We start from the raw sequence: 72,089 nt of genomic DNA on the forward strand, positions 1-72,089 counted from the left end.
CACATTGGGATGGGCAATAAACAAAGAAATAACTATTGCCTGTAAAAATGGTGCGGTTATTACCATGGGTGATTTTAATCTACATGTAGATTGGTCAAACCAGCTCAGTCAGGGTAGCCTTGAGTTTATTAAGTGTATCCATGATAGTTTTCTTGAACAGTACGACATGGAACTGACAAGGGAGCAATCTATCCAAGATCTGGCCCCTGTGCAATGAGACAGAAATAATTAGTGACTTCAGGGTTAGGGATCCTCTTGGAAGAAGTGATCACTGTACGGTTAAATTTAGAATACATATGGAGAGTGTGAAAATAAAATCTAATATATGGGTCCTTTGCTTCAACACAGGGAACTACAATAGAATGAGGGAGAACCTGGATAAAGTAGACCGGAAACAAAGATTTTATGGAACAGTTGATGAGCAGTGGAAGATTTTCAAAGACACTTTACAAAGTGCTCAGCAAAGGTATATTTCAGTGAAATGGAAGGACTGTCAGAAGAGGCATATTCTGCGATGGGTATCTAAGGAAAACGATCAAATTGAAAGAGAAGGCATGCAAAGTGGCCAAAAACAGTATGAAACAAGAACTGGGAAAACTTTAAAGGTCAACAGAAAGCAACAGAAGAGCTATAAAGAAAGGTAAGATAGAACATGAGAAAAATAAATGAGCACAGAGTATAAAGACAGAGAGCAAAATTTTATATTGAACAAGAAAAGAGTGGCTAAAGTAAGTGTTGGTCCTTTGGAAAATGAGAAGGAGCATTAAGTTATGAGATATCACAGTGGAGAATACTAATATCTTGCCAATAGTTAGCAAAGAGACAAAGGTAGATGAGGATTTGGAAACAATCGTTATTACGGAACAGCTAGTGTTGGACTGTTGGAGGTAATTGAGCTTATGACAGAAAAGTTTTCTGACCCTGATGGAATGCATCCCAGGGTACGAAAACAGATGCCAGGAGAAATAGCAAATTCACTGGCAGTAATTTTCCAAAATTCACTGGACACTGTGACAGTCCCAGCAGATTGTAAAGCAGCAAAAGTGATGCCACTGTTTTAAAAAGTAGGTGGAAAAAAGATGGGGAATTACCCAACAGTTACCTTATTCTCTGTCGTGGGAAAGATGCTTGGGTCTATTATCAAGGAAGAAATAGCAGGGAATCTTGATAGAAATTGTCCCATTGTACAGACACAGCATGGGTTAATGAAGGGCAGGTCATGCTTCACAAATCGTTTGGAATTCTATGAAGACATTTCGAGCAAGGTGGACAACGGGGACCCAGTGGATGCAGTGTACCCGGATTTCCAAGGTCCTTCAACAAGGTGCTGTGCAAGAGGCTGTTACATAATATAAGGGTGCATGGCATTAGAGGTAGGGTATTAGCATGGATAGAAAATTGGTTGACTAACAGGAAGCAAACTGTGGGGATAAATGAGTACTATTCTGGCTGGTAATCAGTGACTAGTAGTGTGTCTCAGGGATCAGTGTTGGGACTGCAATTATTTACAATTGATACAGATGATTTGGAGTTGGGGACCACATGTCGGGTGTCAAAGTTTGCAAATGAGACGAAGATGAGTAGCAGAACAAAGTGTGTGGAGGACTGTGAAACTTTGCAGAGGAACAGAGATACAGAGAGTGAGTGGGCAATGGTTTGGCATTTGGAATAGAATGTTCATAAATGTAAAGTCCTACTGTTTGGTTGGAGTAACATTTAAAAAAGAGATTATGAATTGAATTTTTAAAAGTTGCATCATTTGCTATGCAGAGGCACCTGAGGAGCTTTCTGCATGAGGGTTGGTCACCAGGTACAACAATCAATTCAGAAAGCAAATGTAATTTTGTCCTTCGTTGCTGACGGGATTGTGTTTAAAAGCAGAGGTTATGTTCGAGCAGTATTGGGTGCTGGTGAGGCCACACCTGGAGTACTACATGCAGATTCTGCTGTCTTACTTGAGAAAGGATGTACAGGCACTAGAGGGGGTGCAGAGGAGGTGAACTAGGTTGATTCTGGAGTTGAGGGGGTTGGCTTAACAGAGACTGAGTAGATTGGGATTATATCCATTGGAATTCAGAAGAATGGAAACCTATAAAATAATGAGTGGAATGGATAAAATAGAAGTAAAGAGGATGTTTCCACTAGGGAAAAACAATGACTGCAGATGCTGGAAACCAGACTCTGGATTAGTGGTGCTGGAAGAGCACAGCAGTTCAGGCAGCATCTGAGGAGCAGTAAAATCGACATTTCGGGCAAAAGCCCTTCATCAGGAATACAGGCAGAGAGCCTGAAGCATGGATAGCTAAGTGAGAGGAGGATGGGGGTGGGGAGAAAGTAGCATAGAGTACAATAGGTGTGTGGGGAGGGGATGACGGTGATAGGTCGGGGGGAAGGGTGGAGTGGATAGGTGGAAAAGAAGATAGGCAGGTAGGACAGGTCATGGGGACAGTGCTGAGCTGGAAGATTGGAACTGGGGTGAGGTGGAGGAAGGGGAAATGAGGAAACTGTTGAAGTCCACATTGATGCCCTGGGGTTGAGGTGTTCTGAGGCAGAAGATGAAGTATTCTTCCTCCAGGCTTCAGGTGGTGAGGGGGCGGCGGTGAAGGAGACCCAGGACCTCCATGTCCTTGGCAGAGTGGGAGAAATAGTTGAAATGTTGGGCCACAGGGCGGTGTGATTGATTGGTGCGGGTGTCTAGACTAGATCGAGACTAGACTAGACTAGACTAGATTTACAGTGTGGAAACAGGCCTTTCGGCCCAACAAGTCCACACCGACCCACCGAAGCGCATCCCACCCATTCCCCTACATTTACCCCTTACCTAACACTACGGGCAATTTAGCATGGCCAATTCACCTGACCTGCACATCTTTGCATTGTGGGAGGAAACCGGAGCACCCGGAGGAAACCCACACAGACACGGGGAGAACATGCAAACTCCACACAGTCAGTCGCCTGAGGTGGGAACCTCAGATGTTCCCTAAAGCGCTCTGCTAGGAGACGTCCAGTCTCCTCCCCAATGTAGAGGAGACATCATCCACTGGCAGGTGAAGCCAGGACAAGAGGGCATCACCTCAAGATTAGAGGCAGCAAATTTAGGACTGAATTGAGAAGGAACGTCTTGACCTCGATGGAATTCATTGCCCAGGGAAGTAGTTGATGCTAGTTCAGGAAACGTATTTAAAGCTGAGGTAGATTTTATTTAAAATAAATAATTAATTAAGGGATACGGTGAGAACATTGGTAAATGGTTCTGTGTCCACGAAATGATCAGCCATGATCATATTGAATGGAAGAGCAAGCTCAAAGAGCAGGACGGCCTTCTCCTGTTCCTAGTTCTTTGGTTCTTATATTTCGCATTCCCCCCTCACTCTTGACTTGCAGGTGCTGGTGTTGGATTAGGATGAGGGCTGAAAAACGTGTTGTTGGAGAAGCGCAGCAGGTCAGGCAGCATCCAAGGAGCAGGAGAATCGATGTTTCCTGAAGAAGGGCTTATGCCCAAAACATCGATTCTCCTGCTCCTTGGATGCTGCCTGACCTGCTGCGCTTTTCCAGCAACACATTTTTCAGCTCTGATCTCCAGCATCTGCAGTCCGCACTTTCTCCTAAATAGACTAGGTGTTTACCCTGGGGTGGTGGAGCCCAGAACTAGAGGATATCGGTTTAGGGTGAGAGGGGAAAATTCAAAAGGAGCCTAAAGGGTAACTAAAATTGTAACACTTAAAAAGCATTTGAATAGGAAGGGTTCAGAGGGACGTTGGCCATCTGCTGGCAAATGGGAATAGATTAGATTAGAATATCTGGTTGGCATAGATGGGTTGGACTGAAGAGTCTGTTTCTGTGTTAGACATCTCTGACTGTGGGATCATAAAAGTGAACACTACTCTGATTCACCTCTGGGCTCCTTGACATCCACTTGTTCATTATCTAGCTTCTTCAGTCTCACATGAGTGTATTTTTGCCATGTTTAGTATTTTACTATTACGTTCACAGACCTTTTCATAAATGGATTGTCCACTGCTGCCCAACTCCTGACCATATGCTGCTCCATTATCAGGTTATTTTTTTCCACAATATTGTTGACAATCAAGAATTCTTTTTTGCAGTAACTGAGTGGATTTTCCTTCCATTTCTGACAGTCAAATTCTGCACCATTTTCAATCCCTATAATTCATATTGCACTTCCTGAAACATCATGTGTATTCCACAGATACCAGTGATCGAGGCCAAAGCCCTGTTGCCTGTGGAGAGGGTGGTGTTTGACTTCCTTGTATTGCTGCAGTTTGTATGGTGAAGGCGCTCCCACAATGTGGTTGGGTAAGAGACATTACAGATTATTCACTCAGAGATAGTGAAGAGTAGAAGATATCTGTACAAATCAACATGTTTTTAATTTCACAAAAATATTGAGAACTTTTGACATAAGGCCACAGATGGAGAATATTATGTCTGGTGACCAAAACCATTGCCAAATAAGCAATTTGTCAGGAACGCCTTAAAGGAAGCAAGCAGATCTTAGAGGGTGGGAATTCCAGACCTGTTGCCTTGGAATCTATAGAAACAGTCACACAGCTGAACTCAAAAATAAACACATCATTGGGAGTCTAAACTAAAATGAGTAATTGAGATGTGAAAGGGTGTCTGGTGCATGGAGTTAGGAATGATAACAGCCAGGAATTAAACCAAGAGTGTGAAAGTAAATTGCTGTTGCTTATAAATGGGAACCTTTTGATGGATCAGCATGTTCTGGTACAAGTGAGCACTTGGGCGGTAGAGTTCTCAATATTCTGGAGATTATAGGGAGGGTGTTTGTGGGATACTGGCCAGGGGTGGGTTTAGATAATGAAATCTAGAGTTAACTAAAGGAATGAATGAGAGTTTCAAAAAATGAGCTGAGACTGTGGTGAGGTCCGATGATATCACTGAAGTCGAAATAGTGGTCTTGGAGTGGGACTGGGCTGTCACCCTCACCTCCAGGATTCAGCTGTTTGTCAGTTTGTGAATCAAGTCTGTAACAAGCTCAGGAACTGAGTGGCCCTGGCAGAACCCAAACTGGGCATCGCTGAGCAGGTTATAGCTGAGCAAGTGCTTGACGGCACTGTTGATGACACCTTCCAACACTTCACTGCGGAGCAAGTGTGGACTGATGGAGGGAAATAGGCTGGGTTGGATGTGTCCTGTGTTTTTGTGTTGAACAACACTGGGAAATGTTCCACAACGTCAGTAGGTGCCAGTGCTGGAGCAGTAATTATCTTGGTGTGTAGCAAGTTCTGGAGCACAGCCATCAGTCTTATTGCCACAATGTTGGCAGGGCCCATAGCCTTTACACTACTTGTCCATTTCTTGATCTGATTTGAAATGAGTTTTCAACCAATTCGATTCACATTTGTGATGTCAGGGACCAATGGAGAAGGCTCATCCACTTGGTACTGCTGGCTGAAGATTGCTGTAAATGCTGTTGTTTTGTCTGTTGCATGAATGTGTGAGGCCCCTCCATCAGTAAGGGTGGGGATATCTGTGATGCTGCCTCCAGTGAGTTGTTTAATTGTCCATCAATATTCATGACGAGGTGTGGCAGAGCTCAGATCTGATCTATTGATTGTTGGATCACGTAGTTCTATTTGGTGTTGCTTGCGCTGTGTGGCATGCACATTGGTTAGCTTCACCAGGTTGGCACCTCATTTTTAGGTATGCCTGGTACTGCTCCTGGCATGCCCTCCTGTATTCTCCATTAAGCCAGGGTTGATCCCCAGCTTGATGTTAATGGTGGAGTGGGGGATATTCCAGGCTATGAGATTTCAGATTGGGCTGGAGTACAGTTCTGCTGCTGTTGTTGGCCCACAGTGAGGCGGAAGTTGCAGGGTCAAGAGGGCTGATTGTGTGGTTGTATTTTCCAGTGCATTGGTAGATGTAATGTGGTCCATCCAGTTTCATTCCTTTGTTGAGACTGTGCAGTGATTAATACAATGAGTGATTTGATGGGCCAGTGTCAGGAATGCAACTTTTAAAAACGGGTTGGTGATTGACACATGAAAGAAGTGAAACGATCATGGGATTCGAACAGATGAAAGACTCAACAGACAATCAAGGTATTTTTCAATGGATAACTTCAGCTACATCACACTGTAAATTTTTTGCTACAAATTCTGTGCCTTTGAATTGTGCACTGCACAATCACCTGATGAAGGAGCGGCCCTTGGAAAGCTAGTGTGCTTCCAATTAAACCTATTGGACTATAACCTAGTGTTGTGTGACTCTTAACTTAGAATATTACAGCACTACTAACAGGACTGCATGTAAACAAGCTCAGTACAGTTGATCAATACATTCGGAAGGATTTTCTCCAAGTTTGATGATACCATATTAGTCAAAATCGTCAACTTCAACCTGCAATGTTGCTCTTAACAAAAACTTCAGGCTGACACAAATCTCCCCACCCCACTGCAATGTGGTAACTGGGCCCGGCCCAGGAATTGGAACTGGGACATTTGTGGACTGTGATCTCAAAGGAAGGGAGCAAACACAATTCTGACAGATTCGTCCTCAAAGATGAGTAGCACGTTTGAGACACAGCAGGTGGTATTCCTTCTTGCATTTCACTTAATTGCATTTCTTAATTACAGTCATGTTTTGCAAAGTATAAAGAACTATGTGTTGTTTTTTCGTGGTTGGAGGTTTATCCTCGTTGATCACAGTTGCTGCCTCTCACTCCCCAAGTCAAATCATAGGATCAATAACAAAACAATAAACTGCAGGTGCTGGAGATCTGAACCCCAGACATAAAGTGCTGGAGAAACTCAGCAGTTCTGAGGGTATCTGTGAAGAGAAAAAAATGTTACATTTGAAGTTCACTGACTCTTTGTCTGAACGGAACTTACAAGGTTTTTCCCCTCAGAGATGCTGTTGGACCTGCAGTTCTCCAGCACTGTGCTTTCTATATTGAACTTTATTTACAAAACAGATCGGAAAATACTAATCTGCAAAAGTGAAAGGTTCATTGTAAACATGAGCGTAGTTTCCACACTTGCATTACACAAACACGCCTCAGTTTAAAAACAAGATTTAACTCAAAGGAACATTCCATCTCAGAATTAGCCAAGTTACACCAGTAATAAAGCACATCCACCCAATGAGGCACTTCAGTACAACATCCTGCAGTGTGACACACAGCCACCTTTACCAAAGTATGATCACATGTCACAAAATTGAAGGCCAAGAGCATGTCTCTTTAAAGGGGCTGAAATCAAACTCTCAATTTTTGGAAGGCTTTTTGATCAAACCTGATTGAACACTTAAATCTCAGAGCATAATCTTTGCTTTGTTAAACAAAGTGTGTGGGAAACATCCCACATCTTGCTAAAGGTTCTGTTCAGTCTGGGACATAGAGCCAAAGGTCAAACAAACATCACACTTTCCATTCACTTCTACAAAGGTCTGACATCACATTCCTTCAGGATTTAAAGTATTTTATAAATTGTTTGTAAAATCAATTGTCACATTATAGAACTGGACAATAAATACCATTGTATGCAATAAGAGTGAAGCCTGTGACAGCAGCTTTAGCCTTGGAGGGCAGTGTATTCACTTTCTAAGTTCTGGGAGCACTTTGGGAGACTGCTCCCAGATGGTGATAGTGAGCATATCTGGAATGCACTGTTTAGATTTGGGAATCCTTGGGAGACAATCTGTGGTTTAAATAATACTTGGCTTGCGTTGGTGTACAGTAAGCAATTCATAAAGTTATTTATGTATTATTTTTGACTACCTGAATGGTAATCAAATCTACCAGGTTGCCTTCAATAGTGAAAATGCATCTATTGTAAATATTTGGAACATTCCAGAACTGCCCAGTGCTTCGCAAATTCAGGGAGGACAAAAAAATCACGTTGAGTAATTTGAAATTAAGAATCCAAGAGGACGTGAATACTTCAGTGATTAATTCAAATAGTTAAATGGAGTGCTCACATTTAAAATACCTCTTATCCATTGGAATGGATGGACCGACAAAACTGGGACCAAATTTCTAGCTGGGGACTATGAAAGGTGCTTTGATAATGTCACCTACATTTACCAACAATAATTTGGCAAGCTCGGAAATTTAAAAAAAAAACAATACTAGCTTCATTGCTGCTCCGATCAGGTCCCAAGCTCTGTGAAAAAATAACAATGTTCAGGTTTATTGCATACGCTCAGAAACATATGTTTCTTCTACAGATCCTGCAAGTTTCCCCAACGAGTACAGTCCATCCAAATGATGTTGCTAACTTTGGCCAACTCATTAATTTCCTCGCCTCTAGAGCCTGAAGAGTGACCAGAAGCAATTACTCCACATATGTGGGAACATTACCGATGAGGATTTTTTCCTTCAGAATTGACTTTCATATATTCAGTGCCCAGAACAGATAAAAAGCTTGTTATCTTTTATAGATCAATGAATCAGTGGGAGTAAAATGCTAACCTTTTCTTGCTTAACAATCAAGCTGCCTAAATTTTAAAAATGAACACTTCTTAACAGTTCTCTAGATCCTAACGAAATATTTTGTGCAAAACAAATCACATGATACATAGTTATTCAGATAAAAAAACAAGTTTGTTCATTGCAGAACCCAGAGGAAAAGGTCATGAAACAATGTGAGTTTGATGTACCTCAATCATCATTTCACGCGCATTCTCTGCATGAATACTCCTTTTCCTCCTCGAAGTATTCAACTTCTTGAATAATTGAGAGAATGAAGTCACAGTTGTACAACGCTCAATCAAACCCTTCAGTCCAACTTGCCCATGCTGACCAGATATCCTAAATTAATCTAATCCCATTTTCCAGCATTTGTTCCATATCCTTCTAAACCCTTTCTACTAATTATCAGTTTATTTTACTTTATCAGTACTTGAAACACTGACATTTTTTCTCCCAACATTGGTAAAGGGAATCCTAAATTCATCCATCCAAGTTAATTTTGTGAACTTTCACAAAGAAACAAGTGAGAACAATAAATGGCTGAGTGCAAAACAAAATACTGCAGCTCCGCGATATCTGGAAACACTGTAAAGCTCAGGCAGTATTAATCTTTCTGGTCAATGACCTTGTTCTCTCTAAATATAACATACAGGCAAAGCAGAAGGAAAGTAGAATTTGGAATGATTTGGAGATGTCAGTGTTGGATTGGGGTGTACAAAGTTACAAATCTCACAACACCAGGTTATAGTCTAACAAGTTTAATTGGAAGCACACTAGCTATCAGAGCGTCACTCCTTCATCAGGTGGTAGTGGAGGGCTCAATCCTAACACACAGAATTTATAGTAAAAATTTACAGTGTGACGTAACTGAAATTATACATTGAAAAATTGATTGTCTGTTAAGCCTTTCATCTGTTAGAATATCACGATAGTTTCACTTCTTTCATGTGGAAATCACAAAACCATTTTTAAAAAAGTTGCATTCTCAGGTTAGCTGTTAACAATGGTGAGAGGTAGACAATATGTTGAAGGTGTTACACTCCTGTGTTCTCTGTCTATGCCATGATGTTTAGATTGATTCTAATCTAAAAAGTGAGATAACAGAGTGTTACATGAATTCTTGCAGTTTTTGAGTAAAGTACAATGTAACCCTGCAAGGACAAATACATCCCACAAAATATGTGTGCATGTGGGTCTATGTCTGTCTCTCTGTGTGTGTCTGTCTGGGTTGGGGGTTTTGTGTGTGTGTAGTGAGTGTAGAGTGTCTTAAGTCTGTGAGGGGGTGCATGTGTGAGTATGGGAGTGTGTGTGTGTGTCTGTGGATATGTGTGTCCGTATGCATGTGTCGATAGGAGTGCTGTGTGAGGGCGTGAGGGCGTGTAGGCGTATCTGTGTGTGTATAGTACAATGGTGATCACCTACAATGTGACATGAACCCAAGGTCCTGGTTGAGGCCCTCCCTACGGGTACCGAACTTAGCTTTCAGCCTCTGCTCGGCCATTTTTCCTCTGCTGACTGTCCTGAAGTCCGCCTTGGAGGATGGTCACCCGAAGGTCCGAGGTCGAATGTCCTGGACCACTGAAGTGTTCCCCAACTGGGAGGGAACACTCTTGTCTGTTGATTGTTGTGCGGTGCCCATTCATCCGTTGTCGTAGCCTTTGCTCAGTTTCCCCAATGTACCATGCCTCCGGGCATCCTTTCCTGCACCGTATCAGATAGACAACGTTGGCTGAGTCACATGAGTACCTGCCATGTAGAGCAAAACATCACCTGTTCACAACGCAATGCCATCCAGGCTCTCAAAACCAATCACAACATTGTCCATCAAACCAGCAGATAAAGGAGGAGCCATTGTCATTCAGAATAGAACAGATTACTGCAAAGAAGTGTACCGACAACTGCACAACCAGGAACACGACAGGCAACTACCAGGTGATCCGACCAAAGAACAGGTTTGAGATTGGGGTTAGTGTATTTCAATGGACAGGGAGCTAGTTGACAGACAGGAAACAAACGGGTAATTTTCTGAGTGGCAGCCAGTAATCAGTGAGGTACTACAGAGATCAATGGTTCAAACCCAGTTATTTACAATATATATCGATGATTTAGATGGGGGATCTATTACTATTTCTATTTGTGGATGACACAAAGCTGGGTGGAAGAGTGACCTGTGAGGAGGATGGACTGTGAGGACGATACAAAGATGCTTCATTGTGATTTGGATAAGTTGAGTGTTTTTTTTTTGTTGCATAAACAGAAAGGGAAATTAACTGAATATAATGGGAAAAGGGGAGGTGCAACTAAAGGTGTCTTTGTCCACCAGTCACTGAGAGTGAGCATGCAGGTGCAGCAGGCAGTGAAGGCAAATGGTATGTTGGCCTTCATGGTGGGGTAGGCCAGAACCAGTGGGCATGGTCTAAAGGATATAAGATTAGGCTATTCAGAAGGGAGAGAAGGAGACATTTCTTCATCCAGATAGTGGGGAACTCACAAAATAGTCTGCCACAGAATGTATTTCAGTACAAAACATTGAAGATTTTTAATGGTTAGATATAGTTCTTAGGGCTAAAGAGATCAAATGGTATGCGGTGAAAGTGGGAACAAGGTCTGCATTTGGATGATCAGCCATGATCATATTGAGTGACAGAGCAGGCTCAAGCGGCTTACTACAACACTTGTTTTTTATGTTTCAAACAGGAAAAAAGTCAAATATTTCTAAAACATGTCAATTTCTTATCTGGATCACAAAAGAAAATCTTCATTTTTTTTAACAGCCTCTTAAAAGATTTATATAAACACAATCATCACAAAGTTCCACTGGTATTTAATTCACCCTGGGAGAGGGTGCTAGTTTCTATTAGTTTTCCAATATTACAACATTCACACAACAAACATAATTCATACTTTAAATTCTGCATGATTTTTCAATACTTCCAGTAATTCTGGGTGAATTTTATTCAGAAATGTAGTACAGCCTACCATATAATCAAGGCTATTATATCGAAACTTTCACATCACACTGTATAAGACAAAGAGGTCTTCAATTCAACTGGATTATCATGAAATACCATGACATTGCTTCAAAATGACAAAGCTGTTTCCCCTCTCATGATTGATTAATGAGTAAATTTTCAGTTAAATGTAGCATTCTCGCAAGAATACTATTAAAACAGGTTAGGTTCATAGCACAGTGTCTGCGGATTGTAGACACAGTTGCACTGTAACCACAGGATATATTTACATTAATTGCTTTTATTGAAGATGGTTTCATGGAATAAGAGGGTTGCCAATGAAACCAGCATTTGTTGCTCATTCCCAATTGCCCTTAAATGGTGGTATGCTGCCCTCTTGAAGGTACACCCACAGTGTAGTCAGGATGTGGTACAGGTTTGATGATATGATTCCAATTCAAAACATTAAACAGCTTGCAGGGAAACTGGGTGGTGGTAGTATTAGTAAGGGAGCAGTAGCTACCATTGTCTTAAGATGGCACAGATCATGGGTTTAAAAGGTGCTGTCAAAACAGCCTTGGTTAGTTGCTGTAGTGCATCTTATGTATTGTACACACTGCTGCAAATGTGTGCCATTGAGAAAGAAGTCAATGGGTGGGGTGTCAACCAAGTGGGCTGCTTTGCTCAGGACAATGTCAAGCTTTTTCCTTGCTGTTGGAGCAGTATTCATCCAAGCACATAGAGACTGTTCCATCACACTCCCAAAAAGTGCCTCTCAGGCTTTGGACAGTTATTCATTGCAGAATGTCCAGCCGCTGAGCTGCTCATACAGGCAGAGTATTTGTGTCGCTCATCCAGTTGCAATCCCAGTTAAGTTATCCTTCCATCAATGCCATGTCTTTTTCTCTGCACAGGAAGAAAATGGTAGATTAACAACCCAGTTACAGATAGAAATACCAACATTCAACTTGCAAAAATACTACTCCCAAAGCAAAAAAGAGGGAGATGGAATTGTCTTTTCTGTGGGAATCTACGAAGGAGCTGCAGAAAAGCATTAAAGGAAAAAACCTCATTTTGAATGCAGTTTAAAAGAAAAGATAAAAATGGGGAAATTAAATAGCTCTGAAGCAAGATGAAATTCAAATTAGAAATCAACACAGATTTCCTGCCATTGCTAAAATCATCCAAAATGCTTGTGAACTTGTACAGTATGCCACTAAATGCAGCACTAAGCCCTGAATTATATTTGATATCGGTAATTTCAATTCTAAATAAAAATCTAAAATCTGAAAGGACTATTAAACTGACACATTTTAAACAAAAATTCCAAGTATTCCATACAACAATTTATATCCAACCTCCCGACACCTTCTGGCTCAACACAACTCCTTCTGCTAAGATTCGTTAACTTCAAATAGCAACAGAGCTCAGTAACGCCAACACCAGCTCCATTTCTCTTTCTGACTTGGATAGGAGGAGAATCTCAAGCACTACCTTCCGAATGGTCCAACCACATCTTACACATCCCTCTGAAACAGGGTGAGCATGTCAGCAGCATTGGGATACAGAATAAAGAAATATTCCTCGATGATACACTCACAAGCAAAGTTAAATTCTGTTTGTCTGTTGACAAATCTTTTGGAATGAGGCAAAGAAAATAAAAGAGGGTGAATTAAATCAATATTCCAAATTCACCCCACTGTGATTTACTATCCTACTTCACACCCAACCTCACAAACACACTAATCAGTCATGTGAATAAGGACAGAGTACTTCATCTCCAACCAGCATGTTTGGCAAAGAGGGAAACGTTTAGTCTTTCATCTGTATTACTGAACTTTCCTTAAATGCCCCAGGGATTCTGATCTTTGCTGATCTGACTGCAGAGACTTGACAAGGCAGATGGAAGACTGCAGCTCACTGAGCAACCAGAGAATTGCCATCTTTCACTCTTTCAATGTTGGAACTGTGACATTCAGTTCACATAGTAAGGTTTGCATAAACATGACTCTCATTTTACAAAACTAAAACAGGGCCTGAAACGAGTGGGAGGTCATGGAATTAAAGGATACCACAATACTTCCAAGTCTAAAAGGATTGAAAACAATGAAGAATTTGATATAAACTCCAACACAACTCAATGTCAATTATTTAAAAGATGTAGCAGGTCAGAGTTTTTCAAACCTGTTCCCACCGTGACACCATTTTATGGCTTGTAAATTGTTAAAACTCAGAGTGTCTGGGTGGTGAAGGGTTTGACCATTGCTACCTTGGAGCTCATGACACCAAAACTTCATGTTGTGACCTCAAGTAGGGACTCACCCCACATTTTGTAAAGACCTGTGGAAAATCATAACTGAAACCTTCTGATCCACTTGACACAATGTATTTCCCCACCCCTTCATGTCATAAATTAATCTCTAATTTAAGGGAAGGTTTTATAGCAATACACCTATTGTGTTTTCAGTTTATGTTAACCAATTTGATTTAGGGCTTCGGATTTTTATCTTTCCACGTTAAGTACAGATCTTCAAATATCACTTGACTATCATAAATTCCCAGTTATCAGGTGAGGAATTATAGGTCTGGTCTCAACCCTCCATTACACTCTTTCGCAGTGGGGTGTGAAACAATCAATTCAAAATCCATCACGGAATATTTTGGAAATTGATATTTAGGATTTCTAGTCTAGATTTTATAGTATCATCTGTTAACATTTATTGTGCCAGATACAAGTTGAAAACAGATGTTTTAGGGTTAAATAAGGCAGGTTCCAGACATATGCATGTTATTTCAGCAAGGGGGCAAGACTGCAGAAATATCACAATGGTCCACTCGTTATCTGAAGGTACTTTATTTGAATTAGTAACACTGAATTTTGCAAATTATTAGTTAATTATATACTGTCTTAAATGCAACTAATTCCAGTTATGGGATTACCAGATGAGAAAAACTGCTATGGATCTGCTGGCCTTGTCCTTTGAGATCTAAGTGGTTGTAGGTTTATAAGTTGCTGCCTCAGGATTTTTGGTGAATCTCTGCAATGCATCTTTAGATCGTACATACTGCTGTTACTGAGCATTAGCGGTGGAGGGAGTGAGTGCATGTGGATGTCGTGCCAATCAAACAGCTAGCATGCTCTGAATGGTGTCAAGCTTCTTGTGTTGTTGGAACCCCACCATTCCTGCCAAGCGGCGAGCATGCATTCGCCATTTTGGCGTGTGTCTTGGAGATGGTGAACAGACTTTGGAGGTGAGTTGCTCACCACAGTATTCCCAGTCTCTGACCTGCTCTTGTAGCCACTCTGTGTTGGTGTGGTATGTCCTGTTGAGTTTCTGGTCAATGGTAACCCTCAGGGTTTTAATAAAGGGAAATTCAGTGATGGAAATTTATGTCAAGGGATGGTTATTAGGTTGTCTCTTATCGCAGATGGTCTTTAACTGGGGTTATACAAATATTTCTTGCCACAACCCTGTATATTAATCAGCCCTTGCTGCATTTAAACATAGTTTGCTTCAGTATCTGAAGAGTTACAAACAGTGCTGAACATTGGGGATGTTCAGCAGTGAGTGCACATTCTGACTTTATAATGGAGGGAAGGTCATTGATGAAATGGCTGAAGATTAGTGGAACCAGGACAGTACCCTGAGGAACTCCTGCAGCTGAAATGACTGACCTACTACAACCCCACCCAGCTTCCTACTTCCCAGGTATGACACCAGAGGAGAATTTGCCCCCAATAACCAATGATTCCAATTTTGCTCAGCCTCCTTGGTGCCACAAATGCGGCTCTGAAGACAAGACCTGTCACCTCACCTCCCCTCTGGAATTCAGCTCTTTTGTCCACGTTTGAACCAAGGCTGTAATGAGCTCAAGAGCTGAGTGGCCCTGGCAGAGCCCAAACTCTGCATCACTGAGCAGGTTATTGCTGAGCAGATGCTGCTTGTTAGCATTGTTGATGACCCCCTTCCATCACTTTACTGGTGAGAGATGGTAATAGGGCAGGAAATAGCCAGGTTGGATTGGTTCTGCTTTGTGTACACGACATATCTGAGCAATTTTCTATATTGTCGGGTTGATGCAAGAATATTGTCAGGCCCATAATCTTTGCAGAATCCAGTGCTTCTAACCGTTCCTTGGTATTGTGTGGAATGAATCAAATTAATTAAAGACTGGTATTTACAATGTTGGGGACCACTGGAGAATGCCAAAATGGATCATCCACGCCTGACTGAAGATTTCTGCAATTGGTTCAGCCTGAATTGTTACACTAATGTGTTGGGCTCTTCCATTACTGATGATAGGGATACACGAGAGTGTTCTCCTGCAGCAAGCTTTTTTTAAAATAAAAGATTTTCCACTATCATTTACGACTGGATGTGACAGGACTACAGAATGTAGATCTAATTTACTGGTTGTGGGATCGCTTAGCTCTGCCTATCACTTGCTGTTTATGTTGTTTGGTCCGCAAGTAGTCCCGTTTGATAGCTTCACCAGGTTGGCACTTCACTTTTAGGTCCGCCTGATGCTGCTTCAGGGATGCCCTCCTGCACTCTCCATTGAACCCGGGCTGGTCTCCTGGTTTGATGCTAATGGTTGAGTGTGTGATATGACAAACCATGAGACTACAGATTGAGGAGTACAATTCTGCTGATGATGATGGCCCACAGTGCCTCATTGATGCCTGGTCTCAAGTTCTTAAATTGGCTCAAACATTTGTCCCATTTAGCACTGTGACCTTTAAGTGCTATTTTTCCTGTAAGAACTGTTCACCTTAAGGGCTGTTATCATTGGTGGAGTAGCCCAAATTTCTCAATTAACAAAATCAATTCCACAATTATTTTTGAAACTGACAGTTAACTCGTAGCATTTTGCTGTGAATGCAAGTGTCGAGAGTATAATGCTGGAGAAGCACAGTAGGTCAGGCAGCATCTGAGAAGCAGGAGAATTGATGTTTTGTGCCTAAGCCCTTCATCAGCAATGAGGCTTGCGGTTCGAGGGGCTGAGCGATAAATGGGAGGGGTTGAGGTTGGAGTACAGTAGCTGGGAAAGCGATAGGTGGAGGAAAGTTGGAGAGAAGGTGATAAGTCAGTGGGGGAGTTATGGACAGGTCTGGAGGGCAGTGCCAAGTTGGAGGCTTGGGACTGGGATAATGTGGGGTAAGGGGAAATGAGGAAGCTGTTGAAATCCACATTTATCCCGTGTGGTTTCAGGGTCCCAAGGCAGAATATGAGGCATTCCTCCTCCAGGCGTCGGTTGGCAATGGTTTGGAGGTGGATGAGGCGCAGGACCTGCATGTCTTTGATGAATTAGATGGGGGTGTTGAAGTGTTCAGTGGGGTTGGCTGCGGGTGTCCCAGAGACCTTCTCTGAAATGATTCGCAAGAAGGTGTCCCGTCTATCCGATGTTGAGGAGACCACACCGGATGCAAAGGATGCAATAGATGACATTGATAGAGGTGCAGGTAAATTTCTGATGGATGTGGAAGGATCCATTGGGGCCTTGGACGGAGGTGCGGGGAATGGTGTGGACACAAGTTTTGCACTTCCTGTTGTAGCAACTCGGCACCTCCCTCAGGACCCGTCCCTCACTCCCCCACTCTGACTGATCACCTTCTCCCTTACTTTCATAAACCTATTGCTTTCCCAGCTACCATTCCCCAAACTTCACCCCTTCCCATTTATCTCTCAGCCTCGACCCACAAACCTCATTCCTGATGAAGGGCTAATGCCCGAAACGTCAATTCTCCTGCTCTTCAGATGCTGCCTGAACTGTTGTGTTTTCCAGCACTACATTCTTGACTCTGATCTCCAGCATGTGCAGTCCTTATTTTCTCCTCCCTGCAAGCCTAATTTATCCACACTTTTCATGATCAGACATTTTCCTTCCCTGTCGCTGGGTTTCATAACAAAAGTCACCAAAAGGAAATACACCAAACAATAAAGAGTATAAAATTTCTAATCATTTGTAACTGAGTAAAAGTAAAGTCACCATAGCCCTAGAAGGCAGTAGGGCTGCTCTGTGATGACAGAAAAAGTGGTGGTTTAACCTGAGGGTCACCGCACCTCAGGTGAGGGACAAATTTGAAAAGTTGGAGCCTCAGCCGATGCAGGAATTGAGCCTGCGCTGTTGGCATCACAGGATTGCTAACCAGCAATCCAGCCAACTGAGCTAAACAACCTTTATTGCAGCATGTGCAACAACATGGGAGATTAAAAGGGTTTCACCAAGCAAGGGTATGGAGCATCAACCAACAATGAAAGAAAATGATGATTCTCAAAAAACAGATGGCCAGTTAGACTCAGATGTACAAATTGGAGACAGGCCCTTTGGTCCAATTTATCCATGCTGACCAGATATCCTAAATTAATCTAGTCTCATTTGCCAGCATTTGGCCCATATCCCTTTAAACCCTTCCTTGTTTTAGGCTGAGTAGCTCGTGGGTTAATTTGCCCAATTATCTTACTCATCCAGAAGATACTGCTACCATCCTAAAGATGGGAAATAAGCAAGGTATTAATGGGAGCAAAGATGTTATAACAGTCTCTCTGACAGGGACAAATTATCTTCCATCTTTTTTTGTTCATCCTTCGATAGTTTGAAATTTTTAAACCTTCTGGTCTACCATCATCTTTGCAGTTTTGTGCATCTTTTCTTTCAATTTGATGTCCCTCATAATTCTCTCAGCTATGCACTGCTGTTCATCATGCATTTCTTTTACAAGTCAATAGATATTGTTGAGAATTATAAAATAACTGAATATATTCTTCTGCTTTAACATTCTAACTAGAGTCCCTTTCCAGTTTAGCTAACTGCTACTTCATACCCTTGTGACTGCCTTTAAATTTGGATACTAGTTGAAGAAGCAAATTCCTCACCCTAAAACTAAATTCTATCAAGCTGCATTGAATCTTACCAAAAGTGTCGCTTATTTTGAGCTCATTAATCAATCACATTATCAGATGATCCCTGATTGGTTCCAGAACATCTGTTCTGAGAAATTGTACAGAGCAGTCAACCTCAAATTGCTTCAGAAGGTAACATAAGCTGAGTGTACAATACTATTTTAACGAACAGAGAACCCTCTGCATACCAGGATTCTGTTAGATCCCCAAAATTACTCAGAGCATTGAATCCCTACGTTGTGGAAACAGGCCCTTCAGCCCAACAAATCCACACCAACCCTCCGAAGAGTATTCCAATCAAACCTATTCCTCAATGTTTACCCCTGATTAATGCACGGAAGCTGTGCATCGCTGGACACTATGGGCAAATTAGCATGACCAATTCATTGAACCTGCACTTCTTTGGATTGTGGGAGGAAACCACTTAGATCACATTTTGCTTTTGAAATCAACCCATCACAACTGTACCTCCTTTTTAAAATAGCTACTTGGCTAGGCCCCTGCACTCACAGTAATGCAAATAATTTCTTTTTGCAAGTATTCAAATTAATTTTGGAAATTAACAGTGAATCAGCTGCCACCTCCTTTCCAGATGATCTCAGCTCTTCCTTGAAACAGCAAAACCCAATCAGAACATTGAAGCATCCAATGTTTTAAAAAAATCACATGCTCGGTCACTGTAATATGATGGGTTTTTTAAACATAACGCTGAGCAAAAGTTAATTTAGGGCAAAATGGAGAACTCGAAGAGAAAGGTGAACCACCCGTGGGTAATAAAGGCAGTCAAGGGCAGTACCCACAAGGAAAAAATGACATAGCAGCAGATGAGTAAAAAGGAAGAAAACTGACCATGTAATTAAATTGACAAGAAACAAAAATGAATGGCAAGAGTTGTCCAGGTATATTAAAAATGGAGTATCTAAAGTCAGCATCGATCCCTTGGAGGTTCTGACTCTGGAATTGATAATGGGTGCAGGGAAACAGCAGATAATTTAAACCGATATTTTACATTGATCTTCATGAAGGAGGATACCGTTATCATCCTAAAGGTAGCAAATAAGCAAGTTACTCATGGGAAGTAAAATGTTATAACAGTCTTTGTCACAAGGGACAAAGTATTGACCAACTAATAGGACTAAAGGTAGACAGGACCTAATGGCCTGGATCAAACATTTTTAAGGCAACTGGCTGCAGAGACATTTAAGGCATCGATTGGAATATTCCAGAATCAAGGGATACAGGGAACATCCAGTGGATTGATGAGCCTGTTCAAGAAGGAAAGGGAGACAGAAATCAGGAAACTATAGACTAGATTGGATTATTTACAGCGTGGAAACAGGCCCAATAAGTCCCTACCGACCCGCCGAAGCACAACCCACCCAGACCCATTCCCCTACATTCACCCCTTCACCTAACACTACGGGCAATTTAGCATGGCCAATTCACCTAACCTGCATATTTTTGGATTGTGGGAGGAAACCGGAGCACCCGGAGGAAACCCACGCAGTCACAGGGAGAATGTACAAATTCTACACAGAGAGCAGCCTGAGGCAGGAATTGAAGCTGGGTCTCTAGTGCTGTGAGGCAGCAGTGCCAACCACTGTGCCACCGCGCCACCCAGTTAGTTAGTTTAATATCTGTTTTGGTAATATGACAGAGTTGAATATAATAGTAAGAAATAGCAGGACATTTTGAAAAGTTTGTCCTGAAACATGGTAGACTGGGTTTTGTGAAAGAGAAACGGTATTTGACAAATTTGTGACAGTTCATTGAGGAGATAACAAACAGGGCTGAGAAAGGGCAAGCCAATGATGTTCTGCATTTGGATTAAAAAAATGTAATTGATAAGGTGCTACATAAAAGTTAATTGCACAATATAGGAGCTCACCGTATCGGGGTAATGTATTTCTTAAATGAATCCAGAGACTGGGCCTCCACTACCCTCTGGGGCAGAGCATTCCACACAGCCACCACTCTCGAGGAGAAACTTCTTCACCCAATCTCTGTCCTAAATGGTCTACCCCGTACTTTTAAGCTGTGAACTCTGGTTCGGCACTCACCCATCAGTGGAAAGATATTTCCTGCTGCCAGAATGTCCAATCCTTTCATACTCTTATATGTCTCAATCAGATCCCCTCTCAGTCTTCTAAACTCAAAGGTATACAAGCCCAGTCGCTTCAGTCTTTCAGTGTAAGGTAATCCCGCCATTCCAGGAACTGACCTTGTGAACCTGCACTGCACTCCCTCAATAGCCAGAATGTCTTTCCTCAAATTTGGAGACCAGAGCTGCACACAGTACTCCAGGTGTGGTCTCACCAGGGTCCTGTACAGCTGCAGAAGCACCTCTTTGCTTCTATACTCAATTCCTCTTGTTATAAAGGCCAGCATGCTATTAGGTTCTTCACTACCTGCTGTATCTGCATGCTTGCCTTCATTGACTGGTGTACAAGAACACCCAGATCTCTCTGTACTGCCCCTTTACCTAAATTGATTCTATTTATCTTCCTTCCTGTTCTTGCCACCAAAGTGGATAACCATACATTTATCCACATTAAATTGCATCTGCTATGCAGCTGCCCACTCACCTAACTTGTCCAGGTCACCCTGTAATCTCCTAACATCCTCATCACATTTCACCCTGCCACCCAGCTTTGTATCATCAGCAAATTTGCTAAAGTTGAGGGCTATGCGAATCAAGCATAAAAGAGGTGTTGAGGCCTGGGTTGGCCCAGCCATGATCTGACAGAATGGGGGGAACAAGCTGAAGGGGATGAATGCTGTACTCATGCTCCGATTCCTTGAGCCTCCATTTCATGCATTTTTGTCTCCAAAGATGAGCATGATACAATGTGCTAAAGATCTCAGATGTTGTGAAAATGGTGTGTTTATGTACTGATTCAGATGGTATTGATTCATCAATCACAGCTATGCAGTCATGAGAAGGAAGGGAATTCCCTCCATGAATACAGGAAATCTACTGCAGAGCTCACACAAAGGGAATTCTTCCCTTTAGAGCAGAAACGTGTGTTGCTGGAAAAGCGCAGCAGGTCAAGCAGCATCCAATGAACAGGAGAATCGACGTTTTGGGCATAAGCCCTTCTTCAGGAATGAGGCTGGTGTGCCAAGCAGGCTAAGATAAAAGGGTAGGGAGGAGATAATTGGGGGTAGGGCATTGGGAGTGCGATAGGTGGAAGGAGGTCAAGGTGAGTGTGATAGGCCGGAGAGGGGGTGGGCACAGAGAGGTCGGCAAGAAGATTGCAGGTCAAGAAGGCAGTGCTGAGTCTGAGGATTGGGACTGAGATAAGGTGGGAGGAGGGGAAATGGTTGGGACTGAGATAAGGTGGGGGGAGGGGAAATGGATGGGACTGAGATAAGGTGGTGGGGGGAGGGGAAATGGATGGGACTGAGATAAGGTGGTGGGGGGAGGGGAAATGCCCGAAACGTCGATTCTCCTGTTCCTTGGATGCTGCCTGACCTGCTGCGCTTTTCCAGCAACACATTTTTCAGCTCTGATCTCCAGCATCTGCAGTCCTCACTTTCTCCAATTCTTCCCCTCAGTAAACTCTCCCATCACATTACCCAACGTATCAGCTCAAGCAGGATGCACTGCGCATGATCTCGCCAACAAAGGGACCCCGGGTGATTGATGTCAGCACCGGACCAATGAAAGGACGGTGGGCGGAGCATGAGGACCTGGCGTGGCGGGTACTCCAACCAATCAAAGTGAATGATGGGCGGAACTCGACTAAATCACGTGATCACCCTTTCGCGTTTGGCGCAGAGTCGATGTAATGAATGCTCGGGAAGTTATGGAGCGAAAGGATACGGTAAGGAAAGAAATAAACAGGGAAACGGGAGAAAAATTGTGTTCCGATGAAAGGAGAGGTTTTATAAACAAATTGTGCACGTCGGAAAACACAAATTTGAACGTCCCAGTCCCGCGTTTGCAGTAAACGGAGAATTGCCTCAGCGCGGCTCCAGGGCTGAGTGAGCGCCGCCATCTTTATTCGGGGCAACCAATCACTGGACACGTGCGGAGCCGCCATCTTTGTAGGGGGCAAGGTGCAGCGTTTCTCTGGTAAAAGTCATAGGGCAGGATTTACACAGAGCATATTCAAACCTCGAGAGATAGGTGTTTATTTCTGGATTTGGTTCGTCATTCATTTAAATGATTTGGATGTCAACATAGGAACTATAGTAAATAAGTTTACAGGCCATACAAAATTGGAGGTATTGTGAACAGGGAAGAAGGTTACCTCAGAGTGCAATGGGATATTGATCAGATGGGGTTTAATTTAGATAAATGTGAGGTGCTGCATTTTGGAAAAGCGATTCAGGGCAGGACTTATACACTGAATGGCAAGGCCCTGGAGAGTCTTGCGGAACAAAGAGACCTTGGAGTGCAGGTTCATAGTGTTAAAAACAAAATCAATAGTTTAGACGAGACCACCAAAACTGGAAGCGAGACAATTTATTCTACGATCTTACAAGAATCGGACTCCAATTGTACAGAACAATTGAAGTGAGGAAAAATTCAAATTACTATACTAGTTGTACCTTTGAATTGCGTGAGGTCATCTCTCCCGACTATGACTGGCTCCTATACTAAACGATCTTTCTTATTGATTTCTATTAATGCCCAGCTATGCTCCACCCTTATTGCCCCCTTCTCTCCAAGTTGGCAACTTTCTCCTCTAAGTGCTGACACAAGGCTAAACCTATATCTTGATGTTCCTTCTCACTTGTCCATTGACCATAGGTACATCATGATCTGGATCAACATTTTGTATCAACTCTGCTGGTACATTCCATCCCTGCATATTTCATTGACTTGTATAGCTCAAGCATTTTGGTTATCTCAGCGTTTTGCTGAAAACACAAGTTTTAAACAAAACTTATTTGAACTTTATTTTAAACATTGAACTTATTTGAAACTTATAATAATTACACACTAAAATTAGTATTTAATTAACCATGGTGAGGCATAAAAGGCTGGGGCTGTTTTTCCTGGACTACCATAGGCTGAGCGGTAATGTTATGGAGGTTTATACAATCATGAGGGGCATGGATAGGGTAAATGAACAAGGTGTTTTTTCCTGGGGTAGTGGTGTCCAAAAGTAGAAGGCATTGCTTTAGGGTGAATGGGGAAAAATTTCAAAGGGGCCTTAAGGCCAACTCTTTAATGTAGTGGGTGGAATGAGCTGCCAGAGGAAGTGGTGGAGGCTGGTACAATTAAAACATGTTAAAGGCCTCTAAATAGATACATGATATGATTAGGAAGCGTTTACAGGGATATGGGCCAAGTAGTTGCAAATGGGAATAGATTAGGTTAGGATATCTGGTTGGCATGGATATGTTAGACCGAAGGGTCTGTGTCGGTGCTATACATCTCTCTGACTGTGGGATCATAACAGCTAATATTGCTCTGATTCACCTCTGGGCTCCCTCATGGCCACTTTGTCAAAATCTAGCTTCCTCAGTCTTGAACAGTAGGTGTATTTTTGGTCTGTTTAGTATTTTACTATTACTTTAACAGAGATTCTTGTAAGTTAATTTTTCACTGCTTCCCAGCCCCTGACCATGTGCTGCTCTATTATCAGATTATTTTTTTCTAGAAAATCTTTAACAGTCAAGAATTCTTTTTTCCAATAAGCAAGTGTATTTTCCTTCTGTTTCTGACTATCAAATTCTGCACCATTTTCATTCCCTGTAATCCGTTTTGCACTCCCTGAAACATCAACTGTGTTCCTCCTTCCACAGATACCAGTGATTAATGCCAAAGCCCTGTTGCCTGTGGAGAGGGTGATGTTTGACTTTCTTGTACAGCTGCAGTTTGTGTGGTGAAGGTGCTTTCACAATGTGGTTGGGTAAGAGACATTACAGATTATTCATTCAGCAACAGTGATGATTTGAAGATAATGTCTAAATCAAGAACATGCTTATAATTTCACAAAGATATATTTTGGGAACTTTAGACATGAGGCCAGAGAAGGTTGATATTAGGTCAGGTGACCAAAAGCACTGCCAAATAAGCAGGTTTTGAGGAAAGTCTGAAAGCAGATCTGTGAGGTTTTGACTGTGAATTTCAGACCTTGTTGCTTTCGCAACTGTAGAAACAGCCACACAGGTGAAATAATGATTTAACAAATCGTTAGGAGTCTTGAACAGAATGGGTTGTCGAGGTCTCAAAGGGTGTGTGATGCAGCGAGCTAGGGATTAAATCAAGGGTGAGAATTTTAAATTGGAGGATGTGGGCCGGGTGCTGGCAGGTGAGACTAGATTGGGTTGGGATAGCTGGTTGGCATGGACGGGTTGGATTGAAGGGTCTGTTTCCATGCTGTACATCTCTATGGCTCTATGTTGTTGATTATGAATAGGAGCCTATTGATGGATCAAACAGTTTGGTACGAGGGAGTACTTGGGCAGCAGAGATTTAATTTTTCTTGAGATTACAGGGAGGTTGAATGTGGGAAACTGGCCCTGAGTGTGTTTGGATAATGAAGCCTGGAGATAACACAAGGTGGATGAGAGTATATGAGCTGAGATTAGTGTGGAATCAGCTAGAAATATTGGTATTGGAGTGGGACTGGACTGTCACACTCTCCTCACCTCTGGGATTCAGCTGGATGTCAGGTTGTGAATCAGGGCAGTATCACAATTGGGAGCTGAGTGGCCCTGGTGGAGTCTAAAATGAGTGTCACTCAGCTGCTGCTTGGTAGCCCTGTCGATGACATCTTCCATCACTTTACTGCTGATCGAATGTGGACTGATAGATGGAAATTGCCTGGGTTGGATTGCCCTGTGTTTTTGTGTTGAACATCCCTGGGCAATGTTCCACATTGTCGGTCGATGCCAGTGCAGGAGCGGTACGTGACTTGGTGGGTGGCAAGTTCTGGAGCACAAGCCATCAGTATTATTGCCAGAATATTGGCAGGGCCCGTAGCCTTTGCACTACTTAACCATTTCTTGATGTTATTCAAACTGAATCGAACTGGCTTGAAACTCACATCTGTGATGTTAGAAACCACTGGAGAAGGCTAAGGTGGATCATCCACTTGACACGTTTGGCTGCAGATTGCTGCAAATGCTGTCACCTTATCTGGTGCATGGGTGTGTGAGACCCCTCCATCAGTAAGGGTGGGGATATCTGTGAGACTTCCTCCAGTGAGTTGTTTAATTGTCCATCACCGTTCACAACTGGGTGTGGCAGAACTGCAGAGCTCCGATCTGATCTATTGAATGTCGGATCACTTAACACTGTTGCTTGCTGCTGATGCTGTTTGAAATGCAGATAATCCTGTTTGGTAGATTCACCAGGTTGGCACTTCATTTTTAGGTATGCCTGGTGCTGCTCTTGGCATGACCTCCTTTACTGTACATTGTGATGGGTGAGTGTGGGATGTACAAATCCATGAGATTACAGATTGTGCTGGAGTACAGTTCTGCTGCTGTTGATGTCCCATAGTGCCTCAGAGATACCCAGTTTGAGATCCTACATCTCTTCAAAGTCTGTCCCATTTAGAGTGGTGATAGTGCCACTGAACACAATGGAGGTTTTTCTCAACTTTAAGCCAAGACTTTGTCTCCAAAAGGAATGTGTGATGGTCCCTCGTACTGATACTGTCATGGCCAGATGGATCTGCCACTGGTCAATTCATAACAATGAGATCAAGTATGTTTTTCCCTCTTGTTGGTTCCCTCACCACCCGCTGCAGACTCAGTTGAGCAGCTATATCCTTTAGGACCTGACCAGCTCAGTCATTAATGCTGTTGCAGAGCTAGTCTCGATTGTGGATCTAGAAATCCTGTACCCAGAGTACTTTTGACGCCATTTTACTTCCTCAGTGCTTCCTCCAAATGTTCAATATGAAGGAGAACTGATTCATCAGCCGAGGGAGGATAGTACGTGGTAATCAGCAGGAGCCATGAGACTTCCTGGTGTCCGGAGTCAATGCTGAGTACTCCCAGGGGAAATCCTCCCTGTCTGTACACCACTGTGCCACCACCTCTGCCTGGTCTGTCCTGCCGGTGGGACAGGACATATCCAGAGATTTCAGGAGAAAGTGAAGACTGCAGATGCTGGAGATCAGAGTCAAGAGTGTGGTGCTGGAAAAGGACAGCAGGTCAGGCTGATGAAGGGCTTAGGCTCGAAACGTCGATTCTCCTGCTCCTCGGATGCTGCCTGACTGTTGTGCTTTTCCTGCACCACACTCTCTATCTAGGGATGGTGATGATGGTGTCTGGTCATTGTCTGTAAGGGTTGATTTCATGAGTATGACTATGTCAGGCTGTTCGTTGATTGATCTGTGAGACAGCTCTGCACATTCTGGCACCAAAATCCAGATGTTAGTCTGGAGGACGTTGCACCATCGAGAGGGCTGATTCTATGGTTGAATTTCCTAATGCCTTGTTAGATGCCGAATGGTCTATCCAGTTTCATTCCTTTGTTGAAACTCTGCAGTGATTATTTCAGTGAGGAGATTGCTGGGCCACCGTCAGGTTGGCAGGGTTTTTTCCGCCATTGACAATGGTTTCATGGAGATCAGGAGATTCCTAATTCCAGTTTTTTTCCTGGAATTCAGATTTCACTATCTGCCAAGATGGGATTCGAACCAGGACTTCAGTCATTTGTTTTAATATTCTGGATAAAAGTTAAATACATCAGGTTTGTTCATTCGTTTTAAATATCACTTAACCAGGTTTTGTTTCTTTGTGAAACACTGTCCATCATCCTGTCTCCTCCATCCTTCTCTCCAACAACAAGAGTTTGGAGCACATGGACTTTCTCTGTCACTAAGACTGAGATAATCCGATCTGCTGCTTCCCTCCCTCCCACTAGCCCACGGAGCCAAACTGCCTCACGTGGTGTTCCTGGTTTTTGTCGTAAACTGACATCTTTCTCCAATCTCATGTCAAGCCTTATCAGAGCTCACCTTGACCCTTTACCCTAATCTCACTCAACTATAGACTTTCCAACTCTCTTTCCTCCTCCTCATCAGTCCCCCTCACCGATTCACAGATATTGTTCCTTGTTCTGTCTTTTCTCGTTATGTCCTTCTCTTCCAAAATCCTGCTCCATCTCCGCTCTCCCTTTCCTTTCTGAATTTCTTGCATTTGGTGTCCTTGGCCCCTCCTGTAGCTCACGTACAATGCCAGGAGGTGACATTATGCAAAAGCACCATGTTGGGTTTCACACGTACACTGAAGATGCCCAACCCTTCCTCCCCATCATCCCTCTCCATTACTCCACTGTTACTCAGTTATCAAACTGCTTACCACACTCCCACTACTCGATTAGCTGCAGTTTCCTCCAATGAAACATTGTAATGGTTAAACCCATTGCCTTATAAATTCCTTTCCCTTACTTCTGAGCCCCTCCCTCTCACTGGGAACTGTCTAAGGCAGAACTACACTCTTCAGAGTATTGCTGTCATATCTGACCCCAAGCTGACCTTCTGATCAGACACCTACACAATCACAAACACCAGGAATTCCAATCTCTTAAACGTTGCTTGTCTCCTCCTCACCCCAGCTCCATTGCTACTGAAACCCCTTACCCGTGTCGGTGTCGCCTTAAACTTGATGAATCTGAAACGGAACCCTTGATTCCGTGACTGACACAGAATCTGGTTTCGGACTCCCCCATGATGGGAAACACCCTCTCACTATTTATCCTGTCAAACCCCTTAAGAATCTGGTGGTGCGGTTTGATTGTAGATGGTGGAAATGGGAGAGGATGATGTGTTGTATCTGGGTGGAAGGTAAGGACTTGGGGAGGGTTCTATCCTTGTTGCAGTTTCACACTGTCAGGATTCTAATTTTTCCAGCTCCCATCAGTTCTGAGGAAGGGCCACTGGATAGATTTCTGTTCCCAGATGCTGCCAGACCTGCTGAGCTTTCCCAGCACCTTCTGCTTGTTGTTCCTGATTGACCCCATCCATACACCTTCTGGGTTTGATTCAGACAGGGGGAGGATCCCACCACTGACCTCACAATGGGGTCCAGCTGATTGATGGCAGCTTCAGACCAATAGGAAAAGGTGGTGGGACTGGTGGACCAAGTGGAACCAGCTGGTCATCCAAACAATAGGAGTGAGTGAGGGGCGTGGCCAGTGGGATGACACGTCACCATAACTCTGCTGATGCAGTGCCACGTGAGTTGGCCGTTGGTGAATGTGGGAGATGCAAACAGGGAAGGGGAGAGTGGCCTCGGGGACAGGGAGATAATGAGTCACTTTAGACTGGGAAGTTTTAATTACCCTCTGTGCGGGTCATTAGTCTGAATTAGAAACTCTTAGTCCCGCGTTTGTAGCAGATGGGAAAATGGCTGCGGCCCTCAGCCGGTGATAGGACCTGGGATATGGTCGCCATCTTTATTAGGGGCAAGGTACAGATGAGGTGCATGTGCATGTCCCCTTCCTAGGATGGGGGGTGCGATTTGAAGAGAGGCATTTACACATCAAGCACATACCAAGAGAAAAGTATGTCTTTATATTCTTTATGCACTGACTGTGAGTTTTGTTTTGTGAATTCATTTCATAGGATATTAAATCAGAATAATTGAGGCTGGGATCTCAAAAGCAAGTTTTTCCAGTCAATGGAGTCATCAGGATCTGAATATCATTGGCATTTAACTGTGGAAGGAGAAAGGTTTGTCTGTTCTGTTTGTGAGAAAATATCTCCAATATTTTTGTTAAGCAGAAAGATGTACAAATACGTGGTTGGATCACCCTTTGGGTATGTGCTGCCTTCTGGGCCATGCAGCTGAGGAAGGAGATATTGGCCTGAGAGGGAACACAGATTTATCCAAACTACACCTCATCTCTGTAAGAACTGTCAGATTTCGATCCAATCACCCACTTCATGATGTTAACCTATAAACTCTTTATTTTCAATTACCTGCAAACTTCTCATTAAAATTCCTTTTGGACTCAAATTCCAGCACCTTTCCAGGTGGAATGTTCCAGATTCTACCAACTGTCTGTTCATTCAGAAACTGCTGAGGTCCATGTTGACTCTGGGGTTACAAAGGGCTGAATTGAAAGATGATTTGCTGTCCCTGAGCTCCCATTGAGATGCATTAGAGCAGTACAGGAGACTGAGGGCAGTGTAGGTGTGAGCAGACAATGAAAATGACAGGGCTGTACTGTGAGGGCTGCTTGGCTCAATGAGAGTGTTCTGGAGTTGGGTGTAAACAGAGCGAGGGGAGACAGGGAGAAGGTGAAGCTGAAACTCCGTTTTAGTTCAGGCCTTTCAGAAACTCACATGATCCCAATGGGAACAGCCAGTTTTTATGTGGTACCTGCGGAGTATTTCTTAACAGTTTTTAAAGTATAACATAACAGGTTAAGTAAAGATTGGTGCTTTTGATTTTAATAGAAATGTTTGTGTGAAGGAAGGTTGCTAGTTCATTTAAATTCTCTGAATGGGAGTAACTAAATGAATAAAGAGAGACATTGAGATCGGAGCCCTCAGACCCGTAGTGTGCTACTCTTGCACAATGTGGGAAATAAGGGAAGCTTCAAGTATCCCTGACGGCTATGTATGCAGGAAGTGGACCCACCTGCAGCTACTGGGAAACTGCTTTTCAGACCTGGAGCTGTGAGTGGAGCATCTGCAATACTGAGAATGTTATGGTCAGCATGTTTAGTGAGTTAGTCACACTGCAGGTGAGGGTTACACAGGCAGAAAGGGAATGGGTGACCATCAGATCAAGAAAATAGACAGGAAGGGAGTGCAGGAGTCCCCAGTGGTTATCCCCTTCTCAAACAGGTACAGATATACCACTTGGGATTCTGTTGGGAGGTTATGGGTGGGGTAGCCTCTTGGGAAATCAGCAACAGTCAGGTTCATAACACCACAGAAAGGTCTACTGCACAGAGTGGGAGGAAAGAGAGTGGCAGGGCTAAAGTGACAGGGGATTCAATAGTCGGTGCACAACAGGCACTTCTATGGCCACAGACATGAATCCAGGATGGTATGTTACCTCCCTGGTGCCAGGATCCGCGATAGCTTGGATAGGCTATCGGACATTGTGGAGCTGGAGGGTAAACAGCCCATGGTGGTGGAATCTTCTCACTGTGAAGACCATGGATCATTTACATTCTCCACTGCTTCCCACTCCTATCTGCTTCGAAAAGAGAGAATCACAGAAAAACACGGAATAAAATGGGGTCAGAGTCTCTGGTATAAAACTGTTTAACACAGTGTCCTCATCTTATCCATACTGGTCATCAAGCACACATACCCAGTGTGATCATCTAATACCTTTTGATATTAGAATAGATGATACATGATTAGTTAATGTTTTGATGAGGAAAATGAGCAAGAGAGGTTTAGTAGTAATTTCTGGAGCTCAGGGTGCATGAATCTGAATTAAAAATGGGCTATCCTCAAGGCTGGAATTAGAGAAAGGCACTTAGCACAGAGATTTGTGGGGCTCGAGGAACTTACAAATACAAGGAGGATTGTGAGAATGGATGATGTTACAGAGACAGATGTTTTGTGATACCAGAGATAGTGAGGGTTCTGAGGCTGGAGAGGAATTAGAGAGATAAGGAAGAGTTGTGAAGCTGATGAAGTGACAGTGATAGAGAGAGTTGTGAGCATGGAGCAATTTACAGAGACACTGAGAGTTAGAGTCTTAAAGTTATTCAGCATGGAAACAGACCCTGTGGTCTAACCAATCCATGTCGACTATAATTCCAAACGAAACTAACTGCACCTGCCTCCAAATATTTCCTATTTATGAACTTTAGCCGATGTCTTTTAAAGATTGTAATTGTATTCACAGCTCCCATTTCCCCTTGTCGTTCATTCCACAAATGTAAAAATATTCTAATATCTATTAGGATATCTATAAAACATCCTAAAATCTATTTAAAACCTTTCTCATCTCTCTTCAAAATGTGTGCACCCGAGTCTTCAATCCCCCTGCGACCCCCCGGGCATTCATCTTATCTACACACTCCGTGATTTTATAAACCTCTAATAAGTTCACCCCTCAACCTCCTATACTCCAGTGACAGAAATCTCAGCCTATCCAGCCACTCCTTCAACACTACCCCTCCATTCATGGCAACATCCTGGGAAATATCTTCTGAACCTTCTCTAATAACATCCTTCCTATAACGGGGAACCAGAACTGGACGCAGTATTGCAGAAAAGGCCTCATCAGCATCCTGTACAGCCTCAATATTACGTCCCAACTCCTCTACCTAAAGGTCTGAGCAATGAAGGTAGGTGTGCTAAACACCTTCTGAACCACCCTGTCTACATATGACACAAGACCTGAACCCTTCGGTCTGTTTGTTCTATGTCACGACTCAAGCCCTTACTTTTAATTAGTGAAATTAATTAATGAGGCTAAAGGGGATGTCTGTTTTATCAAAATGTAATAGCTTACATTTATTCAAATTAAACACCATCCGCCCCCTCTTCAGCCCATTCACCCAATTGATCAAGATCCCTTTGTAATCATAAATAACCTTTGTTACTGTCCACTTTAACAGTTTTGATGGCACCCACAAACAAACCATACTTTGTATATTCTTACCCAAAACATCTACACTCATGGCAAACAAAAATGGACCCAGCACCGATTCCTGTAGAACACTACTGGTTACAGGCCTCCAGTCTGAAAAGCAACCCTCCACAATTACACTCTGTTTCCTACCGTTAAGCTAGTTTTGTATCCACTTGGCAAGCTCTTCCTGAATCCCATGTGATCAAACTTTACAAATTAGTCTCCCGTGCAAAACCTTGTGAAAGGCTTTACTAAAGTCCAAATAAACAATATCTAACGCTCTGCCCTCGTCGATCTTCTTGGTTACTACCTTAAAAAGCTCAATCAAGTCTGTGAGACGCCCTCTTGTGTAACCATGTTGACTGTCCCGAATCATTCCTTAACTCTCCAAATACATGTAAACCCTATCCTTCTGAATGACCTCCAACAGGTCACCCACCACTGAAGTCAGACTCCGAGGTCTACAGTTCCTAGGCTTCTCCTTCTGTCCCTTCACAAACAAAGGTACAACATTAGCCACTCTCCAGTCATCAGGTAGCTCACCGTAGTTATCGATTATACAAATATTTCTCCATGGTGCCCACAATTTCCTCCCACCCAAACTGTTCCCATCCTATCACTTCAGTCACTTGCCCTGTCTGATCAGCCAAGAAAAGGGTCAGGTGTTGCTTGCTTTCTGATAGGAACATTTACATATTGATAAAGAACATTTTCTTGGACTCGTTTAACAAATTCTTTCCCAACCAAACCTTTCACACTATGGTTGTCCCAGTCAATGTTTGCAAAATTGAATCGTCTACTATAACCACCTTATTATTCTGACTTTATATCTGAGATCTCTCTGTATGTTCCTTTAGTTCACTCTGATTATTGCGGCGTCTATAGTGCCATCCGACTAAGGTGATCATTTTTTAAATTTTGAAAACACAATTTTATTTTTAAAAAGCTCTCCTCCTCAATTTAAAAATAAATCTCTTTTTGTTTATTCACTCAGTTGATGTGGGTGTTTACCCTGAGGGCAGTTGAGAGTTAACTACATTGCTGTGGGTCTGGAGTCACTTGTCGGCCAGACCAGGTGAGGATGACCGTTTCTTTCCCTAAAGGACATTAATGAATCAGATGGGGGTTTTCTAACAATCGACAATAGTTTCATGGTCATCATTAGTCTTTTCATTCTCAATTGTATTGAATTCCGATGCCACCATCAGCCATGTTGGGATTCTAACCCTAATCCTCGGAACATTACATATATTACTCGTCTAGCAAGAATACCATCTGGCCATTACCTCCTTTTTTAGCAGAGTTTTTTAAAAAAAGTTCCCTCATTCTACATGTGCAATTTGTGATAAAATACTCAAATGTCCATGTGTCGGCCTCTCCAAAAGGTCACTCAACAGAAATGTGTTTGGGGTGAAAATATTTCACTCTTTTTTTGGGGTTTTTTTATTATTTTTCATTTTTGAGGTAAAAGAAACAAAAATGAATCCAAATAAAAATCTTACATCACGGACATGTAATTTCTGAAGCTGGAGGGGGATTACAGAGACAGGGAGGGCGGTGAGGCTGGAGGGGGATTACAGAGACAGGGAGGGTGGTGAGGCTGGAGGGGGATTACAGAGACAGGGAGGGTGGTGAGGCTGGAGGGGGATTACCGAGACAGGGAGGGTGGTGAGGCTGGAGGGGGATTACAGAGACAGGGAGGGTGGTGAGGCTGGAGGGGGATTACAGAGACAGGGAGGGTGGTGAGGCTGGAGGGGGATTACAGAGACAGGGAGGGAGGTGAGGCTGGAGGGGGATTACAGAGACAGGGAGGGTGGTGAGGCTGGAGGGGGATTACAGAGACACGGAGGGTGGTGGGGCTAGAGGGTGATTACAGAGACAGGGAAGGTGGTGGTGGTTGAGGGGGATTACAGAGACAGGGAGGGTGGTGGGGCTGGAGGGGGATTACAGAGACAGGGAGGGTGGTGGGGCTAGAGGGTGATTACAGAGACAGGGAGGGTGGTGGGGCTGGAGGGGGATTACAGAGACAGGGAGGGTGGTGGGGCTAGAGGGGGATTACAGAGACAGGGAGGGTGGTGGGGCTAGAGGGGGATTACAGAGACAGGGAGGGTGGTGAGGCTGGAGGGGGATTACAGAGACAGGGAGGGTGGTGAGGCTGGAGGGGGATTACCGAGACAGGGAGGGTGGTGAGGCTGGAGGGGGATTACAGAGACAGGGAGGGTGGTGGGGCTAGAGGGTGATTACAGAGACAGGGAGGGTGGTGAGGCTGGAGGGGGATTACCGAGACAGGGAGGGTGGTGAGGCTGGAGGGGGATTACAGAGACAGGGAGGGTGGTGGGGCTAGAGGGTGATTACAGAGACAGGGAGGGTAGTGAGGCTGGAGGGGTGATTACAGAGACAGGGAGGGTGGTGAGGCTGGAGGGGGATTACAGAGACAGGGAAGGTGGTGAGGCTGGAGGGGGATTACAGAGACAGGGAGGGTAGTGAGGCTGGAGGGTGATTACAGAGACAGGGAGGGTGGTGAGGCTGGAGGGGGATTACAGAGACAGGGAGGGTTGTGGGGTCGGAGGGGGATTACAGAGACAGGGAGGGTGGTGAGGCTGGAGGGGGATTACAGAGACAGGGAGGGTGGTGAGGCCGGACGGGGATTACAGAGACAGGGAGGGTTGTGAGGCTGGAGGGGGATTACAGAGACAGGGAGGGTGGTGGGGCTGGAGGGTGATTGTTGACCAAACATCACTGTGGTGTACATGGACTGCAGCATTTCAGGAAGACAGTCTACCACCACTTTCTCCAACACAAAGGTGGCCAATCAATACTGGTCTGGGCAGCAAAGGCAACCCCCAGTGAATAAAACCAAGCAGTGACCTCTCTGAGCTGACTGGCTGTGAAGTTATAAACATCTCTGGAAATGGAGTGGACAGAGAAGAGAAACAGTGACATTTCACAGCTGCCCTCCGAGAGTCCTCACCCTTGGAAGTACTCCGAGCCGGGGATCAGCTCCGTGGGTTTCAGTCTCTTCAAATATCAATCTTAGTCTGTTCTACTTTATTAAATCTACAATAGTGAGTAAGGTGAGGGTTTCTTTTTAATGTCTTACAGTCTCTTGAATAAATGTTTGAAATATAAATCATAAGCATTGTTATTCTCGGGCAGTATTTTTCCAGCAGTAAGACGGTGCCTTTTTCTTGGTCTGTAGATTCTTAAGGTGGAGAGATGGCCTGTTGTAGAGTGGCGTGCTGTTCCTGTCAGATGTGGGAGATTAGGGAGAGTCTCCATGATCCTGATGATTATGTCTGCAGGAAGTGTGATTGTAAATCCTATTGGATCGCATGGATTGGTGGAGGAGTGATTAAAGGCAGTGAGGAATTGACAGGAGCCTGGGGGTGTGATTAAGGGGCAGTCTCAGGATTGCAGGATACTGCAGATACAGTCAGGTAGATGGGTTACCTCCAGGAAAGCTAGGAGGGGTAGGCAGGTAGTACAGCAGTCTTCTATGGCTATCCCCCCCTCTCAAACAAGTATACTGTTTGGGAAAATGTAGTTGGTAATAGACTTTCAGGGGAATGTAACACTGACAGTCAAGTTACTGTGACTGAGACTGGCTCTACTGTAATGTGAGGTATATCCAGTTCCACACGATCAATGGTGATAGGGGACTCTCTAGTCAGGGGCACAGTCTGCCGTTTCTGCAGCTGACAGTGAGACATCAGAATGGGGTGGTGCCTGGTTCAAGAATGACTCCGAGATGGTTCAGAATCTTCTCAAAGGGGAGGAATCTGCCGTGATGGGATTCAAACCCAGATCCCCAGATCGTTATCTGGGTCTCTGGATTAACGGTCTAGCGATAATTCCACTCCATCATCAGGACATGAGGCAGGGTGAGTGACTGAGGTATCAGTGGGGCAGCACATCAGCACCAAAGATCCCACAGTATTGTGGCTCAGTGGTTAGCGCTGCTTCCTCAGCACCAGGGACATGGGTTTGATTCCAGCCTCAGGTGACTGTCTGTGTTCAAGTTGGCACATTCTCCCCAGTATCTGTGAGGGTTTCCTTCGGGTGTTCCAGTTTGCTCCCACAGTCCAAAGATGTGTAGGTTAGTCAGATGAACCATGTTAAATTTCCCAGAGTGTCTAGATGCAGTATATGAGGTTTTGGGATGTGCAGGCAAATCTCTGCCTGATATGAAAAGATCCTTTTGTGGTCTTGGACAGAGGTCAGAGGGAGGTGTGGCCGCACGTTTTACATTCCCGTGGCGGCAAGGGAGGGTCAAGGGTGTGGAGCGTGGGTTGGTGGGAGGGTGTGGACCGAACAAGGAAGGTGCAGAGGGAATGGTCTCTGCGGAATGCAGATAGGGGTGGAGAGGGAAATATGTCTCTGGTGGTGGGGTCTGACTTTAGGTAGCAGAAATAACAGAGGTTAATGCGCTGTATCTGGAGATTAGTGGGGTGGAAGGTGAAGACCGCAGGTCTATATTCTTTATTGTGGCTGGAGGGGTGGGGTAAAGGCGGAGGTGCGTGAAGTGGAGGGTATGTGTTGGAGGGCATTGTTGATCAAGTCAGAGGAAAATTATGGTCCTTGAAGTAGGCCGTTCTGGGATGTGCTGGAGTAGGATCCAAAGAGATTAAACAAATATATCACTGACAAAAGATTAACTGGACCAGAGAATAGGACCCCTTAAAGGTCAACAAGGCTGTCTATGGAACCACAGGGGGTGTGAAAGATATGCAAATATTTCACGTCATTTTTACTGGAGAAGTATATGGAAGCTCGAGAGTTTGGAGAACTAAACAGTGATAACTTGAAAAGTGTCCATGTTACAGAGGAGGTGGTACTGGATGTCTTAAATCGCATCAAGGTGGATAAAGCCCTGGAACCTGATCAGGTGTATCCTGGAACTTTCTGGAAATCTAGGGAAGTGATTGTTGGGCCTCTCCTGAGGTACTTGTATCGTTGATAGTGACAGATGAGGTGCCATTATTTTAAAAAAAGTGTTAAGGAGAGGCGATGGAACAAGAAATCAGTGAATTTGAAGTCAAGATGTTGGAAGGGATTCTGAGGGACAGGATATCCATCTATTTGGAAAGGTAAGGAATAACAGGGAGAGTCAATGTGGCTTTGTACATGCACAATTGTGTTTCACTAACTTGAGTGAGTGTTTTGAAGTGACAAAGAAAATTGATTAAGCCAGGCGGTGAATGTTGTTTATATGGACATTCAACAAGGTTCCACAAAGCAGACTGGTTCGCAGGGTTAGATAACATGGAATGCAGGGAGAGCAAGCCATTACAAAACTGCCTTGAAGGTAGGAGACAGAGGATGATGATGGAGGGTTGCTTTGCGGACTGGAGGCCTGTGAGCAGCAGTGTGCTGCAAGGATGGATATTGGGCCCTTAAATAAATGACTTGGATGTGAATATATGAGGTATAGTCAGTAGGTTTACAGAAGACACCAAAATTGGATGTGTAGAATGAAGACGGTTAGTTCAGAATACAACAGGATTTTGATCAGATGGGCCAGTGGAGCAAGGAATGGCAGACGGAGTTCAATTTAGATAAATGTGAGCTGTTGTATTTTGGAAAGGCAAATCAGGGCAGGACTTATACACTTAATGGTAAAGTCCTGGGGAACATTGCTGAACAAAGAGACCTTGGAGTGCAGGTTCATAGTTCCTTGAAAGTAGAGTCACAGGTAGGCAGGGGAGTGAATGCAGCATTTGGTACGCTCCCCGTTATTGGTCAATGCATTGAATGCAGCTGTTGTGATGTCATATTGTGGGTGGACAGGGCACTGATTACAGCTCTTCTGGAATTCTGTTTACAGTTCCAATCTCCCTGTGCTTGGAATAATGTTGAGAAACTTGAAAGGGTTCAGAAAACATTTGCAAAGATTTTGCCAGGGTTGGACGGTTTGAGCTGAATAGGCTGGGACTATTTTCCCTGGAGAGTTGGAGGCTGAGAGGTGATCTCATAAAATCATGAAGGGCATGGATAAGGTGAGCAGTCAGGGACTTTTTCCCAAGTTCGGTGGGTCCAGAACTAAAGGGTAAAGGCTTAAGGTGAGAGGGAAAAGATTTAAAAGGGATCTAAGGGGCATCTTTATCATGTTGAGGGCATTGCAAGTATGGAATGAACTGCAGAGGAAGGGGTGGAGTCTAGTACCTTTGCAGCATTTAAAAGGCATTTGATTGGGTACATGAAGAGAAATGTTTTTAGAGTGATAAGGGTGAACCGCTGGCAAATGGGACTCCATTAATGCTCTCCGTTATTGGTCAATGCATTGAATACAGAACCTTGGATGTCATATTGTGGCTGGACAGGACATTGATTAAGCCACTTCTGGAATTCTGTTTTCAGTTTGAATTACTCTGTTCTGGGACGGATGTTGTGAAACTTGAAAAGGTTTGGACAAGATTTACAAAAACGTTGCCAGGATTGGAGAATTTGGGCTACAGGGAGAGCCTGAATAGGCTGGGGCTATTTTCTCTGGTGAGTCAAAGACTGAGAGGTGACTTCATGGAGATTTATAAAATCACGAGGGGTGTGAATAAAGTGAGCAGCCGGAGTCCTATTTCCTCAGGTGAGGTGGGTCCAAAACTAGAGCACCTGGGTTTAAGTTGAGAGGGAAACAATTTAAAAGGGATCTATATGGCAACGTTTTCAAGCTGAGTGTATGGGAGGGGCTACCAGATGAAGTAGTGGAGGCTGATAAAATCACAACATTTAAAAGGCTTCCAATTGGGTACATGGTTTTGATGGATACAGGCCAATAGATGGTGAATGGGAATCCATTAGTTTAGGATTCCTCGTTGGCACGGACGAATTGGACGGAAGGTCTGTTTCTTTGATCTTAATAAATTAAGATGCATTCCTCTCTTTTGTGGAGAACGAGCTGAAGCACAGATAATTATCCTTGGAGCTGAGAAGGTGAAGCAGTGATTTCGACCTGGTGCAGATTTGGTTCCAAGGTCTTGAATTTGCAGAGAGAGAGAGGAATTGTTCACACTGTCACAATTTTTAGTAACTTTCAAGTAATTGGCAAATAATATAAGGTGAAAATGTGAACACTATTTTATTCAGTAAGTTCTGAGCATCTGGAACAGTCTGAATGACACAGATTCAGCAGGTATTCTGAAACAGACTTGGAATTTTACTTTTTAAGTAAAGATTTGGGGGGCTATGGGCAAATGGGAGGGGACTTGGGACAGATTTGCAGCATCTCCAGAAGGAGAGAGTAACAGCCCCAATGGGCTGAATAGCCCCCAGGCCCTGTGCTCTGTGATACTGCCCCATTCACTGTGAATGATGAAGCTCATCCCAGGGCAGAGAGAGGGATTAGCCCTCCACTCTCATCACAATGGGGCCCGGCTGATTGACGGCAGCTCCAGACCAATGGGAGGAGAATCTGTGTAGTCCTGCAGCCAATGGGATTGAATGAGGGGTGTGGCCAGCAAGACAACACCTGTCCATGAGTTGTGCAGGTGCCGTGTCACTGGGTGGGGTTGGGAGAGACAGCAGAGACTGGGACAGAGGCTGTGGGACCTGAATTACAAACTCCCGGTAAATTAAAACCAAAAGAACTGCAGAAGATGTAAATCAGAAACAACAACCAGGAGGTTCTGGAAAAGCTCGGCAGGTCTGGCAGTATCTGTGAAGAGAAATCAGAGTTAAAGTTTCAGACTCAGTGTCCCTTCCACAGAAGAGATATTACTGAGAAAAAAAAGTCAGTTTATGTGCAGAAGTTAGTGTGGGGGGAAGATAAAAGGAGTAAAGGATAGGTGGGGATAGAGTGAGAAGAGTGGTTGGATAAAGGAGTGGATAACGATCTGGCTGGGGGAGGGTGATTAGCTGTTAATGGAGACTGTTAGTGGCTAACCATAGGTAGTGTGTAATGGCAGGCTGTGAGAACGAGGCCTGGTGTGTGGGGTAGGGGGCTTCGACATGAGGTTGTTAACTTATGGTTAGCCACTAACTGTCTCCATTGTAAGCTGTTGCCCACCAATATCACTCCACGATTGGAGCTGCCGAGGACACAAACCTTTGGAATATCTTCCCTAAACCCCTCTCTCCGCCTGAAAGATGTATCTAAAAATCGTTCTCTTTAATCAACGTTTCCATCATTCGTGAAGCATTTTAGGAGATTTGTCAATGTGAAAGGCTCGATACAATGCAGGTAGTTGTTGTTATTGTCTGACATCAGGTGAAACAGGAATGAGCCCTCTCTCTCTCTCTCTCTCTGAGACCTGATGAACAGCAAAAGCAGGAAGCACTGAGCATGCTCCAACCCACAATGAGCCTCGGATTATTGATGTCAGCGCAGGACCAATAAGAGTGGGGGAAAGGGGGCGAGAGGTGCTAGTTGGTCCTTCAACCAATCGGAGTGAATGAGGGGCGGGGCAATACTCAATCATGTCATAAACTTCACTGGCAGCACAGTTTTGTTGTGACCAAGGCATTGGAAATGTGTGAAGGTGAAGGGCAGGGGAAAGGAAAGACATATTGACCAGGAAGAGGAGGAAATTTTCACGGTATGGAATGAGAGGTTTTACAGAACTTAGTGCACTTTGTAAAACACAAATTTGAAAATCCCAAATTCTGCACCATTTTCCCTCCCTCTAATGCATTTTGCGCTCCCTGAAATATCAACTGTGTGTTTCTCTCTCCACAGATACCAGTGATCAATGCCAAAGCCCCATTGCCTGTGGAGAAGGTGATGTTTGACTTCCTTGTACAGCTGCAATTCCTGTGGTGAAGGTGCTCCCACAATGTGTTTGGGTAAGAGATGTTACAGATTATTCACTCAGTAACATTGAAGAGTTGACATTGTGTGTGCAAATCAACGACAGTTTGTTTTTTTTATCATGTTTATAATTCCACAGAAATACTATTGAGAACTTCTGACATAAGGCCACAGATGGGGATATTAGGTCAGGTGATCAAAAGAATTGCCAAATAAGCAGGTTTTCAGGAATACCTTAAAGGAGGAAAGTAGGTCTGAGGGGGTAAGGGTGGGAATTCCAGACCGTGTTGCCTTGGCAACAGTAGAAACAGCCAGACAGATGAAGCAATGAATAAACACATCGTTGAGAGTCTGAAAGAAAATAAGATGTTGAGGTGTCACAGGTTGTGTGGTGCAGGGAGACAGGGATGTTCACAGCCAGGAATTACATCAAGGGTGAGAATTTTAAATTGTTGCTTGTTAATAGGAGCCTTTTGATGGATCAACAAGTTTTGGTACAAGTGAGCACTATGGGCAGTAGGGTTTTAGATACTCTTGAGATTACATGTAAGTTCAATGTGGGAGGCTGGCCAGGAGTGTGTTTGGGTAATGAAGTCTGGAGATAACACAGGGATGGACAAGTGTTTCAGTAAATGAGCTGAGACTCGGGTGGAGTTGGGTGATGTCACTGATGTAGGAATAGTGCTTTTGGAGTTGGGCTGCTCCTCCTCCTCATCACCCCCCCTCCCCAATTCACAGATATTGTTCCTTGTTCTACCTGTCTGTCTTTCCTGGTTATGTCCTTCTCTCCCATTCTGCTCCAATCCAATATTTGACCCCACAGTTGTTGTAAAAACCTACACCATCCCGACACTCCCTTTCCTTTCTGAATTCCCTGTATTTGGTGTCCCTTAAGGATCTCTCCTTGGTCCCTCCTGTTTCTCACCTACATACTGCCAGGAGGTGACATTGTCCAAAAGCACCGTGTTAGGTTTCACATGTACACTGACGATGCCCAGCTCTCCCTCCCCATCATCCCCCTCCATTACTCAGTTATCAAACTGCTCATCACACTCCCACCAAGCGATTGGCTGCAATTTCCTGCAACGGAACGTTGCAATGGTTAAACCCATTGCCTTCAGTTGCTATTACAAATTACTTTCCCTTACTGCTGAGCCCCTCCCTCTCCCTGGGAACTACCTGAGGCAGGAGCCACACTCTTGACAATATTGCTCTCATATCTGACCCCAAGGTGACCTTCTGATCAAACATCTACACAATCACAAACACCAGGAATTCCAATCTCTTAAATGTTGCTTGTCTCCACCTCACCCCAGCTCCATTGCTACTGAAACCCCTGACCCGTGTCGGTGTTGCCTCAAACTTGACGAATCCAAATCTGAACCCGTGATTCCGCGACTATCCCAGAATCTGGTTCCAGACTCCCTCATGTTGGGAAACATCCTCTCCGTATTTACCCTGTCAAACTCCTTAAGAATCCTACACGTTACAATGAGACCACCTCTCATTCTTCCCAAATCCAGTGAGTAGAGTCCCAACTTCTTCAGCCTTTTCTTTAAAGATAAGCCCTGCAAACCAGGGTTCATCCCAGTCAATCTTCTGTGAAATGCCTCTGATGGAATGATGTATTTCCTTAAATAAAGGGACCAAAACTTCTGTCATTACTCCAGATGTGGTCTCACTCGCACTTTATAAAGTTCCTCTCAGGTATATACTCCAAACAACTCCCTTTAAACTTGCACAGATGTTGTTGGAAATGCTCAGCAGGTCATGCAGCATCTGTGAAGAAAAATCAGTTCAAGTTTCGGTCTGGTCACCCTTCCTCAGATACGTTAACTCTAATTTCTTTTCACAGATGCTGCTCGACCTGCTGAGCTTTTCCAGAAACCTCTGTTTCTCTTCCTGGTTTATAGCATCTTCAGTTGGTTCAGTTTTCATATCCTTTAAACTTGCCATCTCTTCTCTAGAATTTGTCATTTCCACCTTGGAAAAAAGATTCACATTTGTTTGGTCTCCCGTACCCTGGGAAAAAAGAAACGATGGCTAGTCACACTATCATTGCTCCTCATAATTCTATAAAGTTCGATAAAGCCACCTAAAGTGTCCAGTGCTGCAGGGAAATAGCCTCAGCCTATTCAGCCTCTCCCTTTGGTTCACATATTCCAATACTGGCAGCACCCTGGAAAAACTTTTTTGAACTCTTGCAAGTTTCCCAACATCTTTCCTATAGCAGGGAGACTGGAATGTAAAGCAATCTGGGGATTCCAAAAGTGGCTGAGCCGATAAACTGTACAACCGTACCATGATCTCCCAACTCCTATACTCAATGCACTGCCCAATAACAGCTAGCATACCGCACACCACCTTCACCGACCTGTCTACCTTCAACCACACTTTCAAGGAACTATCAACCCACACTGCATGGTCTGTTTGTCTGTCAACACTTCCCAGGAACTTGTCATTAAGAGGTTGAGTCCTATTCTGGTAACATCTTTCTGAAATCAGGGAGACCACAATTGAATACAGTATTCTAAAACTGTCCTCCCCAATGCCCTACTCAGCCCCAACGTGCCCTCCTAACCCCTATACTCAGTGACAGAATCCCTACAGTGTGGAAGCAGGCCTTTCGGCCCATGAGACCATCCCAACCATCGGAACAGCATTCCACCCTAACTCTGTAACCGACCATTACCCAAAGCTCATCCAGCTAACCTGCATGGCTTTGGATTTGTGGGAGGAAATTAAGAGCACCCAGAGGAAGCCCACGCAGACACACAGGGAGAATGTGCAAGCACCACACAGACAGTGGAATCGAACCAGAGTACGTTTATTGATCAGCACATTTCATTCAATGTTCGTGTCCCAAATGCCACGTTCAGCACCTGATCTCCCTGAAACTCTACTTTCCAAGAACTATGCAGTTGTTCTGAGCCCTTCAGAGGGAAATAAGGTGAGGAGGAGAAAACAGGAACAGGATTGAGTTTTAGATCTATAAAATAACTCTCCATCTTCCCCCTCTGTTCCCCTATCTCCCCCCGCTCTGTCTGCTCCCCCCTGCTCTGTCTGCTCCCCCCATCTCCCCCCGCTCTGTCTGTAGCTCCCCTCTGTTGGCCTGTTTTCTCCCCCACCCCCCGTTGGCCTGTCCCCCTCCCTCTGTCGGCCTGTCCCCACCGGCCTGTCTCTTTTTTTCCCCCCCCTCCCCAATCGGCCTGTTCTCCACCCCCCTCTGTTAGCCTGTTCGCCCTCTTTCCCCCCTCTGGTCTGTTCCCCTCGCCCTTTCTGTCAGTCGCAACCCCCCGGTCCCCTCCTCTCTAATCCCACTTTCTGTCCAGACCCGGCTCTCTCTCCCGACCCATCTCTGTGCCACCCCTCTCTATCCCCTGCTCTTTCCCCATCCATTTCGGTCCCACCCCTCTCGATCTGCCTACCCTCCCTCCCAGTCCCCTAGTTCTGTACTCCCCCACTGCAGGACAAATATCTTGTCTATTTACCCTCTCCATGCCCAGCCTGATTTTAAAAATCTCTTTCAGGTCACCATTCAGCCTCTGACGCTCCAGGGAAAACAGCACATCCAACCCTGGCAACATGCTATAATTCTTTTCTGATCTCTTTAAAGTTTAAGAGCATCCATCTGATAGGAAGGAGAACAGAATTTTATGGAATATTGATTCGGCAACTTTTGCAATGTCCTGTACCGCCGCAATATGACCTCCCAACCCCTATACTCAATGCTCTGACCAGTAAAGACAAGCAGACCAACTGCCGCCTTCATGATCCTATCTACTTGCTACTCTACTGTCAAGGAACTATGAACCTGCACTCCAAGGACTCTTTACTTAGCAACATTCCCCAGGAACTTACTATTACTGTATAAGTCCTGCTAAAGTTTGCTTTTCCAAAATGCAACAGCTCGCATTTTTCTAAACTGAACTCCTCAGCCCATTCACCCATCTGATCCAGATCCTCTTGTACTCTGAGGTAATCTTTTTTCACTGTCTACGACACCTCCCATTTTGGTGTCATCTGCAAACTTACTTACAATACCTCTTATGTTCACATCCAAATCATGGATATAAATGGTGAAAAGTAGTGGATCCAGCACCGATCCTTGTGACACTCCACTGGTCACAGGCCTCCAGCCTGAAAAGCCCCCTCTGCCTTCTACCTTCGGGCCAGTTTTGTACTCCATGCGATCTAACCTTGCTGACCAGTCTCCCATGAGGAACCTTGTCGAAAACATTACTGAAGTCTATGTAGATCACGTCCATGCTCTGACCTCAGCAATCCTCTTTGTTACTACTTCAAAAAAACTGATTCAAATTCATGAGATATGATTTCCCATGCACAAAGCTGTTATTAGTATCCAGGATTTAACTCTGTACCTTGGGGTCTGCGTTGCCCAGTTATAGGTGTTAATATTCTGGATGAAGTTCATGTACAACAACATTTTGTCAGTGACTCTGTATTGAGTCTTGTTAATGTCATCAACAGAGGTGAGTTCCTTTTGAAAGGCAGTCTCTGTATCCCTTGCCCACCAGGAAATAGTGTAAGTGTCCTTACCTCTGGACTAGGGGGATCAGGCTCAGAGTTGAGTAACAGCATCTTTGAAGAGGCTGATTAGTAAACCTGCCCAAGCCACCAGGCCATACTGTCTCCCAGCTGTCCCTGCCTGAGCCTCCAAACAGAACCTTCCTGTAGTTTCTCTCCTGTCAGACTCACCCATTGCTCAGTTAGTCCAGGATCCCCTCCTGCTGCTGCACTGTTCCTGTCCCTCACTGACCTGTCCATCCCCCAGTGTTCACCCCATTCATTCATTGTTTACAATCCCATTGTCCCAGTCCTCCAGCCCTGCCCCCTCCACCCTATAGAGATGGCTCAGTGGTTAGCATTGCTGCCTCACAGCACCAGGTACCCAGGTTCGATTCCGGCCACGGGCGACTGTGTGGGGTTTGCGCATTCGCCCCGTGTCTGAGCGGGTTTCCTCCGGTTTCCTCCCACACTCCAAAGGTGTGCAGGGCAGGTGAATTGGCCATTCTAAATTGCCCATAGTATTTGTTACATTAGTTAGGGGGAATGGTTCTGTGTAAGTTACTGTTTGGAGGGTCAGTATGTACTTGTTTGGCCGAAGGGCCTGTTTCCATACTGTAGGGATTCTGATATATTGGGCAGCAGCTGCTGTCAATCACCCAGACTCCTGTATGATCGGGAGCTCGTGCTGCAGGAGGGGAGACAAGTGCACGGGTGCAGTGCTGACCAATTGTGGGAGTATGTGCAGCATAGGTCAGTGCCTGGGAAGGAGGCTGTGGGTGTGAGGGATTAATCTATCATTAGCAGCTTCATCCCTCTGGGAGCAGGACCCAGGGGAATGGCCCTTCTCTTGCTACCCTGACATGTAATCAGACTATCAGTGGTGCAGCGTTTTGCAGAAAGTTATCAGAACTCTTTTGTGAAGATTCAGGGTTGTTATGGAAAGGGACAAGGATGGGCCTGCAATTAGAATTCTAATTTGGCTCATTTTAGTCAGATGGGTCTTGGCCAGAGTGTGCAGGAAGCAGTGTATGCTGGATGGTTCTCATCAGGAGCTAGGAAACTGAATTCGAAGAGAGAGTGTGTGAGAACTGGGTGTGGAGGAAAGGAGTGGGGGGATTGGTTTGGATTTCAGTTCACAGAAGAGAGAAATTGTGAGACTGAGGTTTAAAGCTTTGGGTCAACAAGGAAACTACAGTTTAATACAACAATTGTCTTATGAATTTCCATCCTGTATTAACAGTGGTAACTTGTGTGCTCTGTTGTATGGTACTGAAAGGGTGGATTTGCGGATGAGAAATTCAAATTGAACTTCATGTTCAGATCTGATAGTTACTTGATTCGTGCCGATCTGAATATCATTGGCCTTTTCATCTGGAAGGAAAGGTGTACATTCTCTCCGTGGGCGAATATTTCAAATGTCAATGTGACTGCAAAAGTACTGAGACACAGCCAAGTCCATGTCAGCGTGGTGAGTGTGAAGAGAGATTTCATTTGTTTTTGAAATTCTGAAAAATTATGGCACATTTCCCAGGAACAATTAAGCCACAACTTTGCTTTGTAGAAGGACAAGTCTTTAATTAACCATACAACCAGAAAGACACAAGGATACCTGCACCATGGGAAACACTATGAAAATGGGATTGTTGTAAAGGAGTTCATTCCCGATCATGGATTGTAATCCATTGGCATTGTCCCGTCGGTTCCAGCGCCGTGGGGAAACACTGGAAATATGATGAATGTTTCAGTTATTAAACTGTAAAAAGTGCAGAACAATTTACAAGGATGTTGCCAGGGCTCAGGGGTCTGAGTTATAGGGAGAGGTTGGACAAGTGAGGATTTTATGTTTAGAGCAGAGGAAACTGAGGGGGTTCTTTTCTAGAAGGGTATAAGACCATGAGAGGCATGGATAAGGTGAATGCACTCAGTCTTTTTCCCAGGAACTCCAGGATTGAAGGGCATCAGTTTAAGGTTAGAGGAGAAAGAATAAAAGGGAAGCTGAGGGGCAACTGTTTTACACAGAGGGTGGTATGTATATGGAATGAGCTGCCAGGAACACTCAACAGGTAAAAGACATTTGGACAAATACATGGATAGGAAAGGGTCAGAAGCAAATGGGCCAAGTGCAGGGAAATGGGGTTAGCGTGGATGGACATTCTGATTGGCATGGGCCAGTTTGGGCCAAATGGCCTGTCTCTGCTGTCGGATTCTACAACTCCTAAGTGCATTTGCTATTTCTCCCACTAACTCTGTTGGTATCCTGGGATGTATTCCATCAGGGCAATGAGACTTGTCTACCTTTAGCTCCATTAACTTGCCCAGCTCTAACTCTTTCACGATAATGGTTATTACCTGGTCCTCACCTTCCTTAGTTTCCTTATCAATTACTGGCATGTTCTTCGTATCCTCCACTATGAAGACTGACTGCTGTGTGCTCATATTCCTGAACCCTGCTGGACAGGAATAACTGGGCACAGAACTCTGAGAGGTCTTCTTTGAGTCTTTATTGATGAGATGTGGTAGTTACATGGATAGTGTACATGCAAAACACCTCCAGGCAGCATCAGGTAACTCCCCGCCTGTCTGATGTGCCGCTCCCATTCTTATACCTTAGTGGTTTGGGACTTTGAATAGAGACTGTCTCTCAGTATTATCTCCATGGTGACGGCAGTTAGAAAGTCTAGATCAGTTCAGCACTTTGTGGTTAAACCACACACCCCTCCCCCACGCCCCTGTGGCTCCCTCAAGTACCTGACAGGCCCTTCAGTTTCAGTGGGGCTGTCTATCGGGATTCTGATGTGGAGGAGCCAGAGTTGGGGTGGGGTGGACAAAGTTAAAAACCACACATCACCAGGTTATAGTACAACAGGTTTATTTGGAAGTACAAGCTTTTGGGGTGTGCTATGATTTTGAACTTGATCGGGATTATCTCTATGGTAACAGTTAAGCGCTTCAACAATTACAGAGGCCATAAGTTCCCCACACAATAGGTTCCCCTCTAGCAGTGTAAACTGTTATTCTGTCCCTGGGGATAGCTACTCATCACTTTTCTCCCCCAATCCCATCTCGCTTTCTGTTGATCTTTAAAGTTTTTCTAATCTCCTTGTTTCTCCTTGGTCTTTGCCAATTTGTATGTTTTCTATTTCAGTTTGATAGACTCCCTTATTTCCTGAGCCACCCACGGCAGATTATTCCTTTTCCTACAGTCCTTCCTTTTCACTGATATATACTTTTGCTGAGCACTTCGAAAAATTTCTTTGATATTCCCACACTGTCCGTCAACTTTCCCACCATAAAGTCTTTGTTTCCAGTCTACATTAGCCAACTCCTGCCTCATCCTATTGTAGTCTCCTTTTGTTTAAGCATAGGATCTTGGGATTGGATCTAATCTTCCAGCTTTCCATCTGTTCTAAATTCAACCAGACTTCTCAGAATTCTTTGATCAGATTACGAGGTGAGACCATGTTTCCTGGGTGTTTTGGTTTTCATTGTCAGAGAACTTGGCTTTGTAATAAAGTACAGGATAGATATTCACAACAGAATATTCTGGACGGTGTGAATGTACTACACAGTCTAAAACCATAAATCACTGTCTCCCCTCAGTTTAAAATTGCAAAATCATTATCTTCTACACGCTTCCTCGCTGTCTAAGTTTGGAACGCTAATCCACCTGACTATCTGTCATTTTCCGAAAATCTCCTTTGGTGAAGGTGGTAATTTTTGGATTCAGTTTTTCAGTTATTACCGTAAGAAGATAAGCACTGGGCACAGGAGAGGCAATGCAACCCTTCGAACCAGCTCCACCATTTAATACGGTGATGATTGAGCTCACCTTGGTCTCAGCTGGATTTTCCCGCCTGCTCTCTCTCACCCTTCATCTCATTGCAAATTCAACAGCAGTGGTTAGCACTGCTGCCTCACAAAGCCAGAGACCCGGGTTCAATTCCCGACTCAGGCTACTGACTGTGTGGAGTTTGCACATTCTCCCCGTGTCTGCGTGGGTGTCCTCCGGTTTCCTCCCACAGTCCAAAGATGTGCAGGTCAGGTAAATTGGCCATGCTAAATTGCCCGTAGTGTTAGGTAAAAGGGGTAAATGTAGGGGAATGGGTGGGTTGCGCTTCGGCGGGTCGGTGTGGACTTGTTGGGCCGAAGGGCCTGTTTCCATACTGTAAGTAATCTAATCTAATCTAATCTGTATCTCTTCATTAAATTGGCTCATTGTCCTGGCATCCACCGCATTTTGAATAGGAAATTCCACAGATTCACAACACATTGAGATAGGTACATTCTTCTTGATGAGAATAGAATAGAGTCCCTATAGTGCAGAAACAGGGTATTCATCCATCGAGTCCACACCAACCCTACAATGAACATCCCATTCAGACCCACCCATTCCCTGTAACATTACATTTCCCATGGCTAATTGTCTCACCAGCACGTGCATGGACGCTATCAACAAATTAGCATGAGCAGTCCATCTAACCTGCACATCTTTGGACTGTGTGAGGAAACTGGAGAACTGCACGAAACCATTCAAACATGGGGAGAATGTGTAAACTCCACACACTCGCCTAAGTTTCCTGACGCTGTGAGGCAGCAGTGATCGCCACTGAGCCACCTCTGCTTAAAACCTGTTGCCACTTATTAACCCCCCTATCCCCCAATTGGCTGAATCTATGTTCCTTACGTCGGAAATCAGGTTGTCTAAGCAGATGTCTCAGGAAATCCCAGTGACAGCCCACATGTCCCGTGTGTCTGAATGGGGATCTGATACAGAACATCCTCCACCCCACACTTTTCATTCACATTCCAGAGTCAGGGCTCCAGTGGCTGCATGAGGACTGCAACTCCCAAATTCCGAGGCAGGGACCATACGTCTGTGGGGAAACCTGGCACTGCACAAGTACAGAATGTGGGTGGGTTTTGGAGCATGTGCTTTGGGGTAACTCGTGGAAAGTATTTCACACTGTGATTGTCTGGAGGAGGAACGTATTTGCTTGTAGTATTGATCTGTTAGAGGGTCAAAGTATCACCACACCCACATGGGACCAAGTTACATTCCCAACTTGTCATAACACTGGAATCGACCAATGAGAAACAAGGAAGAATCTGATCCATTCTCCCAGCCTGAAGGTTCCTCTTCTGTCCAGGATCTGCCACCTCCCTTTCTGTTTCCGTCTGTTTCATTCTGCTGTTACATTATGACATGCAGCAACTGAAGGGAAAGGAAGTGAACCCAGAAAGGGTGCAGACTCTAACCAGGGACGGGAAGTGGTGGCATAGACCTGTTTATCAACAACTCGATGAGAATGGGGAGGGTGTACATTAGGGAGTAGCAGAGTCAGAATGGTGGGAGAGTGTAAGTGGGCTGGAGGGTTACAGCTTTGGGGGAAGAAAGGGGAAAAAGATATTCCAGAGAAACTAGAATTGTCTGTTCTGAATTTCTAATCTGTACATATTCCTTTATACAGGGTGCTAGATGGTGAAGATTTGCAGACTAAACTCTCAACATCATTTGCCGATTGTGATAAAGTTAACCAGAATTTGAAGAACCAAAGATGGAGAATCATTCGGCCAAAATCCTGCAACACTCTCCTCACGGCATTGTCGGTCTATCTGCGTCAAATGGTACAAGACAACAGCTCACTGCCATCTTCTCGAGGGTAACGAGAGATGGGGAATAAATGCTGGCTGAGCCAGTGATGCCCATATCCTGGAAACGGTTTCTATCTCTAGTTGCTGAAACCCATTTGATGTTACTGCAGGATGATGAGGGATGCTGAGTGCATCCTCCAGGAGGCAGCACCATCACATTACCCCTGCAGTAACACAACAACGCCACTGGAACAAAAGGCAGTGAAACCAAAGGAGGACTTAGATATAGTTCTTTTGAGGTAAAGCCATGAAAGGGGATTGGAACACAGCAGGAACAGGAGACTGAGCTGGATGGTCAGCTGTTTTCCCTTGAATGGTGGAGCAGGATTGAACAGCCGAATGGCCTCCTGCTGCTATCTCCCAGGTATGTATATAATCACGGTGCCCGGGTAGGAAGAAGTGGGCAGGGATTCTCCAGGAGATTGCACTTCCACAACAGTTTTCAGTGAGGGGTTAGGTTAGATTACTCAGTGTGGAAACAGGCCCTTTGGCCCAACAAGTCCACACCGCCCCACCGAAGCACACCCCACCCGTACCCCTACATTTACCCCTTACCTAACACTACGGGCCATTTAGCATGGCCAATTCACCTGACCTGCACATCTTTGGACTGTGAGAGGAAACCAGAGCACCCGGAGGAAACCCACGCAGACACTGGGAGAACGTGCAAACTCCACACAGTTAGTCGCCTGCGGCGGGAATTGAACCCGGATCTCTGGCGCTGTGAGGCAGCAGTGCTTGCCACTGTGCCGCCCGTAAATGGCTTGATGGATTTTATTTAACATTTGTCTTTAACAAGGTTTGTGAATTTGGAGGGTTACAGCTGTTTAACATTTAACAAGGTTTGTGAATTTGGTTTTAAAATATTGTAGCTATTTATTCCACAATAAATAAAACTAAAAGAAATGAAACTAACAGTTTTTTAAAATTTCAAATAGACAAAATCCTGTCTATTCCCGGACACCATCACTTTCCAGTTACTCAAAACTCCAGGGAAATATTCCCTCCCTGTCTGAACCTTTGGTTTGATTTAACTGCTTTTCAGTTCTTGTTCTGTGAGGTGTGAAGTGTTCTTTTCCCCCCCATTTCTCCTACCCAGACATGTTATCACACAAGCTGAGCAACCTTCCCACGTTCATCATTTCGCCATTTTAGGTTTTGTTAATATATAATCACCAGCAGTAAACCACCCGTGTAACCAATTGAATATTTACAAACAAAGCCCATTACGGGTAAAGCAAACCATTACAAATGACAGATTGGGAAGGGACCAAATCAAAGTAGAGTTAGGGGTGAGGGGGCAGCAGTGGATATAAAGCACTGTATCCCCTGCGATGCCCACCTCTATCTAAAGGCATTGAGAGCATTGATACATACCACATGCTCCTCTCCAAGGACACCCTGCTTTATCCTCAATCATTGAATAGCATCCCAACTGTGTGGCAGGAGAGCATTGGCCCATCAAACCCCAACAACCATCCAAAGAGCATCCCGCCTGGAGCACTCTTATCCTTGTAACACTGCATTTCCCATGGCTGATCCACTGAGTCTGCACAATTATGGAGACTGTGGACAAGTCCACACTGACCACCGAAGCGCAACCCACCCATACCCCTACATTTACCCCTTGCCTAACACTACGGGCACACACAGAAACACAAAAGGCAGCATGTGTACCTGAGTTGAATGAACCTGGACTTGTGATTGTTGTCACATTTTCCTAACTAGTTAGAATTACAGAATCCCTTAGGCGCACAAAGAGACTATTCGGTCCATCAAGTCTGCAATGACTTGCTGTCCCACCCTACCTCCATCACCCCACATTTAGCATGGCTAACCCACCTAACCTACACACTACAGGCCATGTTAGCACGGCCAATCCATCAAACTGGCACATCTGTGGGAGAGTCACATATTATGTCTAAGTGCTCAGGATTGTGGATGAAGGCTCACAAATACTTGACTCTGACGCAAATCCTCTTTTTTTTCAAAATAAAATCTGGGGGAAACTGCAGCCAGAAAGATTTCCGATTATCTCATGAGGAAGAGAATTCAAAACTCGTGCCCCTGACCCAGGGGGTGCAGTGAAGTCACAGAGGTCTGGGAACCATCAGAAATGTAATAAGTTGTGAGCAAGGTGGGGTGAGACAAGGACAAAAAGACAGTCTGTCACACGGGGGAAGGCAGGAGAGATTAAACAGCAGAAATGGTAGTCCCTCAAGGCCATGGGGAATGGAGTTAGGGCTGGGAAAGAAACCAGGAAACAAGGTATGCACCTGTGAAAGATATATATTGAAAAAACAGATTATAACAACATTGAGGGCAGAGTACGCAGTCTGAAATTGTTGCTCTCGTTGGTGAGTACAGAACGTTGTAAAGCCTGGGTCATTCTATCACAGCCAACACATGCAGGATAGGCCAAGTGGCCTCGATCTGTGCTGTAACTTTCTGATAAATTTATTCTGACATTTGGAATTCAGGTCGGGGGGCGATCATAAATTCTGAAATTGGACTTGAGTTTAATATTCTGGAGAAATGTCAAATCAATCACGATGATCCCATTCTGCAGACTTTAGTCCACAGCCCTGCATGTTCCAGCGTCCATGTCCTTTTATTCTAATGTAATGCTGGTTACTGCCTCTGCCACCCCATCAATGAGTTCCTGCTCCCCACCATCTCCGAGTGAAATGAATTCTCCCCTCCCTTACTTTCTGGGAATTAGTTTCAATCTCAATCCTCCAGTTTCTGACCTCTCAGTTAATGAATAGCTCCTTCCTATCCACTCAATCTGGATTCCTCAGCATTTTATCACTTCAATTAAATCTCAGCTCATCCTCGTCGGAAATCATCCCCAGCCTATCCAACCTTTCCTCAGGGCAGAAATTTTCCAATTGTAGAAACATTCTGATCAATCTCCTCTGTACCCTCTCTGGTGTGATCACATTAACCCTGGAATGTGGGGATAAGAAGTGTGTGCAGTACTTTAACCGCAGTCAAACGAGTGTTCCTGACATTTCCCATGTCACCTCCGTGTTCCTGTGGTTGTCACTCAGACAAGAAGTGTCTTGGATTTCCCACATAGAACTGGATGTGCACTCCATGGGGCTGGGATTCCCTACCATGTGTTTATTTGTTAACTAATTCTAAATTAACTTCAGATGAAAACAAGATTATCAGCTACCTACCAATCAACTTCTTCCGTTACACCCAAGTTACCTTACTTTTTAAAAATCTCTTTAAAATTATTACTATCTAAATACAACAGGCTTTAAGTTGCTGATCAAGTATTCAGATGTCTCCACTGTTACAATCACTTGAAGATTATCTTTACCTTCAGCTACATTTGGTGAATTGATTGTAAATATATGAATATCAAACGGACTTGAGTTTTATGATAATTAATCCAGTCTGACATTCTTGTTGGTTAATATCTTGAAGAGAACTGTCCTCAGAACTCCAGCTGTGCTCTGACTTCATTCACAACTGGATGTGGCTGGACTGCAGATCTTAGATCTGTTCTGTTGTTTCCCGGATTGCTTCACTCTGTCTATCACTTGCTGCTTATGCTGTAGGCACACAAGTAGCCCTCTTTGGGAACTTCATCAGGTTAACACCTCATTTTTAGGTATTCATGCTGCTGTCACTGACATGCCCTCCTGAATTCTCTCAGTTGAATGAGGATTGATCCTCTGGTTTGATGGTAAGAGGTAAATTGGGGAATATGCTGGGCCGTGATTCTGTAAGTTTTGTTGGAGTACAATTCTCCTGCTGTTGGTGGAAGGAATGAGCTAAACTCTTACACTGTTGGCCCCATATACTACATGCAGTTTCATGAACACTGATAGGCCAAGACATGAAATACGAGCAACACTGTACAATGATGCAGGATCACAACTGCAGTAAGGGGAGTTTAAGATCCAACTTGACACAGGAGTCGGGAAAGAAGCAGCTGATCAGATTGTCTCATTCATAGTCACAAAGAGACTCTGAGATTATTGTACTGTTGGGGGTGAGGATGGAGGACGTTGGGGAGATGGAGAGCTCTTCAAAAGAAACTAATCTGCCTGAGAGTTGTGAGAAAGAATTGATTGCCATGCATTTAACAGAAAGCTAATTGAAACTGTTTTTATCCCCAAAAGATAACAAGACTGATGGTGCTTCCAATCATCATCAGAAACAAACCCCAGAATACATGGTTCAGAGATGGATGTCAATAGCCAATTAACATCCAACTCCTGCAATCATTGAGCAAACGTATGTGTGATTACCCAGTTCTGATGAACCAGAAAATCCCTGTTCACTCTGTGCGGATGGACAGCGATGTGGGGAGGTATTGGTCTAGCGGTATTGTCGTGAGGATAGTTAATCTAAAACCCCAGATAGTGTTCTGGAGACCTGGGTTCAAAGCCTGCTGCAGCAGATGGGGGGGATTTGAATTCAATTAAAAAAACTCTGGAATTTAAGAATCTAATGATGACCATTAATCGATTGTCAGAAAAACCCATCTGGATCACTAATGCCCTTTCAGGAAGGAAGCTGCCATCCTTCCCTGGTCTGGCCTACATTGTGACCTCAGACCCACAACAATGTGGTCGACTCTTACCTGCCCCCTGGGCAATTAGGGATGGGCAGTAAATGCTGCCGGGCCAGCGACACCCTCATCCTGTGAATGAATAAAGGAACATAAAAGTCTCTACCCAGTGTGAATTAGATTAGATTAGATTAGATTAGATTACTTACAGTGTGGAAACAGGCCCCTCGGCCCAACAAGTCCACACCGCCCCGCCGAAGCGCAACCCACCCATACCCCTACATCTACCACTTACCTAACACTACGCATCTGTACATATTCAACAATGTTAACATTTCCAAAGCTAAGATCTCAATGTGCACAACTTTATGAGCTGCCAAAACCATTGTTCATTACTTGGTGTGAATAAGAGAGAAAAAAATCCTTCAACTGTGGCTAGCAGTAAATTGACTGGTGTCTCAGCAGGATGGATGCCTGAGTTAATCCCTCTTCCCCCCCCCCCCACACACACACACACAGAGCAGGTGAACAGCTCCCCAGTCTGACTGGTTTGGCCAGTTTCCAGGTGCGATGGGTAAAGAATTCCCTTCTGTCATTCCCCACGTTTCCAGAGTCGATCCCTCGTGTGGCTATAATGATGTTTTACCATTTCAGATAAGCGAGCAGACTGTTCCACACACCGTTAGCCCCCCCCACCCCCAAGAACCCTGTAGAAAGCAGTAAACATTATCTCTTGCTGTGGAGGGACAGCCTGTATTGGTCTGAGTAGGAACACTGAGCAGATTTACCTCAATGACAACTTAATCGGTGACCAGAGCAAGTTAAGCAAGTCCAAATAAAATGCATTACAGCACAAAAAGAGGCCCATCAAATCCAAGCTGGCTCTCTGTAGCAGAATCCCATATTCTCATTCCCCCTACGTACCCCAAACTCTGCAAGTTTATTTCCCTCAGAACTGATCTAATTGTTTTTATCAATCATTGATCTTCTCTACTTGCACCACCAAACTGGGCAAGAGGTTCTGCATATTTCCAGCCAATACAGTCAGCAGAAACACTTGCTCATCTCCCACTGTCTCAAAACCTTACATCTGGTCTTAATTCTTGTACTATCACCTATCAAATACAGATATTTTTGTCTGCTATACCTAGGTCTGTTATAATCTTATACAGCTCTATCAAAAATATATTTAACTTGTTTATTTCAAAGAAAGTAGCAATCTCTTCAAATCAATCCAGTGACTGCATTTTCTTCATCAGTGAACCACTCCAGTAAGTCTGTACTCCACACCCTGAAGATCACTCATATCCTTCCTTGTTAATGTCTGTTTTGTTCCACAAATCTAGACGACACAAGTTTTCTGTACAACAGCAGTAGCTTTATTATTGGACAGCTGGCAAGAGTTTCAAAGCATCTCTAAAGTAGCCGACTCTCTCCTTGTACAGACTCATGTTCACGAATCTCTGCCTTACCCACAGAGACAGTATATTTAATAAGAATTAGACAAAGGCATATCAGTCACATGGGCGATTGTCATTACATAGTTTAAAGCTGGTAATTATGAATTTACAAAGCTTGATGAATGGCGATGTCCTGTGATAATATGTGATGGATTACAGAGACTGATTATCGTATTGTCCATGATTATGTGTTGATGGGAAGAGATGAAGACAGAAGGGTTCTTCTTTCATTAAATGGGGGATTCACTTACCTATTGCTCATATGGAGGGGAGGTAAGACAATGGGAGCAGGAGACAGTTTAACAGGGCTGTGTCCAGGGCTCTCAGTCTTGTCTGGAAAGGGCAAATTGCTCTATCTGGGGTTATGGTGGAATCCACATGTGTGGCTCCAAGAGGTTCTATTTCGAAGATACGGTCTGCCTCATCCCTACTGAGGTGTTCTGTCTGTATTGGAAGAGGACAGGCCTTGTATTCTTACAATACGGCAGGAAGACCTTTGGCAGGAGAATGTTTAACCCTTGAGTCGCCAATGCATCCTGAAAGAGAAGCAAAGTATGGAACAGGCCCCTCTGTGGTATTTTAACTTCCTCATCCTGACCAGGAATCTGTTGACCACAATTGGATGCAATGATTGACTGTGACCTAACTAGAACTTTGTCAATGATCAGCATCTTTTCCATGAGAATGTTATCATTCCCTCTGTTAATGAAGCCCAGCATCCTATATGTTTACTCAAAACACTTTATGTTCTCTCTCCTTTAAGGATTTGTACACATTGTCCCACATTCCTGCTGTCCTGCTCTCTGTCTGTGCCATTCAAATATATATTCCCTTTCGACATTGCTTCTCTCAAAATGCATCAACTTACTGTGTGTTCTAAAGAAGAGACATATTACACTCAAAATATTATCTCTCCCTCCACACATTCTCCCCCCTGGAAAACAGAACAGTACAGCACCGGAATAATCGGCCCACCATGTCTGTGTGGATCATGATGCCATTCCAAACTGATTCCATCTGCCTGTATATGATCCATATCCCTGCCAACCCATGCCTGCTTATCTGTCTGTCCAAATGCCTCTTAAACATTGTGATTGTTTCTGCTTTTACCATCTCTCAGGCAAGTACATTCTAGTCACTGACAACCTCCTACATAAGAAACTTGTCTGACACAACTCCCTTTAAACTTGCACAGATGTTGTTGAAAATGCTCAGCAGGTCATGCAACATCTGTGAAGAAAAATCAGTTAATGTTTCGGGTCCAGTACCCCTTCCTCAGAAATGTTAACTAATTTCTCTTCACAGATGCTGCGAGAACTGCTGAGCTTTTTCAGAAACTTCTGTTTTTCTTTCTGGTTTACACTATCTGCTGTTCTTTCGGTTTTCATTTCCTTTAAACCTGCCCCCTCTCCCCTTAAATCTATGGCCTGTGAATTGGTACTTTCCACTTGGAAAACGATTCAGATTATTCACTCTGTGCCTCTCGGATCACTCCACAGCCACTGACTTTCCAAAGACAACATTCCGAGATTTTCCAACCTCTCCCAATCCAGGCAACATCCTGGTAAACCCATTTCCACCCTCTCCAAAGCCTCCACATCCTCCTTATAATGCGGTGCCCAACACAGCACACAATCCACCAAAGGTGGCCTAATGACAGTTTTATATTCAGTCCCCTGACAGAAGAAGGCAAGCCTGCCATCCACCTCCTTCACCACATTCAGGAAACTGTGAACTTGCACCTGAAGATCCCTCTGTATATCAATGCTGCTCAGGGCACTTCCTTTTAGTGTATACATTCCTCTTACAATGAGCTGCCCAAAACGCATCACATCACACTTGTCTGAATTAAAATCTATCTGCAATTTCTCCGCATAATCTTCCAACTGATCTTGTCCTTGATGTTTCCTTTGATAACATTCTTCACGATTCACAACTTCTTCACTTTGTGCCATCTACAAACTTGCTAATTAAATTGTTTACATTTTCAGGCTAATCATTTATATTTATTACAAACAACAGATGTCCCAGCTCTGACCCTTGTGGAACAGAGGCACTGGTCACAGACCTCCAGCCACCAACATACCCCTGCACAACTGTTACTGGGAGAAATATCAAAGAGGAGCCTTGAGTTCTGTGCTGAGCACCACGACCAATGTTTATTCAGAGCTCCTTACTAATGCAGGATGGAAGAGTTCCCTCTCTGGAATTCTGTGGCTCCCCCAGCCATGTCCAGCATTTGGATGTGTTTCTTTCATATGTTCCACTAATATTTCCCCCCCGACCCGATCTCCTGGGTTCGGGATGTCAGCTCGGATGTTTATGAACTCCCTTTCCCAGTCTCTGATTCTCTGTCTGTCTGCAACTTCCCCTCTCAGCTCATGCAGTTGCTTTGTCAGTTCTTTCACAAATTGTTTCACCCTATCCTTGCCATTGTACATCTCCTGCCCTCCCATTACCGTACCCTCTGGCAGCTGCATAGTCCATCCGGTCACGAATTCAAAGGGGGACTGCTCAGTTCCCTTTGGGGTTGACATCCGTTTCATTAGGATGGTGGGGAGTACCCTCACCCATCCCGGCCTGTCTCTGTCAGGGCCTTAGTCAGACTAGCTTTCAGTGTCTGCTTCATTCCTTCTACTGTCCTTGAGCTCTGGGGGTGGTATGTGAGATGGGATTTCTGCTCAGTACCAAACTGGCCACAGAGCGGCTTAACTTCGTTTCCTGGAGCATGTGTCGCTTGGTCAGAATCTGCAGGGGCATGTTTCCACCCACTGAGTAAACCTGTTTATTAAGACCCAGCAGGATTTCCTTCCCTGGGATTGGGATGGGGGTGTGTGTAAAATCCATCTGTAATTGTTCCCATGAGCCCCTGGGTCCCTGCTGCTGCCTCCATTTTATCCTGATTCTCTTCCCTGGCTCACACTGTGTACAGACTACACCCCTTCGACAAAACCTTCTTGTTCCAGAACACTCCTGTAGTTGATCATCTGATATTGCATTTTATCCTGCTCAATTTGGGCCAGCCCATGATATGTTTTTAATCATGTTTGTCTTATACAGTGGCACTGCTGGATCATCCTATGTCCTATTACTGCCCCACCCTTTTCCCATTCCTGTTTCTCCTGCTATGGGACTGTTTCTGGAAATGTCTTTAAACTTTCCTTTCTCGCTTCTGTAGCTACTGCCACTGCATCCTCCTCAAATGTCTGCACTGTTTCAGTAAGTATGCTCACCCATGCTCACCAATTACCCCGTTGGTGTGGGGTTTCTACTTTCCTGTGAGCTCTAATCTTAATTATTGCTGCTTCACTGGGAAAGTTAGCTGCTTCCACTAACTCTCTGACCTGTTCTTCATGTTCAATGTGGTCCCCAGACAGGGTGATATAACTTCACCGAGCCCAGTCATGAACTATACCAAAGGCATGCTGACTGTGTGCATTTTGCCTCCCTCACCCCTGGTTAATGTCCGGGCTTCTGCCAGGGCTCGTGATGGTTCTCTATTTCTGGAGAATTCCCCACAAAATTCCCACAATAATTAGACAATCCTAAAGTTTGCCTGATCCATTTACGGTGTGTGGGTAGATAATTTTATAATCATAGTTTTTGTTCCCGCTGGGACTGTTCCCTCTCCCTTCCTGATTTGATCTCCCCAATATGATCTCCCAGTTCCGTCTCTCCCTACCTTCCCAGTTACACTCTCTGTGCGTTAATTTTCAGCCTGGCCTGGCTAACCTGATCCAATACTCTGTCTAATATCTGGATATGTTCTTCCTCACCGCTTGAGGTGATGTGGTGTTGTGGTTCGATCAGTGTGACGAAATCCATCAAACACACATCGGTGGGATATACTGGAATATTGCAGGATCCCTGAGGTAATAGTATCCTGGTGGACTGTTCTCCTCGGTCAGTAAACACCACTCTCTTCTGCCATTCAATGTCCACAGGTATGGACCCAGACTATTTCCAGCTTCTGTCAATCTGTCACTGTCACAATTACTGCCTCTTCAGCCCCAGCTTTGATGAGATCCCGTTTGTGTGGGGAGTGAGAGGGCCCTCGATCTCTACAGAGTCGATAGACAACATCCCACTTTCCTGTTTGAGTTACGCACACCGCTGAGTGGGTCCGAGCTATAACCCACCAGATTCTCTGACTGTCCCAGTCTCCCTGCAATGTAGCTACTCCGGAGAGGTTGCCTCTCCTTTTCTTTCTGTCCCAGTCCTGGCCGGAGCATCCCCATGTTTAAATTCGGGTGTTGACGTCAATAGTTGCCATTTTAGAATCAATAGGAGCAACTCCCAGAATGGTCCCTTCTTGAGTTTCACACCTCCATATCTGAATATGTTTTGTCATACTCCCGGTCTACATTGGGGCAGTTTGCTTCATCCAGCTTCCCAGGTTCCCTCTCCGACTGCTCTCATTTTAGTAATTGAGGGGGTGAGGGGTAAATCCTTATCGGTAACTGACAAAGATGCTCCGGTGTTAGAATCATGCAAGTGTTGGCCCCTTAACAGCACGTCAATGAATATTCATGGACTATGCATATACCTACATGAACACAAGCCACTCACAATATGAACACCTATCTCCCACTCTGTGCCTACGTTCATTGTCTATGTGCTCTTTCCTGCTTCCCTTGTAACATTGTGGGTCTGATTACCCTCCCTGTACTGCAGCTATTCCCCTGTGTTTCTGTGTTTGCCTCAGCTCTCATGGCCCAATTCAGAATGTGGTTAGAATTATCTCTCACAGAGAGTCCCATATTTTATAATTACAGTTAAATGGGGTCCCATGTCATCTTTTAAATGCATCAAACCAATTTCATCATCACATGTTATGGTTTGGTAATCCCCTGTGGTCCTTCCACACCTCAGGCTTCCTCTCTGTATGATCCTCGATATTACCCTTTGGCCCCTGAGTCACCAAGGGTATTTTAGCCCATTCAGCCTGTCCCCGCCCCAGTGTGTCCCTGTAATATCTGTAAAGGCCACTGATCAGCTGTACTCTTGGGGGGGACCGGCTCACACCCCATCCTCTCATTGCAGGTACAGTTTCTGTTGTACACTTCAGGGCATCTTGGGCCGAGGGAGGGTCCGTACATCATCTTCGGTGAGACTGTGTACCTCTACTAATTCATCCATATTGTCCCAATAAGGCCCATTGTTACCATTTCTCTATCAGGCTGGGTGTTCATTCACCAACATCTGTCATTCAGCGGGTGAACGGTTCAGGTTTGGTTTCCATCAGTTCCCTTTGTTGCTCCCTGCTGTCTGTCTAAGTTGAGCTTGATGCCCAGTGGTGCCATAGACACGGCCTTCTGGGCCTTATAGGGCGGTGGGTCATCCCACCCATTGCCGTCCCTCTGTCCATACGTGGGTGCTTTGTCATCAAACCCGTTCCAGTCAGTGTCACCATCCTCACTGCCTTCTGAGGAGAGCGGGGCACTAGGTACCTCCCCCACTGGAACTACCACCTGGCCCTTTGGCTTTAAGGCCTCACGTCTGAGGGTCACCACCTTCACTTGTTCCTGTTTCCCATAATAATTCAACACATCCTGTCATTCCTGGAATAAAACAGAGCAAAATGTGAATTTGGTTTTACTTGAAATATTAATAATTTGACATTCACTTTACATATCTATAGAGGTGAAAATTCGACTGTGATTATTTAAGTGAATTTAAGGTGATCATACAATGAAGATAACTGATAGTTAATGACAACGAATGAACTGAATAATATGTGATTATTTGTACAAGTTCTTGCAATAAAAATTCAATTTTATTTTAATGCTTGTCACCCATTACACCATGGGCATTGTTATTAGGGAATAAAGTAACGAAGGATATCAGAGAAAATAAATAGACTTTAATTTTAGCTTCACTGGAATAATGAACCAAAACAATATTTGGAAATATGGTTAAACTACATAACAAAGTTTCCAGTGTCATTATTGACATGAAAACTCTTTTAGTTTGCAAGTTGTTTTGCACTAAGAATAATTGAAAATGAATTGTGATTTGGAATACACCATTTAAAATATATTTTGAAGAGAATAATCAGATACATTTTTTGTAGGAAATTAGGAATGGAAATAAATATATATATTCATTGATATTAATAGTTTTAAAATGTTGAGAAGTTGACTGGGATTATTTGATTGAGAGAGGCTGCATGATTATAAAGACCAATTCACCTTTTTCATTGCATTGTTGGTTTCACTAGAATCTGTTGTGGTCTGAGCTCTTGTTGTGTGCAGTGGACTGTCACTAATAGCTTAATTAACCTGCGAGTTCCTGATCAGGTTTCCTTTGTCTGTAAGTCAGTCTGTAAGTGAGCAACACACCTCCTTTTGTGAGGGGAAACAGATTCTCTTCAAAGGAAATAAGTGGCAGATCATTTTGAGAATGGTTTCTTGCACACACCAACAGCAGGAAAGGGTTTTTTCAAAAGAATTCCAATCTCTATCTACAAATCTGATTTGTTAGTTTGTGGAGTTTTCAGCCCCTTTGTGCTGAGCTGTTTTTATACAAGCAGTTGGTTCATTATGTCTTTGCCAAGAATGTTGTTTACTTTTCCCTTTTACTGTGATTCTGCAGGTTAGAATATTCTGTGAGTCAATAATGTTCAGTAACTGAACATTGAATGATTTTGTCTCTAACAGAGCAGTGGCCTTGTTTTCAGCTAATTATTCACTTTCCATTTCCTGGTTGTGTTGAATGTTCCAGAACCAGACTCTGAGCAATGTTTCCATTCACTTGTGTTGGAGTCACTGACAGCCACGTGGTCAGTCAGTTTCAGCAGTCTGAATTCAATAATCTTCTAGAATTATGAGTCTATTAATGAAATTATTCTCGATTGTCACGAAAAACCGTCTCGGTCACTGATGTCCTTTAGGGAATGAAGCTGCTATCCTTACCTGATCTAGTCTACATGTGACCCCTGACCCACAGCAATGTGGTTGACTCTTACCTGCCCTCTGGGTAATAAATGCTGCCCATAGCCAGTGGCACCTACATCCAGGGAATGAATTTTCAACAAAGCTCTTAGTCCTGTGTCATGTGAAAAAGAAGCAGAAGGTGACCATTTGGCCTCTCAAGTCCACTCCATCATTCAATAAGGCCAGGCCTGATCTGTTAGTGATTTATATTCCATCTTCCCCCAACAAGAATCTATCAACCTGTGTCTTAAAAATATTCATTGAGCTCACCTTCTGGGGCAGAGAGTTCCAAAGTTGCACAGCCCTCTGAGAGGAAATAAATCTCCTCATCTCTGTCCTGAAGGGGTGAATCTAATTTTAAAGCAGTTCTCTCGAGTTCATGTATGACCCACAAGAGGAAACATCCTTTCAACATCCTACTTAACAAACCATTCAGGATCTTAGAGACTTCAGTCATGTCACCTCTCACTCTCCCAAACTCCGCCTGAAACAAATCCAGCCTGTCCAACAGATCCACATTTTATTACTGTCATGCCGGGTTGAAATGTTGTGTTGTGTTTATTATGCAGTGAATGTGTTGTTCCACTGTGTGGGCTCTAAGAGTCAACGTAGCCATACTAGCTTTCCTGTCTCACTGTGTTACATATATCTTACATCACTGTGGTGATCCAATCCCTCCCTACCTCATATAACCAAAAAGAATGGCAGAGACAGATCAAGAAAAGTTGTTCAAAAATTTGTTGTTGCCGAAAAGGTACTTGGTCTGTTTGTAGAGATTGCATTGTAATTGAAGTAACCAGTTAATGAAAAGTTACTGACAAAATATTTGAAGCGGAGTTGCTGCTGGTGATGGAAATGCTGCTGGTTGGTATAAGAGAGGGCTGGGGGAATACTGTACTGATGAGAAAGTTGAGCAAGGTAACCTTTTATCATTGACAATAAGAAGAGGCAGAGATTGCAGCTAGGACAGTGTTGGAGCTGTTTTGATCTAACAGACATTAGTTTAATATTTATTTGATGTGATTTGGTTGTCACTGGCTAGGCCCAGCATTTATTGCCCGTCCCTAGTTACCCTTGAGAAATTGGTGCTGAGCTGTCTTCTTGAACCGCTGCAGTCTACCTGCTGTGGGTTGACCCACGATGCCATTGGCGTGGGGATTTCCAGGACATTCACCCACCGACAGTGAAGGAATGGCAACATATTCCCAAGTCAGGGTGGGTTAGTACCTTGGAGGGGAACTTGAAGGTAGTTGTATTTCCATCTAGCTGCTGCCTTTGTCCTTCGAGATGGAAGTGGCCATGGGATCCTTGAGTGTTGTTAGGGATGCACTAATCCAGGCAAGTGGGGAGTATTCCATCACACTCCTGACTTGTGCCTGGTAGCTGTTGGGCAGGCTTTCAGGAGCCAGGAGTTGAATTACTCTTGTAGCCACTGTGTTTGTGTAGTGAGACCAATTCAGTTTCTGATCAATGATTATCCCCAGGATAATGTTGATAGTGGGTGTTCAGTGATGGTAACAGCATTGAATGTCAAGTGATGGTGGTTAGGTCATTTCTTATACGTGATGGTCACAGCCTGCATTTGTGTGGGATGTATGTTACTTGCCCCTTGTCAGCCCAAACCTGGATATTGTCCAGATCTTGTTGTTCTTGGGGTTGAACTGCTTCAGTACCTGAGGAGTTAATTGGTTATCAACGTTCAATAATTACAAAATTATGCAAATTCCTTTTTCTATCAAATATCATGGACTATATCTTGTGGTCACTCTGATAGTCACTTTCATTATTGCCTCATTTTCTTCCTAATTCAGACACAAATGTTTGAACATCGATCAGGATAAAATTAAATAAATTAAAAACATATGTTTCTACATGTAAACTAATTGAATGAAATACATTACTTCTGTATTGTCTGCATTTTGAGCAAAAGTCATTTCTTTTCAATCATTACCGAATGGCTCATTTATTGTCCTCAATCCATCAATCCAGCTGTTATAATTTAGTCTTCAGTTTACCGATCTTAATGATGTCTAATCAATATCAGAGCAAAGTGCTTTTAAATCGTTGAGTCAACTTATTTGTTCAGATACAACATTTATTATGAATTCATTATCCTTATAATAATTACAGAATAATTTGTTTGTCATTCTAACATGTATAGTCAGATCCATATTTTAATTTAATCCATTGTTTCATTTAATCCATTGTAACAATACTATTGTTTTCAGGTCAAGTATCCCACAATGAAACTAATGGTTTTGCATCCAACATGTTTTGAAAACTGACTTTTTCTCATTTGAATAATCACAGTAATCTCAGCCTTATAAGTTCAGAGAACTGTAATGACTTTTCACTGCAATGATTGATGTTCATGTCTACACATTGCACAGTCACATAGCAACATTAAATATCTCCTTCTTTGAAGTGCACTGATATGTTTTCAAAAATCTATGTGTTGCTAATATGTAATTATTGTTCAGTTCAGTAACGGGTATAAATGTGCAATAATAGCTCAGTACATGAACTGATGTGAATATATTGCAGTGTACAAACTTTCAATCATAGTGAATATCAATTTTTATTTTAACCATGGAAACACAGTTGAATTAAATAATTCAATTATATTTCACTTCATTGTATTTCTAATCACAATTAGAGTGAAATATTTCATGTGACGCAATTATTTAAAATTCATGTCACGTTTTTATGGACACAAAATAGAATTAACAACTGTTTTTGCTTTCCTTTACCCATCACAGTCAAGTTTGAATTGTAGAAAGTTAGACTGATCCAGCACGGAAACAGGCCATTCAGCCCAACTTGACATTCCGGCCAGGTTTCCGAAACTAAACTAGTCCCATTTTCCTGTGTTTGTCCCATATCCCTCTGGATGTTTTCTATCCATGTAACTGTCCGAAAGTCTTTTAGATGTTGTAATTGTACTAGCCGCTGACTTTCCTCTCTCATCTCATCTCCATATGCCAAACACGCGTTTGAAAAGAGTTGCCCCTCAGATCCCTTTTAAAACTTTCCCCCTCACCTTAATAACATTCATACTTTAATCAGTGACCTGAAGCAAATAAATTCCAGATATTGTGATCATTATAGTCAACAACAGATACAAGTTGAGAAAATGTTGGATTGAAAAGTAATTCAATTGACACTTAGATATTTTCTAATCAACTCTGAGTTGCTTTGACACATCTCTGTTTAAGGTAGGAATTGAACGCCTGCCTCCTGGTCTATTAGTACAGACATTATCAGAGCCCTCCATAATGTTCCCATGCAGGATGGGCAGGACTATAATCACATACTTACTGTGGTTAGTCTCAGGGAAATCTGCTCAGATATTTATTGTGATAATTGGACTAGGATTGTATTAGGCAGTTCCAGTGTGTAATGGATAAAAAGAATTAGTAATTTCTAATAATGATAGAACGAAGCGACAATGATCTTAAATAAATATAAGTCTCATGATAATCAAATAATTCAATATGTTTGAAGCAGTTATTCATATACATAAATTAACATTGACCTGCTTTGTAATGCACATGAATTGGAAACAAAGCATTCGCCATTCAACGTGACTACTCAGCGAAAGACAACTTCTCTCAGTTTCACAAAATTGTGATTTCTAAGAATTCAAGATTTATTGTAAAAGAATAGATCAAACATTTGTTAATTCTGGATTGTGTACACAAGAAACACGTGAAATGTAAATAATGTTTAGTGTGAAAAATAGTTAGCTCTTTTGTAATAATCAGAAATATAGAAATGTTAGCATCGAAGTGAAATACAATCAGTACAAGAACGCAAAAAACTGTGGATGCTGGAACTCAGAAACAAAATCAGTAATTGCTGGAAACCAACTCAGCAGGTCTGGCAGAATCTGTGGGAAGCATTCAGTGTTAATACTTTGGGTCCAGTGACCCTTCCTCAGAATGTATTTTTGCTCACAGCCAATTCAATCCAACTAAGCTTCCACACTGAAAATTAATTTGCTAAGATTACGAGATCGTAGAGTGCAATATTGCTTGTCAGTTGATGTATTGAGCCATTGTTCCACATCGACAGCTGGATATATTGCATTTAAACAATGATTACCAGTTACACATTAGCAATAATTAGTTTTAAAATGGCTGAAACCAAATTTAAGGCTGATAAGAAAATCCTTATTGCAATGTAATTGTGCAGTGTATCGGAAAAAACTGAAATATTGAAGTGAAAAATAATTAGCCATCTCTTAATTGATAAGGCTAATTAATAATGCTTCTAATAATATGAAAATTCAAATGAAAGAGAATGAGATAGTTACTGTGAGTGTTGGGTGAGAAAACTTTGGTTGTTTCAGGGGTGTTAACCTGAAAAGAATGTTAATATTTCATTATGATACTGGCACTAAGAAATAATGGATTCAACTAAAATGTGAATCTCATGATGGTGTGAGAATTGAAATGACAATTAAATAATAATTAATGTTAGAACTCAACACTTAAAATGATTCAATAAATTCAAAGCAGTTTGTACTGGATATTCATTAAGATCAGTAAACTGAGAATTAAAATATTGGGTTAATTTGAAAACAAAAATCACAACTTCAGAGATTATTCATCAGAATTGTTTTGTCATTGAAAAAACCTCATTTATTCAAGAATTCTGCATTTCCCTCATTTTCTGTCTTTTTTCCACAGGGATCTGTACTGGAACCCTTCTGGTTACGATACAAATATATAGAAGTGACATGAATTAAAATCTAATTGGGTGAGTTAATAAGCTTGCAGATGATACAAAGTTCAGTGCAGTTGTGAATAATGTAGAAGGTTGTCAAAGAATGCAGCAGGAAAAAGATAAACTGCAGCTATGGCCAGAGAAATTAAAGGGAAAGCTTAATCCATACAAGTGTGAGGTGTCTCACTTTGGGAGCTCAAATATTAAGGAAAAGTAGATAGTTAATGGCAGGACCCTGAACAGTTTTGTTGTTCAAAGGAATGTTGGCGTTCAAGACCATGGCTCCCTGAAAGTGTCCATGCAAGTAGATAGGGTGGTAAGGAAGGCAAATGGCTTGCTTGCCTTTATTGGTCAAGGAACTGATTACAAGAGTCAGGATATCATTTTGCAACTTTGTAAGACTTTGGTTAAGGCATACTTAAAGTATTGTATTCACTTCTATTTGCCACACTACAGGGGAAGGGAATGGAGGCTTTGGAGAGGGTACAGAGGGCTGGCCAGGATGCTGCCTGGAGTTGGAGAGGCTGCTTTTTTGTGGAGTGGCGGTGGCTGGGGGAAGAATTGATTGAAGTCTACACAATCATGAGATACATAGGTAGGGTTGTCAGGAAGTTTCTTCCCAGAGTTGAAACGTCAAGACTATGAGGCATGCATTTAAGGCTAGGAGGGAAGTTCAAGGGGCATGTGAGAGGCAATTATTTTTTACACAGGGAATGGTAGGTGTCTGGAATGAACTTCAAGGGTTGGTGGTGGAGGCAGATACATTAGGGCTATTGAATGTTCATTTAGATAATTTGGGCGGATATGGACCAAGGATAGGCAGAAGGGATGAGTTTCTTTTGCATTATGTTCAGCACAACGTTATGGGCCAAAAGATCATCGATTAAGAGATATCTAATGACATTTCACCAATAATTACTGTTTATTTCGACTCATTGCTCGTTCAAACAGCAATGTGAAGTTTCTCATTAATATTCAGTTCACTGACAGCATATTAATAATTTAGTTATTGCTAATATCTAACCATTGATCAATCCAGAAAGGGATAGAAAAATGGAAATATGGCTCAGTACATCAACTGATGGAAAGATATTGCAGTGTTCACTCTGCCAAGTATTGTGAATATCGATGTATATTTTGATTTGATTTGATTATATTTTTCTTCAAAACAAAGATTTATTGTAATTCTGATGACAGTAAGATTATTTAAATTTGTGACCTTTTTGGAAACAATAAAATAGAATTTACAGGTGTTTGCTCTTTCCTTTATCGATCAGAATACATTTGGAATTGTTGCAAATTATACTTTTGTGGAAGGAAGAGAAGATGTCTGCAGCTGAATAGTCACAGTGAATGACCTTTTCTGCTGATTCCGTCCGACTGCTAAACATTCTCATTATCTATTTCTTTATAAGAAAAACTGCTTTAAACGTATTCAGCAGTTGTATTTTTTATGAATTTACAATAAGCTCATGATATGTCGATTTATCTTTCTTCCAATTATTCTGATATTAATTTGTAAGTAAGAGCATATGTGCTTAGTACCATTATTATAGTGAATTACTATTTCATTCGCAGTCCATTACACAGAAACAGTCTAATTAATTCCCAGCCCAATTATCGGAATGAACACTGGTTAGTTTTCATTTGAGTAATCCCAATTGATTATAATCCCAACCTTCCTTGTTGGGACGATAATGAAAGGCACTTGTGTATCTCCAGTAGTGTCTCTTCTAAGGGACCAGATCACCTGATGCAGATCCATAGCCTTGAAAGCTAGTGCTTATAAATAAACCTGTTGGACTATAACCTGGTGTCATGTGATTTTTAACTTTGTCCACCCTAGTCAAATACCGAGACCTCCAAATTATTGTTGCACAAAGGAATTCTCGTAATTTTTAAAAGAAAATATGACTTTAATTAAAATCATTAACACATGATTATTAATCCCTTCCTATATTCTTAAAATATAGTTGTAATTGAAAAAAAATGCTCACTGAACACGGCACACACAGCTACACAAATGTCTTCCTGGTCATCTAATTACTGCTCCAGAGTTAAACCTGAGTAAGTATCTTATTGTTTCTGAGAACAAGAACCACAATAAACATTTGGTGAGCTGTTCCATCCAATAAATGCACTTGATTTCTTACATTTCACTTCAGTAATTGCACACAAAATATTTTGCTAAAACCAATAACAATGCTTTATTACAAATGAGCGAGGACACTAACGTCAGCATAGATAGCAGATTTCCAATCCAGTTGAAGTATCGCAAAATAAAATGATGTATTTTGGCTTAGTACAACCTGTAGGTGAAAACACTTTGAGCTTGCACCTTAAAAATCTTTATCTGCTTATTCAGAGAAAATAATGAAAGATGGCACTGTAAATTTATTTTGACTTTCACTCATGAAAATACTCATGTGAATCACTTCTCATTTTCTTCCGAGTTCTGATACAAATGTCGAAATATTTACGATAATAAAACTTTAGAAATAATAAGAGTGTTCTTTGCAAGAACGACATGAAGATGTTCAAGGTCCTCGAATTACTGTTGAGTAGAATACCCTTCATAAGGGTCTTATTGTCTCGCGCCGATGTTTTTTGTGACTGGTGACTGATGCGTTTTCAAATCATGTGAACTGCAGAAGGATTTTTAAAAAATTTTCAATTTGTTATGAGCAAAAAAACTGCTTTGAACGTGCTGATTTACTTTTTTTAATCCAAAGTTATTTATCAATGTACAATCATCACAAAATTATGGAAGTTCCCTGTATCTTACGTTCACTGTCATACGCACTTTCACTATCTACTTATTAACTTCCTACTTCTGACAGGAATGTCGAAACATTGGTCATGATCAAAAGTATATAAATTAAAAGTACGTCTCAAGAAGCAAACCAATGGATGGTAATATGTCATTCTTGTAATTCTGCATGTTTGACCCAAAAACAATTCTGCTGAATAATAACTGAATTGCTCATTTTTGTGAATCCATCAAGCTAGCCATTATATTGTATTCCTCAGTTTACCAATCTTAATGAATATCCAATAATCATCACAGCAAAGTGCTTTTAGAATATTAAATCAATTTATTTTTTCAGATAATAATGTTATTTTTCCAGTCACTGCCATTACGATAATTGCACAATTATTGGAGTTAATATTTCTAACAAATATTGTGAGCATCACATTTTAATTACATCAATTGTTTCTGAGTACGAACCCTAAAATATGAAAATCAATTTACTGTTCTGCTGAACGATCCCATTTGGAACCAATGACTTTCCATTCAATGCCTCATTGTAAATATTTGATGATTGCTCATTTGAATGATCACGGTAATCTCAGCCTGAAGCGTTCAGAAAACTATAATTACTTTTCATTAGAATAATTCCTGGTCGTTTCTCCACATTGTTCAGTGAAATAATCAACTAAGATTTCTCAGTATTCTTAAATTAACTGATAGAATTTTGACAATCCAATTACTGCTATTATCTAATCATTGTTCAATATAGTTCAGGGTATATCTGTGGAATTATGGCTCATGCATGATATAATGTAAAGATTTGCAGTGTGTGTTGTAAATATCAATTTTTATTTTAACCCTAACAAAAGTTGAATTGATTTAATTATATTTCGCTTACATGCTAACATTTACTGTATTTATAA

General features: G+C 43.2%; 1 long non-coding RNA gene across 3 annotated transcripts; it reads left to right on the top strand.

Moving 5' to 3' along the window:
* The first annotated feature begins 22,054 nt into the window (after positions 1-22,054).
* LOC140478563 (uncharacterized) lies at positions 22,055-51,322 on the top strand. Of its 3 annotated transcripts, XR_011960821.1 has the most exons (7): positions 22,055-22,141; positions 24,075-24,181; positions 28,856-28,963; positions 32,696-32,738; positions 32,833-32,913; positions 40,507-40,613; positions 50,577-51,322. It is a non-coding gene; the product is annotated as an uncharacterized lncRNA (long non-coding RNA). The 3 variants fall into 3 exon arrangements; XR_011960820.1 differs by lacking the exon at positions 32,696-32,738; XR_011960822.1 differs by lacking the exons at positions 32,696-32,738; positions 50,577-51,322 and adding an exon at positions 49,919-50,148.
* Positions 51,323-72,089: the final 20,767 nt, after the last annotated feature.

This window comes from Chiloscyllium punctatum, chromosome 6, assembly GCF_047496795.1.
Source record: "Chiloscyllium punctatum isolate Juve2018m chromosome 6, sChiPun1.3, whole genome shotgun sequence".
NCBI lineage: Eukaryota > Metazoa > Chordata > Chondrichthyes > Orectolobiformes > Hemiscylliidae > Chiloscyllium > Chiloscyllium punctatum.